Source organism: Pelophylax lessonae (genome assembly GCF_965119305.1).
Source record: "Pelophylax lessonae genome assembly, chromosome: 4".
Taxonomy (NCBI): domain Eukaryota; kingdom Metazoa; phylum Chordata; class Amphibia; order Anura; family Ranidae; genus Pelophylax; species Pelophylax lessonae.
In genome coordinates this window covers 597740142-597812230 of record NC_138771.1, presented here as the reverse complement: position 1 = coordinate 597812230, position 72089 = coordinate 597740142, and the positions used below count along the sequence as shown (strand labels likewise).

The window sequence follows — 72089 nt, the reverse complement described above, 5'->3', positions numbered from 1 at the left end:
CAGGGAGAATATGCAAACTACAGGCAGGTAGTATCTTGGTTGGGATTTGAACCAACAACTCTAGTGCTGCTAAAGGTAAACTCAGAGTCTGACAGTTGCTGCAGCTTGATGGGACTGGCCAGTGCATCCAGCTGTATATACAGTGCCTTGAAAAAGTATTCATACCCCTTGACATCTTTCATATTTTGACATGTTACAACCAAAAATGTAATGTATTTTATTGGAAATTTCTGTGATAGACCAACACAAAGTAGCACATAATTGTGATGTGCAGTGTTAATCTCGTCAATGAAAATGTTTTCGTCACCAATTTCGTCAATGGCATTTTTCAAATGACGAAAACGAAACGCAAAGTATAGCACATTTTCGCCAAATGACGACAACTATGACGAAAATCAAATCCGTTTTCGTTAATGGACGAATACTAAACGAGAATGTGAGGCAGGGACGTTTACCCAACTTCCGGTTTTCACGGAGAGTCGAGACCAGTCACCTCACCAGAGCACTGCAGCACTACAGCCAGAGCCAGGACTCCGGACACCAGACCCGACTCTGTCACATCATCACACGGCAGACGACCACCCAGGCAGTGGCACCCACCACCACATCCAGAGCAGAGCACCCACTGAGTGAGTTACAACAGCCAGGCCAGCCATTACTGCCTCCCCTGAGTCCCCTCATAGCACTGGCATCCGCCATCCAGCACTGTGTGTGCGTGCATAGGCCGCTGAGGCTGGCCAATCAGACCACCCTTAAACCTGAGACCCCCATCCAGCACTCTGAGCAGCACTGTGCTGTGTGCACTGCAGGCAGCAACATTACAGGCCTCCTCTCTGACCTGACCAGTGACCACCGCAGGCATCTGGCACTGTGCAATGCATACAGGCCATCCCTTAGACCACCTGAGACCACCATCCATCCAGCACTGTCCATGTCCAGCAGCTTTACAGGCCTCCTCTGACCACCGCAGGCATCCAGGGCACTGTGCATTACAGGCCATCCCTTAGACCTGAGACCACCATCCAGCACTGTGTGCATTACAGGCCATCCCTTAGACCTGAGACCACCATCCAGCACTGTGCAGCAGCATTACAGGCCTGCTCTGACCTGACCACCATAGGCATCCAGGGCATTACAGGCCATCCCTTAGACCTGAGACCACCATCCAGCACTGTCCATTTTACAGGCCATGCCTTCGACTACCTGAGACTACCATCCAGCACTGTGCATTAGATTACAGGCCATCCCTTAAACCTGAGACCACCATCCAGGCCCTAGCACTGTCCAGCAGCATTACAGGCCTCCTCTGTCTCACCTGAGCACCACAGGCATCCAGGGCATTACAGGCCATCCCTTAGACCTGAGACCACCATTCAGCACTCTGCATTAGATTACAGGCCATCCCTTAGACCTGAGACCACCATCCAGGCTCCAGCACTCTGCATTAGATTACAGGCCATCCCTTAGACCTGAGACCACCATCCAGCACTGTCCAGCAGCATTAGCCCTCCTCTGAGTTTTTGTACCATTCTTTATTCATGGCTGTGTTCTTAGGCAAAATTGTGAGTCAGCAGTGAGCACACTCCCTTGTTGGCTGAGAACTTAGCAACCCCCCCCCCCCCCCCCCCACAGTGGTCTCAGGTCTCATGATGCTTTACTGTTGCAATGAGCATGACACAGGACTGATGATAGTGAGCTGATGCTTATTTTTTCTTCCCTGGAGTCTCTGCAGCTGTTCTTGGATGGTTGAGGCAGGACGTTGTTCTCTCTGAGGATGTTTTTGCACCATTCTTTATTCATGGCTGTGTTCTTCGGCAAAATTGTGAGTGAGCAGTGAGCACACTCCCTTGTTGGCTGAGAACTTAGCAACCCCCCCATCCCCCCACAGTGGTCTCAGGATGCTGTAATGTTGCCATGAGCATGACACAGGACTGATGAAGTGAGCTGATGCTTATTTTTTTCTTCCCTGGAGTGAGTTTCTGGACAAGGTTTTTTTGGGATGCCCCAAACAATCAAAAAGGGGAATGAATTATCAGAGAAAATGACTTTACTCCAGTCCCTTTGACACCAGGTAAAGCTGCTGAAAGGTTTTATTGTGTTCTGTTCAGTTTCTTGACCTGTTAAAGTTCATGTAAATGTGCACTGCATGACTGGCATCATCGACGAGTCGACGAGCCTGCAAAGTTTTTATTTTTTTGTATTTTTATTACATTTTTACATTTTCATGTTACCCCCTTTGGTCAAAAAAGCAATATTCTTGGCAAAACAGTTTTGCCTAAAAAAAGACTTAATGACTAAATCTGTGTAGTGCTGTGCTAGTGCATGCTCAAAGCTTAATACCATAAATAATAACATATTTGATTTTTCACTCCAGCAGTAGTATATAATGAGTTTGGAAATTGTAGAGAAATGCTTAAATAATGCATTACAAATTACAATTGAACTACACCCATTCCATTATAGATGACTAAAATGAGTTTTAGTCAACTAAAATGTAGGACGTTTTAGTCGACTAAAATGTACTGGAGTTTTAGTCGACTAAATACGACAAAAACTAAAACACTTGCAGAAGACTAAAATGAGACTAAAACTAAAATGCCATTTTAGTCCTAAGACTAAGACTAAAACTAAATTGAAATTTGCTGCCAAAATTAACACTGGTGATGTGGAAGGAAAATGATAAAAGTTTTTCAGAATTTTTTACACATAAATATCTGAAAAGTGTGACGTGCATTTGTATTCAGCCCCCTTAAGTCCCGATTCACATTAGTGACAGACATCGCATGTGATTCGAAACGCACTGCTCTGAAAATCACATGCGAGGTCTGTGCTATGCGAATTCAGCCATACAGAGCTCTGAGGAAACTGGCTGGACGCCAGTGAAACGCGTCAGAACCGCGTCATCCGGATTCACCCAATGGGACTTTGATGACCCAAGACAGTGCGCCCCACGGCCGTACCCAGTGTCAAGCCGCCACCCACGTCCGGCGTGACGTCTGGCCGCAAGCTGTAAGCCCGCCTACTCCCAAGCAAGCTCGGATGAGAGGAAGGGGGAACGGCGGGGACGCGTGGCCAGGCTGCACTCATCGGAGGTCTACGGTCACCTACCCGGACCCTTACCAGTTGGCATACATCGCTCTTCATCTTTATAAGGTACTGTGTTCGCTGGACTGAACCACCTTTGCCAGATACCACTTACCCTGTCCTAACAAACGGAGCAACCTAAATCTATTCATCCTTGACTGTCTCTTTCACTCCAGCATTACTGACTTTTCAGGACCGCAGACACAGGGCAATGTCCTGTTCAATTAAACTTCCTGCTCATTGACAAGTTTTGCTTGACCTGTTTGGGCTCCATACCCACCTGGACAGATTCCCTATATGGAGAAAAATGTGATCTAACTGCCGTACTGAGTATCACTCTCACTATTGGGACTGATATTGTGATATATAGTTACATACACACCTTTTTCAGGTTTTTGAGCAAGATTGTCTTGCCTCCCCCCATTCCTACAACTAAATATCATGATACCACCAGTCTGCACTTGTTTACAACCCGGGTTGCTGCAATATCCCATTGTGGTTTGTTTTTATGCATTGTATTTTATCTGTGATATATGTCATGTCTTGAGTTCTCCATGTGTGAACATACCTATTTTTCATTAATAAAGTTCAACCTATTTCACCTACATGTTGGTGCCCTTAGTTGACTTCTTTTAGGAGATCCCCTGTATCTCCAACCATTGTAGTATTCTGTATTCCCATTCAACGGTCATCCAACCGGGTGCTTTTTTCCCGGAGGAATCTACTTTCCTATTATTTTAGGAACCTCCATTTATTGGCTACACCCACAGGAGTCCCACTCATCTTTTGTTTAGAGGATCTATAAACTTAAAGTCTACTCCTCAACACCAACTGTTATAAAGAGATGGGGGTAGATCTGTCTCTTCTCCCATCTACTGGCCACATAAAAAATTAAATGAACAGAAAAAGAGAAAGTATACTAGTAAATACCGTCTTAATGAAGATGTGGGCTATCTGTCTTCCGTAGACATTTAAACTTGGTAGATGTTAATATTACCACATAGAGATAGAACGTTGATTCATATACTGTATAATGGCATTGACCTCATCCTATAGGTATACCTGTTATGAACAATTACATACCTTTTATGATTTACAATAAAGGTTACATTTTAGTTAAGTGGCCTTTTGGTGCGTAGGGATGGGCACCTTTGTCTAGTTCTACTTTATATTTGCCACAGTTAAGTGTTGATCAGCTGTAATTGCAGCAAAAGGTAGTTCTACAAAGTATTGACTTTTCCTTCCACTTCACAATTATGTGCCACTTTGTGTTGGTCTATCACATAAAATCCCAATAAAATGCATTTACGTTTTTGGTTGTAACATGACAAAATGTGGAAAATGTTAAGGGGTATGAATATTTTTTCAAGGCACTGTATGTTTGGGGCAGTAGGGATCAATGTCCAGAATGTAAGTATTCTGCGTTTTGATCATTTGCCCCTTAGGTGCATGATGCCCTAGACAGTAATACTATTAAGTGCACCACTTAGCCCAGTCCAGCAGTTTCCAGTGCTGCTTGGGGGACACACTTTTCATCACACCCAGAAATGTCAAATTGCAGTACTACCCGGGACTCATGGAGACCGCAAAGGGTTTCACTCACCGCTCATCAGAGAGGTTTAGGTGTTCAGCTTTTTGTGTTACAGGGGGCAGCTGGGTTTTTTGCAATTTGAAAGGATCACTAAGCTGCGTTCCCACTTTTCCATGTTCGTTGTTTTGTAGTTTTATGTGTGTTTTCAAAAACAGAACCCAAATTACCAAGCGGCTCCTGCACATGGGCCTGTTCTGTGCCTCGACTCCTAGAACAATCTCAGCCCCTCTGACACACCCAGTTGAATTAAAGTTACTGCAAGCACTTATAAGAAAACGAGTACAGCTACTTTTAACTTGGCTCTGAATTAGCACCAGGAAATAGACACAAAGACTGTTTAGTGGTAAACAAACTCAATGTATTGGTACGGGCTAGAATAAATGGTGGTTTGAGCATGAATAAAACACACAGAAGGTAGAGTCAGACAGTGTAATATCGATGCCAAAGTAACTTAAAGTAGAACTATGGGCAAAACTTTTTTTTTCATTTTGGATAAAGTAAGGGAGGGTTAGAACTTGGGATCGACTGATTATCGGCAATGCCGATATATTGGGGGGCCGATATGCACTTTCCCTGATATATCGGAATCGGCCCCTGAGGTTACCGATATTGCCGATATTTAGGGAAAGTGCCTTACCGGAGTGATGCCTGCAGCTAGAGGCATCACCCGGTACCGGTGTCCATAGCCGACGGTCGGCTGTCATGTAATGACAACTGATGCGGCTGAGAAGCCGCTCGACTGTCATTAAAAGGAGCGGGAGGGGACATCTCCACCCTCCCGCCGCCTTCCGCGTCCCACCGAGAGACCCGGACATCCTACCTGCATGGCCGCCGAAGAGAAGACCCGATCAAAGCTGCATTCGGCTCTGAACGGGTCTCCATGTAAAAAACCCAGAAGTGATGTCATGACATCACTTCCGGGTACTCGGTGGCAAATTCAAAAAAATGCGAGCATTCAAAACAGCCAAACTTGGCGTTTTGAATGATTTTAAGTGCATAGGAGGGGTTTGGGGTCTTTTAGACCCCCAGATCCCTCCACCACAGTACCTTTTAATTAAAAAAAAAATTGTTTTTTAAATGTCCGAAAGTATCAGCCAATATCGGCCGATACCGATATCCGATGACCAAAATATCGGTATTGGTATCGGCGCTAAAAAAACGATATCGGTCGATCACCACTTAGAACCCCTGTCAGATTTCTTTTCTGTGTCCCATTACAGAGATTTCCTTTTACTTCCTTTCCCATAGCCAAACAGGAAGTGAGCAAAAATACCTTCAAATTAAGGGAATTCCTTGGGGACCCCCAGGTCACCAGAACTAGTTTTCCCCAGTGGAAGATTACTTTTCTGGGGACAACCCAAAATTTGGGATATTCTTTTACTTTCAATATTATTGGTAAATAGGACTAATTGAAAGGGTGAATCTCCTTAATGGGGCACAGAATGCAAAAAAAAACTGACAAGAGGTCCAATCCATCTCCACTTTATCCAAAATAAAAAAAAGTTTTGCCTTTAGATATACTTTAAGCCTCATACACACTGGGTTGAAGGAAAAAACCTGACAGCTCAGGTGGGAGCCGCTGTACTAACAGTCCAGTGTTAGTACAGCAATCTCTCCTGCTGAGCTATTGTGTTCTGACAGGGGGATGCCTGCCCCCCGCCAGAACACTTCGGCCAATGGTTGAGGAATCAGGAATTGGTTGACAGACCTTTTTCGGTCATGACCCTCTGACAGAAGCCGGTTGGACTGGCTGCTGTACACACGGGCCATATGTCAAGGCTGATCCCGTGTGTACTAGGCTTTAGAATAGAGTTTTGTTCCACAAGACTAAAATTAACTCATGACTCAGCAAATTAAGCAATAAACAATGCATATAAAGGTTAACTGCACTGTGAATAATAATACTGCATCTGGGTTAGAGTGCATGCTAAGGGAATAGCTAGGGTATGATGCAGCGTCCCCTGAGAGGTACTTCTTAGGCTGCTTTTATACTGCAGCACTTCTAAAATGCACTAAACTCAATGGGAAATGCACCATTGGGAAACGCATTTTTAATGCGTTGGGTTACAGTGCAGATGCATGAATAGCTGGTTGTTAAGGACGCCAACGAGTGGCCTGGCTCCTTAACATTCATTGGTTGTTAAGGAAACCAGTGGGTGGTTGTTAAGGAGCTGGAACCTGCCTGTGTCTTTAACAACCAGTGATAACACCTCTCACCTAGCTCCTCTTGTGCAGGAACGATGCTACCACTGGAGGGGGAGGAGGTGCAGAGACAGAGGCAGGACAGCAGGGAGCATCAGCACCCAGAATCTGAGGTTAGGAAGCAGAGGAAGAACGAACTGACACCTACACAGGATGGGAGACTGAACTCTCGCTCTACTGGTACCCACTGGGGCAGGGAGCTTTTAACTGCTTGGTAAGGACGCGGGCGGGTGCATTTTTGGTGCGTTTCCTATTGAGTTTAATGAAAGGTACATCCTTGGTGCGCTTTTTAAAAGCACAATAAAGATGCAGAATGCAGAATGTTTTAAACCGCAGTGAAAATGCAGCGCAGTGATGTGAGTGTGAAAAGTCTCATAGGATTTAAAGGCAAATAAATTTTATGTGCTTTTGTCCCGCTGGAAAGGTGTGTTCCAGCGTGACAAAAGCGCATCAGTGGGAAAGGGGTCTTACACTAATGCCTCGTACACACGCAACGATTATCGGCCGACCGATCGGCCGTCTTTTGTCCAGTGTTGTTGTGTTGGTTGAAATGTGCTCTAGACTGCACACGAATTTTCTCGGCCAACAAAAATCTACTTCAGAAGTGATGTCATGTGCTGGTTTACTTTCCGTGTGTTTTTTCTTCTCTGAGCATGCCCAGTCTTGCTCATCAGATTTTTGTCTGCCGAAATCTGTACTGACTGACGGAAAATCGGCCGTTGTGGTGACGGCCAACAAAAATTTTATAGCCTGCACACCAGATTTTTTTCGGCCGAAAAGTCAGAGTCGGTTGTCTAAAGCATCATACTAACAAGGCGAAAATTGGCCGATCGGACGTTGGCCGAAAATTCACGGCCAACTATCGACGCGTGTGTATGGGGCATTAGCAACAGAAAAAAAGATATACCTGTGCTCAGATCCCAAAAGCTTGTACCTATATAAAATCCATCAGGTGCTAAAAGGGTGTGACCACATGCTAACACTGGAGATTCTGGATGGACCCTCTGCACACTGCTAACTGCCCTTTCTAGCAAACTTTGCAATAAAAAACAGGGATTTTTAATTCACACATATTGCAATACATGTATAAACTGGCCAAGTGTGTCAAATAATCCCTCTATGGCCAGTCCCTAACCTGCTCTGCAAAATGCAAATGCTACAGTGGACACAATGCCAACATGAGGCAAACAGACACTAATTTGGGGCAAACAACTAGGTTTAAACTAAGAAAGGGGACAAAAGTCTCTGTGTAGCAGCTGTAATAGGCAATATTTAGTCCTTACTCTTCAGCATGCTAACGTTGAGGTCCAATCGTGTGCATGATTGAGGACAGTCAAAAAGGTCTGCAGGCAGTAATAGAGCTAAATAAAATCAGTTCCTAGGGCTCAATTTCTAGTGGCAACAGGTCGTGCTCACAAGGCCCTCTCACCAGACCCAGAGGCAGGAGGCCCTCTGGTTAGATGTCCATTTGCTCTTAGTTGCTTGAGGTGACTCCCGACCTCAGCACAGCATGAACTGTATTCTGGTGATGGCTCAATCTCAGCACAAAGGTCACATTTCTGCATTTAACAAGACAAAAAGATTTCCAAGCTCTCCTTACCGACCAATCTGCGACCAACCGAATTGACCTGTCCAACAGTACGTGTTAAAAACAGGGGTTTAGTTGCACACATTTGCAAATACATGCGTAAGCCACAGAGCCCCATCAAGGCACCCCATTATCTGTGGTCCTAACTCTAAATTCTGTGAGTCTCCAACAATGAAAGCACATGCATTTAATGGACAGGTGTAGGACAGATATACCTGAAGGGAGCCCACCCCTTCTTAAAGGCACAGGGGCACACTGAACACCCATCCTATAGCACAATGGCAGCAAAGATGTCAGTGCGTTGCCTGGTCAATATAATCTATAACAAAAACAACTGGTTACTGTCCTCACCTGTAACTGGTTTCTGCAGCCCACCCCTTTAAGAAGGGGTGGGCTCCCTTCAGGTATATCTGTCCTACACCTGTCCATTAAATGCATGTGCTTCCATTGTTGTAGACTCTCAGAATTTAGAGTTAGGACCACAGATAATGGGGTGCCTTGACGGGGCTCTGTGGCTTACACATGTATTTGCAAATGTGTGCAACTAAACCCCTGTTTTTAACGCGTACTGTTGGACAGGTCAATTCGGTTGGTCGCAGATTGGTCGGTAAGGAGAGCTTGGAAATCTTTTTGTCTTGTTATATGCATTGCCCTTCCAATGCTCCTTGCTGCAGAGACCAGTTGTTTTTGTCACATTTCTGCATTCTCTGGTCCACAGTACAGCAAAAGGCTTTCCATTAGTCTTTTTCTCCATCTTTCCTCTGGGATGATCCCCACAGCACGGTCCTCTTAGTCTCCATTCACACTGGTACGACTTGTCAGGCGACTTGGTCAGCCTGACAAGTCACGCACCGTTGCGTCCCATAGTGTAGTACAGGACCGGTTCTAATAGGAGCGACACAAGTCGCTCCGACTTAGAAAATGGGTCCTGTACTACTTCGGGGCGACCTGGAGTGACTTGCATAGACATTCATTTTATGAAGTCCGTGCAAGTCGCGCCGGAGTCGCGCTGAACGCGACTTCACAGGTCGCCCCCTAAGTCGGAGCGACGTAGTGTGAACCGAGCCTTACTCTCCCTTTTTGTACTGCACTTTCCCTGATCTCTGCTCAGTTTGTCCAGGAAAGTCCTCAGTTCCAGTCCTCTGGTGTGCCCTGGAATCCTGAGAATTGAGGTCCAAGCCCCCATCCATTTGTACTGTGCAGGGCCCCATTAAAAACTACAAATCCCAGATTCTATTGCAGCCACGTATCCCATGTATATTTACATGTTTGTCGTATAATGTGGTAGTTTGGAATTACCTTTTTTTTTGTATTTTTTTTTCTTTTTCTTTTTTTCTTGTTGCTTATTTGTATGCGTTGGCATTTGTTTGCCACTTACTTGTTTTACATTTTATTCAGTCAATAATAAATGTTATATTTTATCTATCTGTGCCAGTAAATTCCATGCTTTCCCAATCCCATTTTCTAATCTATTAGCCACATCCTCATCCATAGAGCCGCCTCCCTGCCACTGATTCTCCAAAACTCCCCATAGACAAGGTTTTAAAAGCATTTAGAGGTCATCAGTTTAGAGTTGTCAGTTATGGCCTTAGGATTATTGCACTTACCCCAACGTTCGCAACGATACCTCATGTGTGGGGCAATTAATGTTTACATAACAATGCTTGGCCTACACTGTTCTTTTTATATGGGGTATGTAAGAAGTTACAGGGCTGCTTTAAATATTTTTTTAATTATTATTTTATTTATTTTATATATAGTTACATAGTTACATAGTAGGTGAGGTTGAATAAAGACAATCGTCCATCCAGTTCAACCTGTGTAGGTGTGTGTGGCCGTAATAATCTCAAATACCCCTTAATGTCCTGATCCTTGAGATGTACATCTAAGAGTCTTTTGAAAGCCACCATTCTTCCCGCAGAAACCACCTCTTGTGGTAGACAATTCCACAATCTTGTAGCCCTAATAGTAAAGAACCCTCCTCGTTGCCTGAGGTTAAAACGCTTCTCCTCTAATCCCATTGTATGTCCTCGAGTCCTCATGCAATTCCTTCGAATGAACAGTTTTTTTTCTAAGCTGAGATCCCCATTAAGATATTTATAAATTGCTATCATGTCCCCCCTCAGACGTCTCTTCTCCAGGGAAAATAAATCGAGCGATTGCAGCCGCTCTTCATAGTTAAGGTCCTCCAACCCCCTAATCAGTTTAGTTGCCCTTCTCTGGACTCTCTCCAGCTCCAACACATCCCTCCTGAGGACTGGCGACCAGAATTGGACAGAATACTCCAGATGCGGTCGGACCATAGTTTTATAAAGTGGAAGGATTATAGTCTTATCTCTGGAATACATCCTTTTCTTTATGCATGCTAATAATCTGCTGGCTTTGGCAGCTGCCGCTTGACATTGCATGCTGTTGCCTAATCTATCATCAACCAAGACTCCCAGATCTTTCTCCATTTTTGATTCCCCCAAGGGTTCCCCTCCTAACGTGTATTGTGTTTTTATGTTTTTCGTCCCCAAGTGCAAAACCTTATACTTCTCCACGTTAAACCTCATTTGCCATGTCGTTGCCCACTCCGTTATTTTGTCCAGGTCATTCTGTAGGATATCTGCTTCATGCTGTGTAGTTATTGCCCTGGCCAATTTTGTGTCATCTGCAAAAACTGATAACGAACTACTGATCCCGTCCTCAATGCTGTTTATGAATAAATTGAACAAGGTTGGTCCCAGGACTGAGCCCTGGGGCACCCCGCTTACTACCTCAGACCAGTCTGAGTATGCGCTGTTTATTACCACCCTTTGGACCTTTGGACACGGCCTTTTAGCCAGTTCCATAACCAAGAGCAAACCCTGCTGTCGATACCTGCAGACCTTATTTTATAAATTAAGCGCTTGTGGGGAACTGTATCAAACGCCTTAGCGAAATCCAAGTACACCACATCCACTGGTCTGCCCCTATCTAGCTCACAGCTCACCTCCTCGTAGAATGCTAAGAGATTGGTTTGACAAGAACGCCCATTTGTAAACCCGTGCTGATTACTGCTGATGATGTTGTTGTCTTTAGCAAACTCTACGATATAGTCCCTTATCATCCCCTCCAAAAGTTTACATATTATTGATGTCAAACTGACAGGCCTATAATTTCCCGGGATATGCCTCTGCCCCTTTTTGAATATCGGAATCACGTTAGCCTTCCTCCAATCCCCTGGTACATCTCCTGTCCTAATACTGTCAGCAAAGATCAGGAACAGTGGTCTAGATATAACCTTACTGAGTTCCTTGAGTACTCTCGGATGTACGCCATCCGGGCCTGGTGATTTGTTTGTGTTAAGTTTATCCAGCCTTTCCCTGATTTCACCCTCTGTTAGCCATAGTGGCAAGTCCTGTGTATTACTACTAACCATACAGTCATGGTCAGTGTACCCCTCTTTTTCCTGTGTAAAGACTGACGAGAAAAAAGCATTCAGCACGGTTGCTTTTTCAGTGTCCTCTGTAACCATCCTCCCATCATTGTTAATTATGTGTGCAATATGCTCTGCCCTAGTTTTTTTGCTGTTGATATATTTAAAGAATTTCTTTGGGTTTTTTTTACTATCCTCCACTATTTGTCTCTCAAAGTTGATTTTAGCCATTTTGATTTCTTGTTTACTTTTCTTATTAGCCTCCTTGTATTGCTCGAAAGCCGATACTGTGCCCTCTGATTTATATTTCTTGAAGGCCAATTTTTTTCCCCTAATAAGTTTTTTAACGCTACGGTTTAGCCAGCCAGGTTTGGCTTTGTCTCTTCTAAATTTATTTCTAAAATAATTATTTTTTAACTTTTTCTTGCTACTTTTTTGCTATCACAAGGAGGCTAACAAGCCCCCTATGTGATAGCGTGGGCAGGTGAAAGGTCCTCTTTATGGAGACTTTGGGGGTTTCTTAGACCCCCAATGTCTCCCCTGCACCCCAATACAATTCAAACACAGAAAGCCCTTTGCTGGCTGTTAAAGCCAGTAGCCAGCTCACAGCTGCAAACTTGATTGGGTTGGTAAAATGTGGCTCCCCCGTGTGTTTTTACCGCCCACCAACTGCTAGGGTAAATGAGACTCACTCAAAAGTTAGAAAATCAAACAAATATCGAACATAATTATACTAGTGTATGACCAGCTTTAGGCTAATGTCAGATGGGCGACTCTACCGCTAACCACAACCAGTGGCAGAGTGTCTTCCACTTACCTCTATCGCTCCCTCACAGTCCCAAATGCTCAGCTATAGAGGGAGCAATTCCATGGACAGCCTCTTAACAATCCTGTTGCTGGCCAAACACAGATACCCTTCATTTGGCTGTTAGGCTGAACCCAACAGGTTCCTTCATCCACACCTCAATCACACAGGGTGCATCAATGCCATGCCATGTTTACCCGCACAGGGATACACAAGTTCTGCATTGCATGTATCCAGACCCGTTGATGCCCAGGCTGCCCTTTCTTTCATTTGGAGGGATATTCCTTTGGATTCGGTGACCTTTGTGATCATAGGTATCTCACAGCCTCAGAGGTTCTTCCTGCATAGCGAATCTGGAGGGCAGTTTGGAAATCAATAGAGGAGGGTTGTTACATTGGTACCAAATTTTTGGCCTTTTCCTCCTTTTCTTTGGAAGGGAAAACTGCTGATATTTTATATTTGTTTTACGGAAAGTGGGGTTGGAGACCCACGAAATGATAATGTTAAGTGATATATCATTCAAACCCCCCCCCCCCCCCCCCAAGATTTTACTTCACAGTATTGAGCTTTGTAAAAACCAGGGAGTCAAGTTACCAGTGGCGGCTGGTGCATGATAATTTGGGGGGGCGCCAAAACCAACACCCCCCTTTGCGCGGGATGGCCGGCCAGCCAGTAGTCAAATCCACCACCCCCCCGGGATGGACGGACGGATAGCTGGCCAGCCAGACTGAAAGCATCCTTACCTCCTCCTTCCCCGAGTGGCTGTGAGTCTCCTCCGGCCGTGTGTCTCCTCCCTCTTTCTGGCCAATGGCCAATAAAATAACTTCTCTTTTCAGCCAATCAGGAAAGGGGACTCATGACCTGCTTCCTGATTGGCTGGGAGGAGAATCAGTGTGATAATAGGGAATGTTCATTCGCTATTGTCATACAACTGGGTGGGCTCAGGGAGCAGTGCTCTGTCCCATGTTTAAGAAAACATGTTTTGGCTACCAGGCCCCTTTTTGTTTTTTGGGACGCAGCCGTTGCTCCCAATTTAACTATGGTGCGGATGCATGGCCCAAATGTGTGCATTGGGGGGCCGTACACCTGCACAGACGTCAAATTAGGAGCAGTGGCTGTGTTCGTGTACATGCTGTGTCCCAATAGACATGAATGGGACTGCCTACACGGGGATGCACAGAGAATCTGTACATTCCAGGGGTAAATGCAGGCCTCACATGGGGTGGGCATTGATATGCCCCATGTGAATGAGGACTAAGTGTGGAAAGACAGCAGAACCCCAATACCCGAACGGTGACTTCAGTCGAAGGTTGTCATAGTGAATTTTGCGCTGAAAATCACATAGTATCCAGTTCAGCTCTTTGGGCATACTATGTACAGTATGTTAAAAGAGTGAACATTTGATCACAAGCTGAATGCTGCAGTAGCCCAGCCGGTCATATGGTGTCCCTCTCCTACCGTGGTTCCCGGGCTGTCCAGTGCTTACCGACGCCCAGCCGGCAGGGGGAGAGTGACTGCAGTGAGACCGAGGCAAATCAATGCCTCGATCTCACATACAAACAATGAAACCGGAAAAGTAATGTCACTTCCAGTTTTTTTATGCACACTTTCCTGGACAGTACAGCCAGGAGACACAACTAACCAAGCCGATCTGTGCTTGGTTAGATGGTGTGAAGGGCAGGGGAGACATTGGCGTCTATTAAACCTCTAATGTTTCCAAAAACACTACTTGTCACCTTACCAATGCTATCACATAGGGGTTTATTAACCCGTCGTGATAGCAATCATGTAAAATTATTTAAAAAAAAAAAAAAGATAATAAAATATATTAAAATCCCCCCAAAAATTGCCGACCCCGCACTCCTGTACAAACACGAACGCAGCTCAGGGTGCGTACCTGTATGTAAACCGCGGTCACACTACACATGTGACATATCGCCGCGAACCTCCGAATGAGAACCATAATTCCAGCACAAAAGCCCCTAGTTAACTCCTAATTGTTGAGCTGTAACGGCTTTTAAAGCATCACCTTTGGTGATTTTTGGGCACCATAGTTTTTAGCGATATCGCGGGCGCACAAAATTTTAAAACATGGAATGTTTTACTCGATATAACTTCATCTTTTATATTTTCAACAAAAATTGGGATTATAAAGCGTGATTTCGCACTAAAATGTATTTAATTATATTTTTTTCTGGAAAATTTGCCTTTAATAAACAGTTGCGCAAATATCACGGGAAACAAAAAAAATCACCTTTTTATTCTACAGGACCTCTGCTTTCAGGAAATATATAATGTTTCTGGGGGTTTGTGTAGTTTTATTGCCATGTATGCGACAAAGAGAAAAAAATGCTCTGGGGCCGAACTGGGTAAATGGACAGCTTTAGCGATTCTACTATCTGCGATTTGTCACTAGCTGCACAATTGCCTGTCTAACATCACCCTTACAGCACAGGACTCACAGATATGATCCCCAACAGCCTGTTTATACAACTGGAAGACCACTGTAAAATTTTCAGCTATTTATTAGAAATGTTGTGAGTAGTGTGAGGTAAATGTAAAAGTGTACGGAGTATAGGAATGTTGGGGTGAGGTAAATGTTGTAACGCCGAGTGCTCCGGGTCCCGGGGCTTCCCCGGAGCACTCGAGGCGTCCCGCGGGCTGCAGTGCTCCGGTCATGGTCCCCGACCGTGAGCGCTGCTCCCCCGCATCCTCTGCTACTCACCCGCCGGGTTCCCTCCGCTCTGTCCCCCGGCGCACGCCGGGTCCCGGCATGTCTTCCTCCCGGCGCGCGCGGCCCCGCTCCCTAGGGCGCGCGCGCGCCACTGCAGTGAAATTTAAAGGGCCAGTGCACCACTAATTGGTGCCTGGTCCAATCAGTCCAAAATGTATAAAAACCCACTTCCCCTTCCTGTCCTTGCCGGATCTTGTTGCCTTTGGTGCCTTGAGAAAGCTTTTGGTGTATTGTTCCCTGCCTGTGTATCTGACCTTCTGCTGTTGCCCCTGACTACGAACCTTGCCGCCTGCCTTGACCTTTTGCTCCGTCTGACCTTGCCTTTGCCTTGTCCTTCTGTACCGCGCCTGAATCAGCTGTCTTTGAGGTTGAGCCGTTACCGGAGGATACGACCTGGTTGCTACCGCCGCAGCAAGTCCATCCCGCCTTGCGGCGGGCTCTGGTGAAAACCGGTAGTAACTTAGAACCGGTCCCCTGGTACGGTCCACGCCAATCCCTCACTGACACAGAGGATCCACCTCCAGTGCCGTCACCTGCCGCCAGTCCGGACCCTGACAGTAGATCCGGCCATGGATCCCGCTGATGTGCCTCTGCCTAGTCTCGCTGACCTCACTACCGTGGTTGCCCAGCAGTCCCAGCAGATTGCCCAACAAGGACAACAACTGGCACAGTTGACCGCCATGCTGCAACAACTTCTTCCCGCACCGCAGCAGCCGCCTGCTTCTGTTTCTGCTTCTGCTTCCGCTCCACCCCCGCAGCCGGTGGCCGCCACCTCCGCTAGAATCCGTTTGTCTCTCCCGGACAAGTTCAAAAGGGATTCTAGGATGTGTCGGGGATTCTTGTCCCAATGTTCCCTGCACCTGGAGATGTTGGCCGACCAGTTTCCTACAGAACGGTCTAAGGTGGCCTTCATGGTCAGTTTACTGTCGGGAAAGGCCTTGGCCTGGGCCACGCCGCTCTGGGATCGCAACGATCCTGCCACTGCCTCCGTCCAGTCTTTCGTCTCTGAAGTCCGCAGTGTCTTCGAGGAACCTGCCCGTGCCTCATCAGCAGAAACGGCCTTGCTAAACCTCGTCCAAGGAGACGCTACTGTAGGCGAATATGCTATACAGTTTTGCACTCTGGCCTCTGAACTAACTTGGAACAACGACGCCCTTTGCGCAACTTTTAAAAAAGGGTTATCCAGCCATATCAAGGATGCTCTGGCCGCACGAGAGATACCTGACTCCATGACGGAACTCATCCAGTTGGCCACTCGCATAGATATGCGCTTCATTGAAAGACACCAGGAACTTCGCCAAGAAAAGAATCTTGTTCGCAACAGGCGTTATCCACGCCTGGCACCTCTCTTCCAGCAACCAATGCAGCCGGTTGCTGCACCTTCCACCGAGGAGGCCATGCAAGTGGATCGGGTTCGCCTGACCCAGCAAGAAAGGTCTCGCCGGAGGAATGAGAACCTATGCTTATACTGTGCGAGTTCCGAACACTTCTTAAAGGACTGTCCAGTTCGTCCTCAGCGTCAGGGAAACGCTCGCACCTAGTGAACGTGGGAGAGGCGTCGCTGGGTGTGAATTCTTCCTCTCCACGCTTGATTGTTCCGGTACGGATTTCTTCTGCTGCTAAAGTCTCCTTCCCGGCAGACGCCTTCTTGGACTCTGGTTCTGCGGGAAACTTCATTAAAGCCTCCTTCATCAACCGCTTTAGCATTCCTCTGATCCGCCTCGTCAAGCCCTTCTTCATTACTACAGTTAACGGAGAAAATCTGAACTGTACCGTGCATTACCGCACAGAACCCGTGCTCATGACCATAGGGGTCCTCCACCAAGAAACCATTGAATTTTTTGTTCTACCGAATTGCACTTCTGACGTCCTTCTTGGCTTGCCCTGGCTCCAGCGCCACTCTCCTACCCTTGACTGGTCCTCTGGGGATATTAAATCATGGGGGTCTACCTGCCACACTCATTGCCTCAAGGCGGTACCTATTAGACAAGTCTCTGTCTCCTCTCCAGTGCTTGGCCTTCCTAAGGTCTATCAGGACTTTACTGACGTCTTTTGCAAGAAACAGGCGGAGGTCTTACCACCACATAGACCCTATGACTGTCCCATTGATTTGCTTCCCGGTACCACTCCACCCCGTGGTAGGATTTACCCCCTCTCCATTCCTGAAACCAAGGCCATGTCGGAGTACGTTCAGGAGAACCTCAAGAAAGGTTTCATCAGGAAGTCTTCTTCTCCTGCCGGAGCAGGATTTTTCTTTGTCGCCAAAAAGGATGGGTCATTACGTCCATGTATTGACTACCGTGGTCTTAACAAGATCACGGTAAAAAATCGCTACCCTTTGCCTCTCATCTCGGAGCTCTTTGACCGTCTGCGCGGAGCTATGGTCTTCACTAAGTTAGACCTCAGGGGCGCTTACAATCTCATCAGAATCCGAGAAGGAGATGAGTGGAAGACCGCTTTTAATACCAGAGATGGCCACTTTGAGTATCTCGTCATGCCTTTCGGCCTGTGCAACGCTCCTGCAGTCTTTCAAGACTTTGTCAACGAGATCTTCCGGGACATGTTGTATACTTGTGTAGTGGTCTATCTTGACGACATTCTAATCTTCTCTCCCAACCTGGAGGAACACCGTCGCCATGTTCGTCAAGTGCTCCAACGCCTTCGTGTCAACCACCTTTATGCCAAAATGGAAAAATGTCTTTTTGAGCGTAGCTGTCTTCCGTTTCTGGGATACCTAGTTTCCGGACAGGGTCTTCAAATGGACCCCGACAAACTCTCTGCAGTCTTGGATTGGCCACGTCCCTCAGGACTTCGCTCCATTCAACGCTTCCTTGGATTCGCCAACTATTACCGCCAGTTTATTCCCCACTTTTCCACTATTGTGGCACCTATTGTGGCATTAACCAAGAAAGAAGTGAATCCGAAATCCTGGCCTCCCCAAGCTGAAGAAGCCTTTACTCGCCTTAAAACCGCCTTCGCCTCCGCTCCAGTCTTAAATAGGCCCGATCCTCTGAAACCATTTTTTCTGGAGGTAGATGCCTCCTCTGTTGGAGCCGGAGCAGTTCTTCTTCAAAGGTCTGCTAAAGGAAAAAACGTCACCTGCGGCTTCTTCTCAAAAACGTTTTCCCCTCCTGAAAAGAACTATGCCATCGGGGACCGTGAATTACTAGCCATTAAGTTGGCACTAGAAGAATGGAGACATCTTCTGGAAGGCTCCCTTCATCCAATCACCATCTTCACTGACCACAAAAATCTCTCATACCTTCAGTCTGCCCAGCGCCTTAATCCGCGCCAGGCCAGGTGGTCATTGTTCTTTGCCCGATTCACGTTCCAAATCCATTTTCGTCCTGCTAATAAAAACATTAGGGCGGATGCCCTATCACGTTCCACCGATGCCTCCGAAGATGAAACCGTTCCTCAACACATCATTCCCCCTGAGTGTCTAATTTCTACTGCCCCTGTTTCACTGGCACCAGTTCCTCCAGGGAAAACATTTGTTCCTCCCCGTCTTCGCCTACGGACTCTCAAATGGGGTCACTCCTCTCACCTGGCGGGCCACGCCGGAATTAAAAAGACGACACTGCTAATTGCCAGACACTATTGGTGGTCTTCCTTTGAAAAAGATGTAACGGAGTTCGTTCGGGCCTGTGCTGTCTGTGCACGTGATAAAACTCCCCGCCAGAAGCCTGCAGGTCTTCTCCTTCCTCTGCCAGTGCCTGAACAGCCTTGGTCCCACATTGCAATGGACTTCATCACAGATCTTCCCTTATCCCATGGTAACACAGTCATATGGGTGGTTGTTGACAGGTTTTCAAAAATGGCACATTTTGTCCCGCTTCCTGGTCTCCCTTCTGCGCCACAACTGGCGAAGCAATTCTTTTTGCACATTTTTCGTCTTCATGGCCTTCCAACACACATCGTCTCCGATAGAGGCGTTCAGTTCATCTCAAAGTTTTGGAGAGCTCTCTGCACCCAATTAGGAATCAAATTGAACTTTTCTTCTGCCTACCACCCTCAGTCCAATGGACAAGTGGAGAGGGTTAACCAGATCCTTGGTGACTATCTGCGACATTTCGTCTCCTCCCGTCAGGATGATTGGGTTGACCTGTTGCCCTGGGCCGAATTTTCCTACAACTTTAGAGACTCTGAGTCATCCACAAAATCTCCGTTTTTTGTGGTGTACGGCCGTCACCCGCTGCCCCCCCTCCCCATTCCCACTTCTTCTGGAGTTCCTGCCGTTGATGACTTGACCTTGGACTTCTCCTCTATATGGAAAGAGACTCAAAAGTCGCTCACCTTGGCTTCTTCTCGCATGAAGAGACATGCAGATAGGAAAAGAAGAACTCCTCCTGTCTTTGCCCCTGGGGACAGAGTGTGGCTCTCTGCCAAATACATCCGGTTTCGGGTCCCCAGCTACAAACTGGGCCCGCGTTATCTCGGGCCTTTTAAAATCAAAAGCCAAATTAATGCTGTCTCTTACAAACTCCATCTTCCTCCCTCTCTCCGTATTCCTAACTCCTTTCATGTATCCCTTCTCAAACCCCTCATTCTTAACCGGTTCTCCCCCAAGGTCACCGTTCCTGCGCCTGTTTCTGGGTCCTCTGATGTCTTCTCAGTGAAAGAGATCCTCGCCTCCAAGGTCGTCAGAGGTAAAAAAATTTTTTTGGTTGACTGGGAGAATTGTGGTCCTGAGGAGAGGTCATGGAAACCCGAGTCCAACATTCTAGACAAGGAGCTCATCCACAAGTACCTGGGCTCCAAGAAGAGGGGGAGACCTAAGGGGGGGGGTACTGTAACGCCGAGTGCTCCGGGTCCCGGGGCTTCCCCGGAGCACTCGAGGCGTCCCGCGGGCTGCAGTGCTCCGGTCATGGTCCCCGACCGTGAGCGCTGCTCCCCCGCATCCTCTGCTACTCACCCGCCGGGTTCCCTCCGCTCTGTCCCCCGGCGCACGCCGGGTCCCGGCATGTCTTCCTCCCGGCGCGCGGCCCCGCTCCCTAGGGCGCGCGCGCGCCACTGCAGTGAAATTTAAAGGGCCAGTGCACCACTAATTGGTGCCTGGTCCAATCAGTCCAAAATGTATAAAAACCCACTTCCCCTTCCTGTCCTTGCCGGATCTTGTTGCCTTTGGTGCCTTGAGAAAGCTTTTGGTGTATTGTTCCCTGCCTGTGTATCTGACCTTCTGCTGTTCTGCTTCTCCCCTGACTACGAACCTTGCCGCCTGCCTTGACCTTTTGCTCCGTCTGACCTTGCCTTTGCCTTGTCCTTCTGTACCGCGCCTGAATCAGCTGTCTTTGAGGTTGAGCCGTTACCGGAGGATACGACCTGGTTGCTACCGCCGCAGCAAGTCCATCCCGCCTTGCGGCGGGCTCTGGTGAAAACCGGTAGTAACTTAGAACCGGTCCCCTGGTACGGTCCACGCCAATCCCTCACTGACACAGAGGATCCACCTCCAGTGCTGTCACCTGCCGCCAGTCCTGACCCTGACAAATGTCTGTGTGTTTTGTTAATAGGAACGTTGGAGTGAGGTAAATAACTGTGTACGGTGTATAGGAACATTTGGGTGAGGTAAATGTCGGTGTGTACAGTATATAGGAACATTGGGGTGAGGTAAATGTTGGTTTGTACGGTGTATAGGTACGTTGGGGTGAGGTAAATGTCTGTGTGTTTGGTGTACAGGAACGTTGGGGTGAGGTAAATGTCTGTGTGTATGGTATAAAGGGATGTTGGGTGAGGTAAATGTCTATATGTGCCGTGTACAGGAACATTGGGGTGAGGAAAATGTCTGTGTGTATGGTGTAAAGGAACGTTGGGTGAGGTAAATGTCGGTGTGTATGGTGTAAGGGAATGTTGGGTGAGGTAAATGTCTGTGTGTACGGTGTATAGGAACAATGGGTGAGGTAAATGTCTGTGTGTACGGTGTACAGGAACATTGGGGGGGAGGTAAATATTGGTGTGTGGTGTACAGGAATGTTAGGTGAGGTAAATGTCTGTGTGTGCCGTGTACAGGAACATTGGGGCGAGGAAAAGAACTGTGTGTATGGTGTATAGGAATGTTGGGGTGAGGTAATTGTTGGGATGTACGGTGTATAAGAACGTTGGGGTGAGGTAAATGTCTGTGTGTACAGTGTATAGGAGCGTTGGGTGAGGTAAATGTCGGTGTGTATGATGTATAGGAACATTGGGGTGAGGTTAATATCTGTGTGTACGGTGTATAGGATCGTTATGTGAGGTAAATGTCGCTGTGTACGGTGTATAGGTACATTGGGTGAGGTAAATGTCAGTGTGTACGGTGTATAGGAAACTTGGGGTGAGGTAAATGTCTGTGTGTATGGTGTATAGGTACATTGGGTGAGGTAAATGTCAGTGTTTTGCGGTGTACAGGAACCCTGGGGTGAGGTGAATGTCGGTGTGTACGGTGTTTAGGAATGTTAGGAGAGGTAAAGGTCGGTGTGTACGGTGTATAGGAATGATGGGGTGAGGTAAATGTCTGGTGTGTACGGTGTATAGGTACGTTGGGTGAGGTAAATGTCAGGGTTTTGCGGTGTACAGGAACCCTGGGGTGAGGTGAATGTCGGTGTGTACGGTGTATAGGAACATTAGGTGAGGTAAAGGTCGGTGTGTATGGTGTATAGAAGCGTTGGGGTGAGGTAAATGTCTGTATTTACGGTGTACCGGAGCGTTGGGTGAGGTAAATGTCTATGTGTACGGTGTATAGAAATGTTGGGTGAAGTAAATGTCGATGTGTAAGGTGTATAGGTACGTTGGGGTGGAGTAAATATCTGTGTGTACGGTGTAGAGGAACGTTGAGTTGAGGGAAATTTTGGTGTGTACGGTGTATTGGGGTGAGGTAAATGTGTGTATACGGTGTATAGGAACCTTGGGGGTGAGGTATACGTCGGTGTGTACCTTGTATGGAAGTGTTGGAGTGAGTGTAAATATCGGTGTGTACGGTGTATAGAAATGTTGGGTAAGGTAAATCTCTGTGTGTACGGTGTACAGTAACGCTGGGGTGAGGTAAATGTCGGTGTGTATGGTGTATAGGAACATTGGCGTGAGGTAAATATCGGTGTGTACGGTGTATAGAAACGTTGGGTGAAGTATATGTCGGTATGTACAGTGTACAGGAACGTTGGGTGAGGTAAATGTCGGTGTGTACGGTGTATAGGAACATTGGGGTGAGGTAAATGTCGGTGTGTGCGGTGTATACAAATGTTGGGTGAGGTAAATGGTGTGTACTGTGTATAGAAACATTGGGTGAGGCATATGTCGGTGTTTACGGTGTACAGGAACGTTAGAGTAAGGTAAATGTTGGTGTGTACAGTGTATAGGAATGTTGGGGTGAGGTAAATGTTGGTGTTCACGGCGTACAGGCAGGTTGGGGTGAGGTAAATGTCGGTGTGTATGGTGTATAGAAACATTGGGTGAGGTATATGTCGGTGTGTACGGTGTACAGGAACGTTGGAGTGAGGTAAATGTTGGTGTGTACGGTGTACAGGAAGGTTGGGGTGAGCTAAATGTTGGTGTGTACAGTGTATAGAAGCGTTGGGTGAGGTATATGTCGGTGTACAGTGTATAGAAGCATTGGGTGAGGTATATGTCGGTGTGTACGGTGTACAGGAATGTTGGGGTGAGGTAAATGTTGGTGTGTAGGGTGTAGAGAAATGTTGGGGTGAGGTAAATGTCGGTATGTACGGTGTAAAGAAACGTTGGGTGAGGAAAATTTCCATGTGTAGGCATACTTGCCAACTGTCCCGTTTTTGCTGGGAAAGTCCCGGAAAATAGGAGCCTGTCCTGGTTAATTTGGATTGTCCCGGCAAGCTCCCGTTAATCGGGCTGCCCGTAAAAAAATGGTTGCAGGCCGACGCCTGCCAGGCTCGGGAAAGCTCATACAAGCTTGGCTGGGCGGGCGCATGCGCAGTTACGCAATGGCGCCGCCATTTTTAAATCAAAGGCACTCGTTCTCAGGAGCGCCTTGCCGGCACCGGCCGCCACAGCAGAGCAGGAGAGTGAAGACACATTCACAGACATGAAGGTAGGTAGGATGAAAGCAACAATCTTATGTGCAAAAATATCTGGTAACATGACATTTGTGCTTATCCTGATCTCCAGAGTGGGTGGAGCTTCAGGGAAGTGGGTGCGGTAAGTAATTGATAGCTGTGCTGCAAAGTGTCCCTGGAAATTGTTTTCAAATGTTTGCAGCTATGTGTTCGGTGTATAGAAACGTTGGAGTGGGGTAAATGTCTGTGTTTACAACAAAATGTGCTCATCAGAGTGCCTCTTAACTTATAAGTGTACCCATCAGAGTGAACATTAACATAAAATAAGGGGCATGCCGATGGGTACATATTATGTTTAGGGGGTAATCTAATAGGGACACCTGATGTAAGGTGGCACTTTGATGGGAAGACCTGATGTAAAGGGGCACTCTGATGACAACACCTAATGTAAGGGGGCACTCTGATGGGGACAAATTATGTAAAGGGGCACACTAATGCGACATACCAGATGTAAGGGGGCCTTCTGATGAAGAAACCTGATGTAAGTGGGCACTTTGACGGGAATGCCTGATGTAAGGGGGCATTCTGAGGACACCTTATATAAGAGGGTAATCTGACGGTGGCAACTGATTCATGGGGGTAGTCTGATGGGGACACCCAATGTAATGAATTACTCTGGTAGGAGAACCTGATGTAAGGTGGAACACGATTGGGGACATTTACAGAGTATTACCAGAGTGTGTGAAGGAAACGGTAAGAAAAAAACGTGACTTGAAGACGCGTACAATCTTTCATTGCACAGACTTGTGATTCGGACCTCGATGAATTTTAACCACTTGCCGACCGCTCACTGAGCTGGTACTGCGGTAAAGTGGTTAGTTATCGTCCTACGTCGCTGGACTCCTCCCCTTGTGGGCGGTGCGCACGCACCGCCGGAGGCTCGCTCCCGCTGTATTCAGTCACAGCGGGAGTCGGGCCAGTGGAGGAGCGGCGGTGATCACTGCCGCTCTTCCCCAATCGTCGGGGAATCGAGTTTGGAGATCCGCCCGCTTGTGTAAACAAAGCGGGCGGATCTCCTAAGTGACAAACAGTGACAGATTGCAGGGTTCAGCATAGCTGAACCTGCGATCTATGGCTGTGTCACACAGTCCCCTCCCCCCACACACGTTAGTCAGCACAAGGCATACATTAACCCCTCCCTCTCTAATAAAATTAACCCCTTCCCTGCCAGTGTCATTTTTACAGTAACAGTGCATATTTATAGCACTGATTACTGTAGTAATGTCACTGGTACCCCCAAAAGTGTCAAAAATGTCAGTTAGGGGTCCGATCGGTCCGCTGCAATGACGCAGTCCCGCAAAATAAAAAAAAATAGAATCGCAGATCGCCGCCATTACTAGATAAAAAAACAATAAAAATGACATAAATTTCCCGTAGTTAGTAGCTGCGATAACTTTTGCGCAAACCAATAAAAATACACTTATTGCGATTTTTTTACCAACAATATGTAGCAGAAAACAAATTGGTAAAATCTTCTGGTCTTATAGCGGTTAAAAATACGGTCATTGAGAATTTTTTTGTCAAAGACATGTAGCTAAATACATTTTGGCCTAAATATATGACAAAAATTGAATATATTGGATATTTTTTAACTGTCAAAGCAGAAAAATATTGTCATTTTTTCAAAATTGTCGCATTTTTTATTAATATCGCAAAAAATAAAAATTGCACAGGTGATCAAATACCACCAAAAGAAAGCTCTGTTTGTGGGAAAAAAAGGACGTACATTTCGTTTGGGTACGGCGTTGCATGACCGCGCAATTGTCAGTCAAAGTCGCACAGTGCCGAATCGCAAAAAGTGGCCTGTACATACAGCAGGAAAATCCTCCAGTGGTAAAGTGGTTAATTCACTACCCCTGGCGTATAGGAAGGTTGGGGCTCGGTATACGGCCATTGAACACACACACAGCTCGGACTAAGGTTACACAGAGGTGAACGGCACCCCGCCACACTCCCGTGAACTCTTCACCTCAGACACTCCAGCACTAACATCAAACCCTCCGCGTTTAAAAACACCACCAGCACCGCCCACATCCCACTCTTTTCCACGATTGGCTCTCGCCAAACCAATAGGCGCAGGGCCTAGCTGCCCATAGCTTTGCCCGTAATACGGGTCGCCTCCTAGCAACGGCGAGCCCCTCTACCTCGGGGCTCACTCATTGGCCATTAACCCATGGGTGGGCGTGTCTAACACAGCGGGGCCTATGGGCGCTCCTCGTAGAACGAGGATACACAGTTGCATTTTTAAAAAAACACACACTCGTACCACGTGGGGGCGTGACGTCAGCGGCTGGCGGAGGAGAGCGCTGTGAGCCCCGGGCTGGTAGTGGTGAGACATCGGCAGACGTTGGACGGAGAGCTCACGGATTGCCAGGAGCTGGTCACCGGGCGGCTGAGGCGGAAAAACAAGGAGGTGAGCGGCGCAGGGGAAGATAGAGCTGACAAGGGACCTGTCACCGGTCACAACAATGGCTGTATGGTGTATACACATAGGAGGGAGGCCGGTATTGCGCAACTGTTGCCCGTAGTAACCAATCAGATGTCTTGTTTTGTTCTGACAGACGCAGCTGTTGCCCGTAGCAACCAACCAGATGTCTTGTTTTGTCCTGACAGACGCAGCTGTTGCCCGTAGCAACCAATCAGATGTCTTGTTTTCTGACAGACGCAGCTGTTGCCCGTAGCAACCAATCAGATGTCTTGTTTTCTGACAGACGCAGCTGTTGCCCGTAGCAACCAATCAGATGTCTTGTTTTCTGACAGACGCAGCTGTTGCCCTTAGCAACCAATCATCGCCCTTGTTTTATCCTCATAGACAGTATCAGGGGAAAGCTGTTTGTTTACTTCTGTCAGCAGCAGCTCCACCTTTCCTAATCTGACCCCACCGACAGCCGTGTATGGGCCACCGTCATACAATACTCTGCATGACAATTATAGGTAGCTAATGAAGCAGCCTAATAGTGGGGGATTAACTGAAAAAAGTTGAAGGCGTATTCCACCCTTTGGCAAAAATGGAATAAATTCACAGAGAAAAAAAATCTGCATTTACGGTTTCTTTTCCATGTAAGCCTGCAGAGCGTCGCAGCCGGCGATCAGCGTGTCAGGGTGCGGTGTACAGGATCCTGCATTGTTTACATCCCAGCCCTGGGTGCGTCCAGAGGTATGGACCTCCCAATATATAGGGATCCTGCCAATGAAGGTCCTCGCTCAGACACTTCCTGTTACAGGATGACAACTGCCTCTTAAATGCTGTCCCAGTGTCCCTTCCAGTGGGGACTGTATGGGTTCATGCGCATTGTATTCTTCAGACGCCTTTTCTCCTTACAGGCGAAAAGCAGCGGAAAGAAATGCAATAAAAGCTGCAATTTTGCATGCACATTAATGCATTTATTTTAGAAATATATATAAATTTGTTTTGGCCATTATAATACTCAAACATGTGAATGCATAAAAACACACCTGTTATTATGCGTGTTTGCACATTTGTTCAGCCCAAACGTTCTTTAGAGTGATAATTTTTTTTCCTGCCTGTAAACGCCTAATGTGTACATGGATGCATCGGACATTTAGAGGCAGAAAAAAAAAAAAGCTTGTGCTTGTAAAACAAAAATGACCTGCAGTGTCCATGAATCCTAATTACATTCAGGTCCCTAAATATTGGGACAGCGACACAATTCTAATATTTTTGGCTCTATACACCACCACAATGGATTTGAAATGAAACAAACAAGATGTGCTTTAACTGCAGACTTTCAGCTTTAATTTGAGGGTATTTACATCCAAATCAGGTGAACGATGTAGGAATTACACCAGTTTGTATATGTGCATCCCACTTTTTTAAGGGACCAAAAGTAATGGGACAGATTAACAATCATAAATCAAACTTTCACTTTTTAATACTTGGTTGCAAATCCTTTGCAGTCAATTACAGCCTGAAGTCTGGAACGCATAGACATCACCAGATGCTGGGTCTCATCCCTGGTGATGCTCTGCCAGGCCTCTACTGCAACTGTCTTCAGTTCCTGCTTGTTCTTGGGGCATTTTCCCTTCAGTTTTGTCTTCACTCTTCAGCAAGTGAAATGCATGCTCAATCGGATTCAGGTCAGGTGATTGACTTGGCCATTGCATAACATTCCACTTCTTTCCCTTAAACTCTTTGGTTGCTTTCGCAGTATGCTTCAATTTTTTTTGTCCATCTGCACTGTGAAGTGCCGTCCAATGAGTTCTGAAGCATTTGGCTGAATATGAGCAGATAATATTGCCCGAAACACTTCAGAATTCATCCAGCTGCTTTTGTCAGCAGTCACATCATCAATAAATACAAGAGAATCAGTTCCATTAGCAGCCATACATTCCCACGCCATGACACTACCACCACCATGCTTCACTGATGAGGTGGTATGCTATGGATCATGAGCAGTTCCTTTCCTTCTCCATACTCTTCTCTTCCCATCACTCTGGTACAAGCTGATCTTGGTCCCATCTGTCCATGGGATGTTGTTCCAGAACTGTGAAGGCTTTTTTAGATGTTGTTTGGCGAACTCTAATCTGTCCTTCCTGTTTTTGAGGCTCACCAATGGTTTACATCTTGTGGTGAACCCTCTGTATTCACTCTAGTGAAGTCTTCTCTTGATTGTTGACTTTGACACACATACACCTACCTCCTGGAGAGTGTTCTTGATCTGGCCAACTGTTTTCTTCACCAGGGAAAGAAGTCTTCGGACATCCACCACAGTTGTTTTCCGTGGTCTTCCGGGTCTTTTGGTGTTGCTGAGCTCACCGGTGCGTTCTTTCTTTTTAAGGATGTTCCAAACAGTTGATTTGGCCACACCTAATGTTTTTGCTATCTCTCTGGTTTGGTTTGTTTTGTTTTTTCAGCCTAATGATGGCTTGCTTCACTGATAGTGACAGTCCCTGTTTGGGTATTCTGACAGCCACCAGTGCCTGTCAGAATGTAATAGGTGGCAAATGGAGATTCCTCTGTCCACGATATTTGGGCTGCATTCGCACCTAAAGCCCCGTACACACACGCAGATCGTCGTCATACAAATGTTCGTCTTTTCTCCCCGGGATGTCGGTGTCTGTTGAAAAGTGCAAAGACAGCACAAGGACAGCACAAGAATTTTGTCCGCAGACTTCACCTGACTGCAGAAGTGATGTCATGTAATGGTTAACTTTCCCTGTGTTTTTTATTTTCTGAGCATGCCCAGTCTTGCAAATCTGCGGTCTGTCGGCTGATTTCTGTACTGACAGGCGAACAATTGTCCGTTCTGGTGTCTGCAGACAAAAATTTTCATGTTTGCAAGAAAGACTTTTGTCCGCGGATTGTACGCAGACAGCTGTCGGAGGCACCATACTAACAGGCGTACAATCGGCAGATCTTTCGTCCGCCGACGTTTGTATGCCGACGATCGGTACGTGTGTACGGGCCTTTAGTGTCTCATGAAGTTGCACTAAAGGTCACAATTTTGTGCATGAAAAATGTGTGTTGCAGTTGCTGTGCCATTCATTGTTAACCTCTCCCTGGTGGCTGTATGCATATATATGCAGCCTGTCGGTGGGTGGGCTTTAATGCAAAGAGGCTGCATATATGTGGCCCCTATGTAAACATCTTTCTGTGCTAAGAGAAGATGCCCCCCCCCCACGCTACCTTCACAGAGACCAGCAGGTACCGGACTCCTGATGCATACTTGCGATCAGGAGCTTTCCAATCATATGAATGCTATGACAGCCTATCACAGTGGTCATGTGATCAGAGTGCCTGCCGCCGCCTCCCGGATCTTTAAGAGATTCTAAATGCTGGGGGCCGGGCATTTCAATCACATTACCGCTGTGATTGGCGGTCACGTGATCGAAAAGCTCCCGGTCACAGGTATGCATCGGGAGCTTTCCGGTACCCGCCAGTCTTTGTTCTGGGAATGAGCAGGGCGTGCGCTGTCAGCACAGAAAGATGTTTATGTAGGGCCAGTGTTAAGAGGTTAACAATGAATGGCTCAGCAACAGCGACATATTTTATAAACATGCGCAAAAATTTGAACTTTAGCGCAATTTCTCGAGACACTTTTTTTTTTTCTCTGAAAAAAGTTTTTATTTTGAATACAGACATAGTTACAGCAGTTCATTGCTAGTAAGCACCCAAAACAAAGATACAACTCCCAATCATGCATTCAAATTCACAATCAAAACATCCAGTCAGTATAACCTATAGATACCTCAAACCTAATGAATCCACCAAAACATACAGATAATCTTAGGCTTCACCTTGAAAAACCCTGTAAGGCCCCTTTCACACTTATGCGACCTAAAAATTGCGTAATTTTGACTGGACTTGAAGCAAATGCCTATGTCTTTGGACCTTAAAACGCATTAAAATTGGCCCAAAGTAGTGCAGGGACTACAAGGACTACTTTGAAGTCATTGAGACTTGAAGTCGTACAGATATGAACGGTACCCATTGGAAATCATGGAGTACGACTTGTCATGCGACTTTGCAGTCTCAAATCGCAGGACAAGTCGCGCAAGTGTGAAAGGGGCCTAAGAGTCGTATCTGAACCAGTTCCAGAGGACTTAGTACAGGGTTGTCCAGCCAAGGAGCCCATAGCTTCTCAAATTTGCTAGGGCAGCCTCTGTGTTGATATATATGGATTTTTGCAGTGATTCACCAAGAGAGCGAATCCATTCCTGCAGGGAAGGGGGAGCTTCAGATTTTTAATGCATCAAGAGCAATTTTCGTGCCACAAACAGGGCCCTGGATGTGGCCTCTCGTGCAAAATATCTGGGTTCTACATCTCCCAAAACATTCAATAGGCATCATTTGTTAGCCTGGAACACTGAATTAAAGCCAACCTCCACCCAAAAGGGGAAGCTCTGCTTGTTCACACCCCCCCCCCCTTCCACTGTCACATTTGTCACTTTTTTTGGGGGGGAGGGGATTGCCTTCTGCAACCTGTGTGTGTCCCAGAAGATAGTGGGACTATTCAGAAAGCGCAGCACGATTCACGCATGCGCAGTAGGAAACCAGCTGTGAGGCTTGAAGGCTTCACTGCCGGTTTCCCTTACTTCCAATGCTGGCGCCTACATCCGAAGCAGATAGACGAATCGGCTTGGGGTGCCAACATCGCAGGATCCCTGGACAGGTAAGTGTCTTTATATTGAAAGTCAGCAGCTACAGTATTTGTAGCTGCTGACTTTTAATCCCCCCCCCTCCCAGATTGAAAATCTGCTTTAACCATGTTAATCATCCCCTTCCAGAGAGTTTTGGACAGCGCCAAAGTAGGTGCATTAGGCCTCCATGATCACGCTGACATTTAGGGCAACAGGGATCTGGCTGAACACCTATTCTATGCAGGCGCAGAGGTGAATATTGAACCCCGAGTAGGATATTTAAATTTGACAGTTTTTGAGACACCTTAAGAGAACAGTTAGTGACTGCCTCAAATGCTTCTTCCCATTGTTTACCTGACATAGAGCCTGTATCATTTTCCCATTGTACCAGAGCTTTCATATGGTATTCAGTCAACAGCATAGAGTAACATTGTGAAATAAACCCCTTGAAAGACTTAGCATTAATGATCAGGGTAAAGAATGGTGTAGGAAACAAATGCCAGTCAGTATCCCCCCAATGCCCTAATAGCATGTCGTAATTGTACATAATAATAATAATACATGTATCACGAGACACTTAAGTGCAAATTTAGCCCAAATGTCGTAGACAGAGGATTCTCCATCTGACATATTATATTCTGGAGGGAAGGGGTTGATGGTACCCCAAAGGAGGCAAACAGACACACGTTTTGTGCACCCAAAAATGTACTCAAACTACTTTGGTGCATTTGTTGTGCATAGGGCAGCCTATTGAAATGAATAGGCTGCCCTATGGATGTAGCAAGAATAATGTGTGCAGAAACGTTTGTTCACGAAACGCTTGGTGTGAATCTAGCCTCAGTGTCGATGGGGTAAACAAGTGATTTCCTGTGAGCGATATTTTGATATCTATGGCCGGCCTAAAGTGACTTTGACACTAAACAATATCCTTATTCTCCTAAAAGTATTCTGTATACATCGGCTACATTGAGCGGTATTAAACCCAAAAATCGGATATATTGCAGCTTGCCAATTATTCAATGTGGTGGCTGCCTTCGTTTTTTTTTTTTTTGGGGCTTTTTTTCCTTCTGGTTTTTCATCTGGTGATCTGGCCAGTAACACACCTCTGGTAGTGCCCCCAGTCTGGATGAAGGAGCACAGGGGGCACCTATGGACAGCAGCATTGTCAGTTTGGGGGGAGGGAGGGAGGGTGTTGGATGTATTAGCAGATTTAGATACACTAACAAATTGAAGCCAAACTCCAGCTCGCACTTTATAATCAGTTATGTCAAACAGTTTTTTTCTTTTGGGATAAAGGTTTTACACAAAAGGCACTTTTCCACTGCAAGTACCAGCTTGGCTCTACTCGGCACTGCTTGGCCCAGCTCGGCTCAGTTTGCTTTTCCACTGCGTGGTACGAGTCGGCACCTTTCAGCACTGTATAGGCTCTACTCGGCTCGGTTTGCTTTTCCACTGCGTGGTACGAGTCGGCACCTTTCAGCACTGTATAGGCTCTACTCGGCTCAGTTTGCTTTTCCACTGTGTGGTACGAGTCGGCACCTTTCAGCACTGTATAGGCTCTACTCGGCTCGGTTTTCTTTTCCACAGTTGTAGTACTTAGTAGTAAGTGGGTGGGATTATAACGATTCTCTGACCAATCAGTGGCTAGTAGTGACAAACAATCAATGCTGCATGCAAAGGATTGTGGGATATGGTATCGGTACGGCCTGCTTGGAACCCCAACCGAGGTGGTACTGTTTAAGCAAGCCGTACCGACGCCGTACCATTTAGTGGAAAAGCGCCGCTGTACCAAACCGTACCAAACCTTTCTAACCCGTACCATGCGGTACCATGCAGTGGAAAAGCGCCAAACCAATCCGTACCATGCAGTGGAAAAGCGCCAAAAAAATAAAAAGCCGATCATTGTAAGGACCCCTGTGATCATGAAATAGCAAGTCTATCTCATTTCTGTAACTGCAAGAGAGGGTGTTCTGTTGAAAAACAACAAACCTACTGGCTGGGTCACTAAATGAAAATAGGAGAAGACTAAAAAAGGAAACCAATGCAGCGACCATATCTAAAAATTGACAAGCTGCAATATAATAAAAGTTTGCTTTTGGGTTTAATACGGCTTTAATGGCTCTGTAATCTATTTTTCATGAAATGGTTACTGTTCAGGGTCCATCGCCACTTGGCAGAATCAGCTGTATGACACCAGTAATCATTTCAGCAGTCTGTAAGGGAGTTATTCTGACCATCACTGTACCAATGTAGAGGGCCATTTCCTCATTGACCCCCCAATGTTCTGGTTTTAGCAGGGGTTCCCCAAGACTTATTTCAAGGGTTCCTCTGATGTAAAAGCTGAGAGAGGCTGCGTTAAGGCCTGGCTTTTGTCGGCTTTAAGTAGGTTTGTATTTCTTTACAAGTTTATAGGAATGCCAAACCCACTAAAAGCAACTCAGAAGGAGGTCACTTGCAAGTCAGATGTACCGGTCGATGGAAAATGAATGCTCTCAGAAGCATCTTAAACTGATGCCATAGACACAAGCTCTTACATCAGCAGGGTCTGATGATGTCACCTTAACTACTTGCCTCCCGCCCACCGTCAAATGACGGCAGAACGGTGCCGCTCCTGTTCTGGGAAATGATGGCAGGAGCGCAGCGTCTGCGCCGTGTTCTTAGGACACGGTGTAACGTTAGAAAACCATACCCTGTGAGAAATCCATACCCACATCACTTCCTGTCAGGAACAGCTGAGCAGCGTAGCAGTGCGCATGCTCACAGCCCCGCATACGTCATTGAACAGCTGAGGAGCTTACTAGTGCGCATGCACGGAGGGTATGGATTTTTCACGGTAGTGTGTGTAATGTTACACCGCATCAGGTGTTGCGGCGTTTACATGAAAGGTTACATTAAAACAGCTGTGCTGCAATATGAGTCATCTCCGCTCCTATCTCTGTCACTTCCCTGATCTCCACTACTAAATGTAAAAGCGGCGGCGGGTGTATGAAATCTAAATGACGGAGATCTCGGCTCCGTGATTTATATTTTCATACACCCGCCGCCGCTTTTGTATTTAGTAGCGGAGATCAGGGAAGTGACAGGGGTAGGAGCGGAGTTGATTCATGTTGCAGCCGAGCTGTTTTAATGTAACCACCGCAACAACTGAGGCGGTGTAACGTTACACACACTGCCATGAAAAATCCATACCCTCCGAGCATTCGCACTAGTAAGCTCCTCAGCTGTTCAATGACGTAGGTGCGATGTAGTTGCACCGGAAGTGACGAGGGTATGGAATTCTTACGGGTATCGTTTTTTCACGGAACACCGGCGCAACCCCGATCTTGGCAAGGAGCAAATGACGGGACTCTTTTCCCATGTGATCAGCTGTGTCCAATCACAGCCGGTCACATGTAAATGAGGAAGTGCTGATTATCGGCGCTTCTCGCCTCACACTGTCAGAGTGCTGATCAGCAGCTTCTCCTCAAAGGGAAGTCCAGGACAGGTAATCAGGGCACTGATCACAGTAAAGTGCAGTAAAAAGCAGTGCCCATCAGTGACCCCAATCAGTGCCCACAGTAACCTTGATCAGTGCCTATTAGTGATGCCAGTCAGTGCTTGCTCATCTGTGCTGCCCATCAGTGCCATCCCTCAGTGTCCATTAGGGCTGCAACTAACGATTAATTTGTCTGTCGACTAATCTAACGATTTTTTAAATTTTTTGTTTCTCTTACGTCCTCCGACAGTCGCCGCCTCTTCATATTCGTCACATATGGGGTATTAGACTTTGCTCCGAAGGAGTAGCTAGGCAACAGAATATGTTAACAATAAAGCTTTTAACATATCCCACCCTCAAGGGGTGGTCCCCTCAGTCAATACCCTCCTACTTCCTGCAACCATATCTCAGTTTTAATGTCTAGCTTGTCAGGAGTGGCTGGCTCTCTCTGTGCTGGGACTTTCTGTCCCAGACTTTCTTCTTTTTAATATTTTGTTTGAGTTTTTCTCTCTACCTTTATTTAGCTGTTATTTTGTCAGCGTTAGTTAGTTCTTCGGATGAAGAGGATCATGCGGACTGGGTCTCGGGCTGATCCCCCTGGTCGCAGGTCGTGGGTCAGTGGCTTCCCAGTCTGCCATCGAGCGTTCAGCCAGGTAACGCTCCTGGCATAGTGAACGACCCATCCCTGTTCGGTGCAGGGATGATTGGTGAGGTGGCTACCTCACTGGACGCTGTGCGGTTTCTTAACCCCCATTTTGTGCGTCTTGAATTGCGACTCTCCCTGCCTCATGTGCAGCGGCTTGTTCGCCTGTGCGGGTCCCCCACGCCATGTGAGGTAAGTGTATTTATGTGGGGACCTGTCTGTCTGGGGGGGTGTCAGTCTGGGACTGTGTAACCTGCCTCTATTCACACTGCTTGTCTCCCTATCTCTCGGCTGCATGCTGTGGGCTGCAAGGGGGGGGGGGGGGGAGCTGTATGACACTGTGTGTGTCAGACTGGTCAGTGTGAGAAGCTGTGGGGCATGTTTTTTTGGCATGTTTGGGCATATACAGCGATCGCTGCGGCGATCTGACATGTATTCTGATATTGGAATGTAATGTGTGTTTTAATGCACTGTGGAGCGGGGGTTTCGGCGCCAAACGACGCCATTTTGCCTACACCCGCTCCGGCCGCATGGTTTACATGCATGGCGGCCATTTTCTTGTAGCCTCCATAGGCTTACATAGAGCGCCCTGGCAGCATCACTTCCTCTTTCCAGGAACACCGATCGAGGCAGCAGCAGCGGCGAGGGTCTCCTCAGGTTTTATCCTTCTGTTCTTGCTATCCATTGCCTGTGTTCAGTTTGCATATTCCCTGTGGGGGTCTCATTGTGCTTGAGTGTGGTGCGGTGGGCTGCGCTTGCCGCGCTTGCTTAAAAGGGGCAGTTAACCCTTGGTTGTCTGGCATTACAGGGGCAATGGATTCTCAGGAGGGCAAATTTCCTACAGTATTGGTGGAAAGCCAGGGGACCGCAGTTTCCCCCCCAGGGGGGGATTTAGCCACTATTGTGGCTGGCCTTGCTGCTCAGGTGCAAATGCTGGTGGCTGCTCAATCTACTAAAAGGCCCAGAGTTGCTCTTTCCTCTGATTCTGAGGGTGAAGGTGATGGGGCTGTTATGGCAGGGGCCTCCTTATCGGGGTCCCGCTCCTCTCTTGATCTAGTGGGGTCTGAGGTGGAGGCTGAAGTTGAGGGGGTTGATAATTCTCCCCCTGGCTCGCCTGAAGAGCTTGCAATCATGGATGAGTTGATTGCTTCCATTAAGCAAACGCTGCGTTTGCAGGACGAAGTGTGTTCCCCCGCTGCCTTGGCGGCTTATGGGACGCAGAGGAAACGCAGGACGCCGCAGGTTTTTCCCTGCAATGATGATTTTCAGCGCGCTGTTAAGGATCAATGGCGCAATCTGCGCAAACCTTTTGCGGTACCAAGTAGATTCAAGCTGCGTTATCCTTTTTCGCCTTCCACTGATGAAAGGTGGTGTGTGCCTCCACCAGTGGATCATGCAATTGCGGTTTTGAACAAAGCCACTGCGATTCCTGCAGAGGATTCCCCTGTTTTCCGTGATGCCACGGATAGGAGACTGGAGTCTCTTGCCCGTCATACTTATTCTGTTACGGGTTCTATGCTTAAGGCTCTGTTTGCTTCTCTCATGGCGGCCCAGGCGATCGCAAGTTGGACGCAGATGCTTAGGCGCGTCCTAGTGGCCGACTCGGCCTCGCCGGCGACCCTGGATATGGTGGATCAAATCCACCAGGGTGTCATGTATCTGTGTGATGCGGACCTGGACCTGATTCCGTTGGCTGCACGTGTGCACAGCGTGGCGGTGTTGTCTCGCCGCCTGGTTTGGTTAAAATGTTGGTCGGTGGACCAATCTTCACGTAAGACCTTAGCCAATCTGCCTTATGATGGGTCTCGCCTTTTTGGGGAGTCCCTGGATGTGTTGATTAAGGGGATCACCGGGGGTAAGAGCACTCTCTTGCCCCATTTCCCCAAGGCTAAGGGGGCTTCTGGGAAGAAGCATGCTAATTTTCGGCCCCCTCAGGGGTCCTTTCGTGCCTTTCGGCCGCACTACAAGGGCAAACCGTTCAAAGGTCAAGGCTCTCAGAAGAAGCCCTGGTCTGGTAAACAGAAGTCCGGCCAATCCGGACCTGCAGCCCATAACAGTTCGGCCTGAAGGGGCGCCCTCACCCAGTTTTGGGGTGGGGGGACGCTTGCTCGGTTTTCTTCAGCCCTGGTTGGCCCGTGTGCGGGACAGATGGGTTCAGGAAATCGTTCGATCTGGTTACAAGATCGAGTTTCTCTCTCGGCCGGAGAGCAGATTTTTTCCCTCAAATCTTCAACTGTCTCCAGAGCGCTTGCGGGACCTGCACCTGGCGGTGCGGGACCTGAGGGCTCAGGGAGTGGTGGTTCCGGTGCCTCATCGGGACAGGTTTCGGGGGTTTTATTCCAATCTGTTCACCGTGCCCAGAAAGGAGGGCAAGGTTCGTCCGATTCTGGACTTGAAGGCTCTGAACCGCTCTGTGCGGGTTCGCAAGTTCCGCATGGAATCCCTGCGGTCGGTGGTGGCTGCCCTGGTTCCGGGGGAATTCATGGCCTCCATCGATTTGAAGGATGCGTACCTTCACATCCCCATATTCGAGGGTCATCAGAGGTACCTTCGATTTGCCATTGCGGAGGATCACTACCAGTTCGTGGCGTTGCCCTTTGGTCTCGCCTCGGCTCCGCGGGTCTTCACCAAGGTGCTTGCACCGGTTCTGGCATTATTGAGGGCCCAGGGCGTTTCTGTCCTGGGGTATCTGGACGACATTCTGGTTCGGTCTGCGACCAGCCAGGGTCTGGAGGAGGACCTGTCTGTCACGATGCAAACTCTGCAGGAGTTTGGTTGGACGATAAATTTTCCAAAGTCGACACTGAGTCCGTTGGTTCGTCTCCCCTATCTGGGAATGATACTGGGCTCGGTGCAGGCGAAGGTCTTCCTGCCGGAAGACAAACTCAGGACTCTCCGGGAGGAAGTCAGGTCCCTCAGGGACGTTCCGAACTCGTCTCTGCGGACGTGTATGAGATGTCTGGGATTGATGGTCTCGGCCTTCGAGGCGATTCCTTTCGCCCAGTTTCACACGCGGGGTCTCCAAGCGGAGATCCTGTCCAGGTGGGACGGGCGACCTCAATCTCTGGATCTTCAAATCTCGTTGAGTCTTCGCACCAGGGAAAACCTTCTGTGGTGGCTCCAGTCCCCGTTGGTGTCCGGGGGCAAGTCGTTTCGTCCGATCTCGTGGACGGTAATCACCACGGATGCCAGCCTGTCGGGCTGGGGTGGAGTTCTGGGCGTTCTGTCCGCTCAGGGGACTTGGTCGGAGGGGGAGTCTTCCCTTCCGATCAACGTTCTGGAATTGCGTGCGATAAGTCTCTGTCTTCATCGCTGGACGGACCGGCTGCAGGGTTGCCCGGTTCGGGTGCAGACGGACAATGCCACGGCGGTGGCCTACATCAACCACCAAGGGGGCACCAGGAGTGCCCGAGCGGCTCGAGAAGTGGCCGACATTCTGTCTTGGGCCGAGACTCATGTCCCGGCGATAACGGCGGTTCACATTCCGGGAGTGGAGAACTGGCAGGCGGACTATCGGAGTCGCCAGACCCTGGATCAGGGGGAATGGTCTCTCCACCCGGCTGTCTTCCAGATGTTGTGCGCGAAGTGGGGTCTTCCAGATGTGGACCTGTTCGCGTCTCGTCTCAACAACAAGGTGAAGAGGTTCGTGGCAAGGACGCGCGACCCTCGGGCAGACGCGTCGGACGCGTTAGTGGCCCCGTGGCATCAGTACAGGCTGATGTACGCGTTTCCACCGATTCAGTTGCTGTCCAGGTTCCTTCGCAGGTTACACTCGGAACGCAACACGGTGATTCTTGTGGCACCGGACTGGCCTCGCCGGTCCTGGTACGCAGACCTCGTGAATCTGGCGGTCGACGCCCCGTGGCGTCTGCCTCTTCGAGACGATCTACTGTCTCAAGGACCGATATACCATCCTGCTTTACAGTCGCTGGCTTTGACGGCCTGGCTGTTGAGACCGAGGTCCTGAAGGAGAGGGGTCTCTCGCCGGAGGTCGTTCATACTTTAATCAACGCGAGGAAGTCTTCCTCGGGGAAGGTTTATTACCGTACTTGGAAGGCCTATTTTGCCTGGTGTGAGTCCAGGGGGTTTTCACCCCGCACGTACTCGGTGTCCCGTGTGCTGTCTTTCCTTCAAACGGGTGTTGATCAGCGTTTGGCGCTGGCTACGATAAAGGGTCAGGTGTCTGCTCTGGCCGTTCTGTTTCAACGTCCCGTGGCTTCCAACCCATTGGTTGGCACCTTTGTTCAGGGTGTGCGGCATCTGGTTCCCCCGAGGCGGGATCCTCTGCCCCCTTGGGACTTGAATCTCGTTCTATCTGTGTTACAACGTGCTCCTTTTGAACAGATCAGGGAGATCTCGTTGTCTATGTTGTCCAAAAAGGTCGCCTTTTTGGTGGCGATCACTTCGGCTCGCAGAGTGTCGGAGCTGGCGGCTTTGTCCTGCAAGTCTCCGTACCTGGTTATTCATTTGGATAAGGTGGTCTTGCGACCTAATCCTTCTTTTCTTCCGAAACGAGTTTCGGAATTCCATCTTAATGAGGATATTGTCTTGCCTTCGTTGTGCACGAAGCCTAAACATCCAAAGGAGGTGAGATTGCACTCTCTGGATGTTGTTCGGGCGATAAGGGTTTACCTTAAATCGACTGAGTCTTTTCGAAAGACGGACTCCTTGTTTGTTCTTCCAGAGGGTCCTCGGAAGGGCATGGCGGCTTCGGCCTCTACCATCGCCAAATGGATCAGGCAGACCATTGAACAGGCCTATGCTTTGCAGGGGAAGGTTCCCCCTGTGCCTGTGAAGGCGCACTCTACTAGATCTCTGAGTACGTCTTGGGCCTGTCGTCATGGGGCTTCTGTAGCCCAGGTGTGTAAGGCGGCGACTTGGTCGACCGTGCACACTTTCACAAAATTCTACAAAGTAGATGTTCAGGCATCGGCGGATGCTTCCTTTGGCCGCAAGGTTCTTAGTGCGGCTGTTCCCTAGGGTCCCTTGTTGGGGACTCCTGGCTGTTGGGATAAGTTTTGTATCCCCTGGTTTTTTGTCTTTTCCTGGGTTGTTGCTCCTGTTGAGCACTTGTTTTTTGCTGTTGCCCAGCTGGTTTCCTTCCTTTGGTAAGGTTCCTTCTTTGATGCGGAGACTGCGTTGCCTTTCGGCGCGGATGCGTTTCCCACCCCTCATGTTTGCACTGCTTTGGGACGTCCCCATATGTGACGAATATGAAGAGGCGGCGACTGTCGGAGGACGTAAGAGAAAACGGAATTTTTGTAAAATCTTACCTGTAAAATTCCTTTCTCTGAGTCCTCCGACAGTCGCCGCCCCCGCCCCTCTTTGGGGTTTGATTGTATACTCTACTGCTATTCCACAAAAACTGAGATATGGTTGCAGGAAGTAGGAGGGTATTGACTGAGGGGACCACCCCTTGAGGGTGGGATATGTTAAAAGCTTTATTGTTAACATATTCTGTTGCCTAGCTACTCCTTCGGAGCAAAGTCTAATACCCCATATGTGACGAATATGAAGAGGCGGCGACTGTCGGAGGACTCAGAGAAAGGAATTTTACAGGTAAGATTTTACAAAAATTCCGTTTTTTTTGCTTAATTTAGTGTTTTTTTGATTAGCTAATTATTCCTGTAATTAATACAGACCCCTCAGTAAGCCCCCCTCCCACTACAGACCCCTCAGTAAGCCCCCCTCCCAGTACAGACCCCCACAGTAAGCCCTCCCACCCAGTACAGACCACTTAGTAAGCCCCCCTCCCAGTACAGACCCCTCAGTAAGCCCTCCCACCTAGTACATACCACTTACCAAGCCCCCCCCCCAGTACAGACCCCTCAGTAAGCCCTCCCACCCAGTACAGACACCCCAGTAAGCCCTCCCACCCAGTACAGACCCCTTAGTAAGCCCCCCCTCCCAGTGCAGACCCCTCAGTAAGCCCTCCCACCTAGTACAGGGCTTACTGAGGGGTCTGCACTGGGAGGGGGGGCTTACTAAGTGGTCTGTACTGGGAGGGGGGGGCTTACTGAGGGGTCTGCACTGGGAGGGGGGCTTACTAAGTGGTCTGTACTGGGTGGGAGGGCTTACTGAGGGGTCTGCACTGGAAGGGGGGCTTACTAAGTGGTCTGTACTGTACAGACCACTTAGTAAGCCCCCCTCCCAGTACACTAGTACAGACCCCTCAGTAAGCCCTCCCACCTAGTACAGACCCCTTAGTAAGCCCCCCTCCCAGTGCAGACCCCTCAGTAAGCCCTCCCACCTAGTACAGACTGTACTAGGTGGGAGGGCTTACTGAGGGGTCTGCACTGGGAGGGGGGCTTACTAAGGGGTCTGTACTGGGTGGGAGGGCTTACTGGGGGGTCTGTACTGGGAGGGGGGCTTACTAAGTGGTCTGTACTGTACAGACCACTTAGTAAGCCCCCCTTCCAGTGCAGACCCATCAGTAAGCCCTCCCTCCTAGTACAGACCATTACAAGCCGGTGTAGCGCCGCAAATGTGACATGTCTAAGTAGCTGGGTGATCGGGGGAGGATGGCGAATGTGTGTTGCGGCAGAAGCTGTGGCAGTACAGGGAGTACAGGGGTGCTGGAGATGGTCAGCACTCACCTCTCGTCTCCGACGGAGCCCGGCGGGGGAATTTCACCCGGCCGGCAATGCTTCAAGCGGCGCGGCGGCCGGCCGGGGGCGTGTGACGTCACGCGTTGACGCATTTTCCGCACGTCGACGATTTTTTTGTAGTCGACGAGTCGTGGCAGCCCTAGTGTCCATTAGTTCCACCTATCAGTGCAGCGTATTAGTGCCACCTCATCAGTGCCCATAAGTGCCGCTTCATCAGCGCACATCAGTGAAGGAGAAAAAAATACTTATTTACAAAATTTACTGACCGAAATGAAGAAAAACTTATTTTTTCTTCAAAATTTTCTGTCTTTTTTTTTTAGTAAAAAAAATTTAAAAAAACAGCGGTGATAAAATATCACCAAAAAGAAAGCTCTATTTGTGCGGAAAAAAATGATAAAAAGTTTTTCATTTGGGTACAGTGTTGCATGACCGCACAATTGTCATTCAAACTGTGACAGTGCTGAAAGCTGAAAATTGGCCTGGGCAGGAAGGGCGTGAAAGTGCCCGGTATTGAAGTGGTTAAAGAAAGCTGCCTGTAGAAATGCTGTGCATCCATTACTGGAGTGCAGGTAGACATGAAGAGGCTGCAAAGCACTTTAAGAGGGATAAGGAGCACTGATATGCAGAAAACCATTAAATAGAATTGAAAAAAAAAACATGTATTCAGGAAAAATTACAGAATTGGGTTGATTTTTTAACCCCCCCCAAAAAAAGGGGCACATGTATAAACCATCATAAAAACAAGACACTTTTTATTGTAGTACTAAGAAGTTATCAACCACTGGTGTCTTGTCTTGTATGTATTATGGTTGTGTTGTCAGCTGAAGAAAAAGGGAAACGCTGGCCGTTAAGGTTTGATGGGATGAATCATTGGGTTGGGTCATCCGTTAATCCTATTGTACGGGAGGAAGTGGTGGGAGGTGTGGTCCTTCAATTGACGTAGTCACATCCTTGGTGACCCAGCACAAAAGGTTGGTTAGTTATAGGGTTATTTTTGTATAACTTGTCTGAGAACAGGCTATGTAATGTGTGTTTACATGTCGTCATGTGTCAATTGGAAATCCTCGTGACAGAGTCACTACTCAGGTGAGCAATTGGTAGACGGGGAGCACAGCACTGTCATTCTATTACAGGAAATCTCTAAATAACGTCTGGCAGGGCAGGATCAGCAGGTATTATTTTTTTATTTTAACCACTTGCCGGCCGCCAGCATTACATATACTGCAACAAGTCGGCTCTGAACTGCTAGTGTGGCAACCAATCAGCGGGTCCAGTGGCCACGATTGCCGCCGGGGCACCAGCAGTCGCTCCCTGTGGAGACAGAACGGTGCGGTAAACACGGCGGACCGCTGTTCTGTCGGTTGCGAACACAGGGATCCTGTGCTCCTCTTATTTAGGAACACAGGTCTCTGTATTCATGCAGCAAGCCCATCCTCCACACAGTTAGAAAGCACCCCCTAGGGACATATTTAACCCTTTGATCGCCCCTGGTGTTAACCTCTTTCCTGCCAGTGTCATTAGTATAGTAACAGTGCATATTTTTAGCACTGATTACTGTAGTAATGCCACTGGTCCCCCCCCTAAAGTGTCAAAAATGTCAGTTAGGTGTTCAATCTATCTGCCGCAATGTCGCAGTCCAGCTAAAAATCGCTGATCGCCGCCATTAATAGTAAAAAAAAAAAAAAGAAGAAATGACAAATCTTTTCCCTAGTTTGTAGATGTGATAACTTTTGCACAAACCAATCAATATACGTTTATTAGGATTTTTTTTAGCAAAAAAATGTAGCAGAATACAAATTGGCCTAAAATGATGAAAAAAAATTCGATTTTTAAATTCTTTTTTTTTTTATGGGAATATAGCAGAAAGTAAAAAAAAAAAAAAAAATATATATATATATATATATATATATATATTTTTTTTTTTTTTTTTTCAGAATTGTCGCTCTTTTTTTCTTTATAGAGCAAAAAATAAAAATCGCAGAGGTGATCAAATACCACCAAAAGAAAGCTCTATTTGTGGGGGAAAAAAAAGACATCAATTTTATTTGGGTACAGCATCGCACGACTGCTCAATTGTCAGTTAAAGTAACGCAGTGCTGAATTGCAAAAAATGGCCTGGTCATTAGGAGGGAAAACCTTCTGGTCCAGAAGTGGTTAATAAAACCCGCGGCTTTAGAATATTGAAAATGACTTGCGTTTGCTCATCAAGGCTTATATGAGGTTTTTTAGATATTAGGTTTACGTATAATTTAAGAATTTAAGTAGTTTTAAAGAATATGTAAACCCAACATTTCACAAAAAAGGTGTTTGTGTGTTTTTTTTTTTTTTTTTTTAATAACTGTATAAAAATGTTTTGCCTTTAATATCTATTTTAAACTGAATGGGTTGTTTTACCAAAGATTACCAAAATTATTTTAGTTCTGGACAAGGAAGTACATTACATATGACACACATTTTAACGATTTTAATGCAAGTACATATTTTTTTGACTCCTTCAAAAAATGTTTTTTGATTGACTACGTTAGGTATAACTAAACGCATCCTTTCATTTTTTTTTTTTTTTTTTTAGTTTTGGATAGAGTGGAAAGGGATTAGAACAATTTAGGGGTTGAGGGTTTACAATCCCTGTACGGTAGAACTAAAGCATTTTTATTTTCATTATGGATGAAGTAAGGTAAGGTTAAAACTCCTACTAAGGTTTTTTGTTTGCCATTTATGACCCATTGGGGAGATTCCCTTCACCTCCTGTGTCTTAGCCACAACAGGAAGTGAGGGAAATCCCTGGTAGTCCCCAGAACTAGTGTCCCCATTGTTTTTCCTCCATTTCAGTTCTGATGACCATTCTAAATTTTGGATTATTCTTTCACTTTCTGTGATAAGTCATCGGGACAAATAGAGAGGCTAAATCTCCCAAATGGGGGATGCAGACAGCAATAAATTGTTCTAATCCCTTTCCACTCTATCCAAAACTAAAAAAAAAAAAAAATGAAAGGATGCCTTTAGTTATACCTAACGTAGTCAATCAAAAAACATTTTTTAAGGAGTCAAAAAAATATGTACTTGCATTAAGATCGTTAAAATGTGTGTCATATGTAATGTACTTCCTTGTCCAGAACTAAAATAATTTTGGTAATCTTTGGTTTTATTTGATCACATTCCTTCCCTGTGTTTCTGTACAATAGACATTAACCCTTTGGTTCTTGCAGTGTCAGTAGCTGAGTACATACTTGTACACGGATATATATTGGTTTATGGTGTTTTGTTTTTCTTACATTCATTAAAGTGTATTTAAAAAAAAAAAATGCATGTAGCCGTGGTGGCCATTTTGCGTTAGTCCGGCATTGAGTTGAATGGCGCCCATTACTGTGGAGCCTTCTGGGCATCCATTTTAGCTGTGGGAGCACCTCTTTATCCCCTGGTGCTGACTTCTGGGCCTCTTTCCTTCCGCGACGCCGCACATGGACTGCTTTGATCCTGCTGCTACTGGTGACTGCCTGGTGGGTTGGTGAGTCTGGTGGGGTTCTTTCCCTCTCTGCTGCAGGATCAGGGGGTGCTCTGTGGTTGGCGACTCGGTGGTGTTACCAGCGCACTGGGGGTGTCCCTTAGCAGTGTTTTTTGCACTTTTGTGGGGTACCCTTATTCCTCATGGAGTCCTTGGAGCCTTCGGGTCCCAACCATCCATTGACTCACTGACGGCGGTCCTGGAGTCATTTGTGTTCCGGGTGGAGGTAGCTTTTGGGCGGCAGGGTAGTAAAAAAACATCCCCCGCCTTCCCTTGCTTTATCTGTCTCCTCAGATTCTGAATCTGATCTGGCTGCCATGGACAGGGCCCATCCTGAGGGGTCTCCAGTCTCGCGCCCGGAGTTTTCAGATGGTGAGGATGATTCCTCCACTCCTGTAGCCGTGCACGAAAAGGCGCTGGTGGACGCACTTATTGTGTCTGTGTGTGAGACTTTAAAAATGGAGGACGCAGCTGTGGCGGAGGCACCGGTACCTTTGGCACTCACAACCTGTCTAGAGCGGCGAAGGTGTTTCCGTTTCCTTCCTATTTTGACTGATTTGTCGCAAAAGAGTGGGAACATCCAAATCGTCCCTTTGTGGCCCCTAAGGGATTCGCAATGAGGTATCCATTTAAAGAGTCCCTCCTTAAGAAGTGGACTGTTCCACCAGTGGTGGATCCCCCTGGTTTCCCGGCTGAATAAGGCAACCATGATTCCGGTAGAAGAATTGCCAGCTTTTAAGGATCTGGCTGATAGAAATGCAGAGGTTGTGTCCCGTAGCATGTTAACTGTGGTCGGCTCGGCACACAGACCTGTCTTCACCATTGCCCTGGTGTCACAAACTCTGACCAAGTGGGTTAAGCTTTTACGTCGTGACCTGGAGGGTGAGCAGCTCCCCCCCCCCCCACCTTTGCGGAGCTAGCGGACCAGTTGTTCCAGAGGCTGCAGTTTATCTGTGATGCCTCTTTGGATGCAGGTCCCCTGATTTCTAGACTGTCTGTTTCGGCAGTGGTCCTTCTGTTGGTCTGCGGACCAGACCTCTAAAAAAGCCTTAACTGATCTTCCTTTTCAAGGAGATCGCCTGTTTGGGGCTACCCTGAATGACCTCATTGAAAGTCTGAGAGGGGAAGAGCACCTTTCTTCCGCAGGCTAGTAAGGGTAAGGAACCTCGTCGCAGATGTGGCCCGTCCTCAGCTCATAGGAAGTTTTTTCATCCCTCAGGGTGGGCTGACAACGGTTCAAAGCCTTTCAAGATCTCTTCCGGAGGATTGAAGCAAACTTGGTCTGGCAAGTCCAGAGCGGGGTTCTCCAGACCCGCAGACAAAGCTCCTTCTGCAGGAAGGTGCGCCCTCACCTGTGCCTGGAGTGGGGGGATGCCTTAGCTGGTTTCCAGACCCGTGGACCTCCTTAGTGCAAGACAAGAGGGTCCACAAAGTGATATGGTCCGGCTACAAGATAGTTTCGTTCTTACCCTCCGGGGTTCATTCCTCCCAATGTGCGTCTGTCCCTGGACTAATTGCAAGCCCTTTTCGGAGTGGTGCAAGACCTGTTACTTCAAGGGGTAATTGTTCCGGTTCCATCTCCAGGATGTTTTCAGGAGTTTTATTCAAATCTGTTCACGGTCCCGAAGAAAGAATGCAAAGTACGTCCAATTCTGGATCTCAAGGCCCTGAACTGCTTTGTGTGGGTACAGAAGTTCGAAATGAAGTCTGTTCACACGGTGGTGGCATCCTTGCATCAGGGGCATTTCCTTATCTCTATCGACATGAAGGACGTCTACTTACACATTTCAATATGTGTGTCTGATGATGCTCCTCTCCCATGGCAAAGCGGAGGAAGCGTTGGTGACAGTTTGTGGCGTTACCCTATGGTCTCATCTCTGCTCCTCGGGTCTTCACAAAGGTGTTTGCTCCGATGCTGACGTTGTTACGTCAGCGAGGAATCGCAGTCGCCTTCAGGGGTGTCTGGTGTAAATCTAATCGGACAATGCTACGGCCATGGCTTATGTCAATCACCAGGGTTGAACAAGAAGTGTATTGGCAGCTCTTGGGGTAGCCAGGGTAGCTGTCATTCTTCGGTGGGCAGAACATTTTGTTCCGCCCCTTTTCACCGTACACATTCTAGGGGTGGAAAATTGGCAGGTGGATTCTCAGTCAGCAGGAAGGCGAGTGGTCCTTTCATCTGGAGGTGTTTCATAAGCTGTGTCTCCGGTGGGGCACCCCCGAGGTGGATCTTTTGGCGTCTCGGCACAACAGGAAGGTGCACAGGTGTGTGGCACGGTCACGGGATCCGCTAGCAGATGCCACAAACGCACCGCTGACCTCCTGGGGCCAGTATCGTTTGATTTACCTTTTCCCTCCTCTCAAGCGTCTGTCGAGACTCGTGTGCAGGATCGAGGCAGAAGGAATTCCGGTCATTCTAGTGGCCCCGGATTGGCTTTGCCGGACTTGGTACTCCAACCTGGTGCGGCTGGTCGCCGACTCCCCTTGGAGACTACCTCTCAGGGAGGATCTGCTGTTCCAAGGGCCAATTTGACTGCCTGGCTGTTGAAAGTCAGGTGCTGAAGGATAGAGATTTGTCAGGGTCGGTGATTCCCACGTTACTGAAGGCTAGGAAATCTACTTCTAGGAAGATCTACCATCTTACGTGGAAAACGTACATTACGTGGTGTGAGTCGCTTGGTGTTCACACTCGCTCTTTTTCGGTGTCTCGGGTCTTGACCTTCCTTCAACAGGGGGTTGAGCAGAATTTGGTCTTGAGTACCAATAAGGGTCAGGTGTCGGCCTTGGCAGTCTTCTTTCAACGACTCCCTGGTGTGTACTTTTATTCAGGGGGTTCGACATTTGACTCCACCGGTGCAGTCCCCACTACCGCCTTGGGAACTCAACTTGGAGCTTTCAGCTCTACTGAAGCCTCCCTTTGAAAATATTCATGAGATTCCCCTGCATATGCTATCCCAGAAGGTGCCCTTTGTGGTTGCCTTTACCTCTGCGCGCAGGGTGTTGGAATTGGCGGTGTTGTCACGTCGTTCCCCTTATTGATTACTGGCCGGGACCTGCTGTGATTGGCTTTGTCGAATTGCAGCCCAGAGCTCTGTGTTGACAACCAACACAGAGCTCTGTACAGGGGGAACAATCTCCCTGTTTATCTCTGCAAAGCATTGATAAGAAACAAGATATCTGTAATCAACAGCAGAACACTTTACACACATTACATATAGTTAGGCACACATTTAGGCTAAGTTCACATGTAGGCGTTTTTGGGGAGTTTTTCTGCTCTAGGATCAGCTCAAAAAACACCCAACAAGACAAATCCTATTCATTTCAATGGCCCCTGTTCACATCTGAGCGTTTTAACGTTTTAAGCAAAACGCCCAACGCTCAAAAAAGTACATGAGCTTCTTTTTGGGCAGATTACAGGCGTTTTTATTTTTTTCCATTAGTCACTAGTCAACCTAAAAATGCCTGTAAAACGCCTGAAAAAACGCCTGGAAATAGCAACGCCAAGATGTAAACGTAGCCTTACAATTGCTGCTTAGAAGTACCCTGTGAAATCAACACTTTGTCCTGAATTCCTCCTAAAAAAAATATCAGTGCACTTTCTAATATGTGCGTGCAGAACAAGGCATTGTAGCCAAACATGGGGAAAGATCAGCTGCAGTGAGGCCACAAGCAACACTGGTGACTAGTCCTTTGCCTTCAGCACAGTATCCAAGGTTCCTCTAATGACATGTTTCTTTAATAAAGTAATATGTCGGATCATTTGTATATCATATTGTGTGTTTTTTTTTTTATTTTTTTTTTTTTTCCGTTTCTTTAAGAGAAGTGTGGGATTTAGAAAAAAACAAAAACATTTATACTCACCTAGGTAAATGCAGCATTAATCTGATGATGCATCTGCCCCCCACCTGCTCTGCACTGAGGATTGAGTGATCAAACACAGCTGATTGCTCAATTCCCAGCAATTCTGTGAGCAGAGAGCCAGGGACTGTCAGTCTCTGGTTCCTGCCCTGCCCCTCCAACATTCGATTGAGTGCTGGGCTGTGGAGGGGGCAAGAGGGGCTGGCTCAGCCTCTCAGCAGAAGGCAGCAGTCCATCCCAGGATACAGAAATTAGCCATCTCCCCATCCGACCGCACTCCACTTCAATACCTTTTCCATGACACCCGTTCCTCTGTGAAGAGATACAAACGCAGTGTTATCCCGTTTTTACTGAATGCAGCCAAATGCCTGATTCTCAGGCACTGGAAGCAATCTACGATTCCGACCTTAGCGGAATGGAAACGGGAGGTTAACTGGGTCATGGAGGCGGAAAGGAGGATGCTATACCTTAGAGGGCAACAGTCTCGATTGATGGACACCTGGAAGGGGTGGATCTTTTACTCAGAAGAGATCCCTGATGTTTAGCTTAGTCGGGATGGGCTAAGGTATTGGAGGTGTTGCTCTTTCTGTCCCCATATATCGCCTTCGGGGCGTGTGCTCCATGAGGTCAGTGACCCCCCACCGTCCTGGTTATTATTTTAGTGTATAAGTTGGGTGGCAATTATGCTTGTGGATTTCGATGGCTGAAGGTCATGTACTCTACGGGTCGCGCGTTGGGATCCTCCCTAGCGATAAGATGCGGGCATGGGGACAGGAGTTGTATGAGGGTTACCTCTGTTTGGCCGATAGGCACACTCTTCATGTTGCTAAGGCTGTCCAATATGAACATGACCTATGACTTTGTGTACATTGCCACTAATGGTTTGGATTTATTCTATGTTGAAATACGTAAATAAAGATTATTTAAAAAAAAAAATACTTTGTGGAAATGAATATAGGATTTAAAATTTTTTCCATGGATACATCTTAACCACTTGCTGAGCAGCCGCCGTACTTAAACTGCAGCAGGTCGGCTCTGTCCCGCGAAACAACGTACCTGTACCTCGCTCCGTGAGACAGCTAGGGGGGGCGCACGCGCGCCGCCGATTGGCCACAGGGAAAGCAAATCAGTGGGTCTGGCAGCCGTGATGTACACCGGGCACCCACTATCACTCCCCGTGGAGACACAACAGACTGCTGTTCTGTCAGTAATGAATGCAGGGATCCTGTGTTCCTCCGATTTAGGAACACAGGTCTCTGTGTTCATCCAGCAAGCCCATCCACCACACAGTTAGAAAGCACCCCCTAGGGACACATTTAACCCTTTGATCGCCCCTGGTGTTAACCCCTTCCCTGCCATTGTCATTAGTACAGTAACAGTGCATATATTTAGCACTGATTACTGTAGTAATGTCACTGGTCCCCCAAAAAGTGTCAAAAATGTCAGGTGTCCGAGCTGGCCACCTCAATGTCGCAGTCCCAGTCCCACTAAAAAGATCACCACAATTACTAGTAAAAAAAATAAATAAAAATGACACAAACCTTTCCCCTAGTTTGTAGACGCAATAACTTTTTCGCAAACCAATTAATGTACACTTATTGGAATTTTTTTTTTTTTTTTTTACCGAAAATATGTAGCAGAATACAAATTGGCCTGCAATGATGAAAAAAAATTAATTATAATATTTTTTTATTGGGAATGTTTCATAGCAGAAATTTAAAAAAAAAAATATATATATAAAATAATTATTTTTTTTTTTTTCAGAATTGTCGCTCTTTTTTTTTTTTTTTTTTGTTTTATAGCGCAAAAAATAAAACTCCGAGGTGATCAAATGCCACCAAAAGAAAGCTCTATTTGTGGGGGGAAAAAAGAATATTCCATTATAAAATCAATTTTATTTGGGTACAGCGACGCACCACCGCGCAATTGTCAGTTAAAGTAACGCAGTGCCGTATCGCAAAAAATGGCCTGGTCATTAAGGAGGTAAAACCTTCCTGTCCAGAAGTGGTTAACCATCCTTGTCACCTTTTCTGGGTAAATCATAAGGTGACATGAGGAAACAACAGGGTATTCCCCTCTCCGCACTCTGGTCACAAAACCACAACGTCGGCTTACATGTCTCAGCAGATTTACTTGAAACAAAGCCTCTTTGCCTCTGGATTTCCGTAACTGTTGCATTTGCGGACTTCTCCTGGAACTTGTGCTCTGTAACTGAAAATCTTACCTCAATAGATGTATACCTCCTCCTCGGAGAAAAGTCTTGCCATCACTTCGGGTTTTAAAGAAGCACTTTACTGAGTTAAGCATTGCAGGCTGCCTTTGCTGTTCTTTTTTCTATTCTAGTTCTATCTGAATGAAACATTCTGCATATGCTGCTTGCCTGGCTTTGAGTCACTAACCCAGAGCAAGCATGCAGACAGGGACCTCTGACATTCTCTGACTTTCCTTATAGGCATGTTTCTATCACGAAAGGTTTTTAAAAATTCCACAGTGTAACACTTCCATTTACTATCATAGAGCCAGAAATCTTCTGTTTCTTTGCCATGTACCGTATATAATTGACGTTGGAAAACAATAGGACTGTCAGTTTTTATTGGCCAGTTTTTGCACATACCAAATTATGTGTACACATATTAAAGGTGCTATTGACAAGAGATTTTTACCACATGTCGGTAACAACCCATACATACAAGAAAACCAAAACAAATGAGTTAATAAATTATGTTGTGTGATAAAATAGTATTGAACACATGAGGAAAAGCAGGTGCAAAAAGGCATTGAAAGCCAAGACACCAGCTTAAATCTATCAGTAATTAGAAAGCAATCCTGCCCCTGGTCAGTGCAAATTAATATCAGCTGGTTGAGTCTCAACTAATGGCCTACGGTATAAAAAGGTGTCTCATTACCAACGTGTCACACAAGAAACCTCTCATGAAGGGTAAAAGCAAGGAGCTCTTTTAAGACCTTCGGAACCTTATTTTTGCAAAAGATACTGGTGGCATTGTTTACAGAAGGATTTCTAAACTTATGAATGTTCCAGTGAGCACTGTTGTGGCCATAACCTGGAAGTGAAAAGAACATCATTTCACCATAAACTGGCCATGACCAGGTGCTCCTTGCAAGATTTTTTGACAGAGGAGTGAAAATAATTATAAGAAGAGTTGTCCAAGAGCCAAGGACTACTTGTGGAGAGATTCAGAAAGACCTGGAATTAGCAGGTACAATTGTTTCAAATAAAACAATAAGTAATGCACTCATCTGCCATTGCTGAGGAAAAATCATGTTGAAGCTTGTTTAAAGTTTGCTGCACAACATTTATACAAGCCTGTGAAATACTGGGAGAATATAGTCTGGTCAGATGAGACCAAAATGTAACTCTTTGGATGCCATAATAAACACCATGTTTGGACGTCAAATGGAACTGCACATCGCCCCAAAAACACCATACCAACAGTAAAGTTGGGAGGTGGAAACATCATGGTGTGGTGCTGTTTTATTGAAGGAAGGATGAATGGAAAAATGTACCAAGACATTCTTGATAAAACAGTCTGCTGCCCTCTACTAGGAGTCTAGGATGATGAAGATGAAACGAGGGTGGACATTTCAGCCAATGTCAATGCCAAGTCAATGATCCCAAAGCCAAGGAAACTCTCAATTGGTTTCAAAGAAAGAGAAAATAAAGCTGCTAGAATGGCCCAGCCAATTACCTGACTTGATCTAATAGAAAGTCTATGGAAAGAACTAAAGATCAGAGTTTATAGAAGAGGTCCACTGAACCTTCAAGATTTGAAGACTGTGTGGAAGAATGGGCCAAAATCACACCTGAGCAATGCATGCAACTAGTTTCTCAAAGCTGTCATTACCAACAAAGGCTTTCGTACAAAGTACTAAATAGATTTCAGTTAGGGCGTTCAATACTTTTCCCTGTGTCATTCCATTTCATTACACATAACTTAATTTCTGAACCTATTTCTTTTGGTTTCTTTGTATGTATGGATTGCATGGGTTGTTACCAACATGTGGTGAACATTTTCATGTCAATAGCACCTTCAGAAATATATTTACCTAGAAAAATGTTGATGTGTTCAATACTTATTTTACCCGCTGTATATAGCGCCATCAATTTACGCAGTGCTTTGCACAATTTATTCCAGGTACTTGTATAGCGCCATATATTAGTTTTCTCTTTCGTCATTGACGGACATAGCTCCTGATTCTTCTTAACCACTGGGTTATACTGCCCCCTACAGGAGTAGGACACTAGGCATGAAAAAGCTTGACTACACCCATAGGCAATCCCAGGGGATATACACTCACTCTCAGCTATAGGCACACTTTTTCTGCCTAGTCCAGGAGTAAGGACCTAGTTCCTTGCTGGGATCTCTGGTCCTGGCGATTTTTTTTTTTTTTCAAATTGAATTTTTTCCTATCTTTGTTATTTTGTTCCTATAAGAATCTACAATCAAGTGATGGACTGAATAATTTAGATCCAGAGTGTCCCACCCCCCCCAGTCTGGCCAGCGATCACGTGCAGACCGCAGCTCCGAGCTAGGTCGGCCATGACCTAGCCCTACTGGATGGGGGCTGGCCTGCGAGTTAAACTTCTCGTGGGGACGCATATGAACTTGCTTCAGCCTGAGTTGCGTTTCCTCCTGGCTGACAGCACCCACATTACAATGGAGCAGTGTCCTGTCTGGAGCGGTGCCCACCCTGTTCCTGGTGTGGTAAGTAGTTGTCCCCCCACTACCCCTGGAGGGTTTTGGGGTGGACCCCTCACTGGGATGGTCTGACCCCCGGGTTCCCCTCCCTTTCCCCCCAGCCCCTCTAAAGTTACGGTCGCTGTGGGTCCTTCGGCCCCACAGCCTCCGGTGAGGTGATGAGCTGCCTTTGCCACATGCTCTTAAGGGGAGTTGGTTGTATTTGCTGCTGACCGTTTTTTCACAGGTGCACAACGGGGGGGGGGGGGGTTGAGCAGGGTTGCCTCACACCTGGGGGTTGGTGACCAGGGCAGGGGTGTCCTCTGGGCTCCCTGGTGGGTGCCTTCCCTATCAGCGCATGCTCCCACTAGCTGTTCGGCGAAGCGACATACTGTGCGTGTACGGTACATCATTTCACGGGACAGAGCCGCAGTAAGACTATAGCGGCTGGTCGGCAAGTGGTTAAGCATGCACTAAGGGCTCTTTCACACCGTCCGCCTCCGTAGGTGGATCCGTGCTGCTCAGCGGGGATCGATCCCCGCTGAGCCGGCGGATGACAGCTCCGTCTCCGCTTGCAGTGCGGAGAGGGAGGTGTCACAGCCCCCGCTGCTCTCTATGGGGGATCGGATGAGAGCGGAACGCCTGTCCGCTCTCATCCGATCCGATCCCCAGGATTGATGGAAAATAGGGTTTCCATCCGTCCGGATTTCACGGACAGGATCGGAATGCGGATGGCAGCGGCTGTGAGCGGAGGTGTCTCCGCTGACATCCGCTGCTCCATAGGGCTGAATGGGCATCCGATCAGATCCGCCTAAAAAACTGACAGGCGGATCTGATCGGACTGCCCGTGTGAAAGAGCCCTAAGAGAGTTTACCATGGGATCACTGCCAGAAATAGAGCTTTGCAGTCATTTATAAATGAAACATTTTTAGGCAGTAATAGCAATTGGCTTCGTTTTAAATGTAATATTAAAGGTCCAAATTTCTTATTATTTTTTTTTTTTAAATAACAATCATGTCAGACTTACCTGGTCAATGTAATTGTTTTACACAGAGCAGCTCTGATCCTCCTCTTCTTGGGTCCCCTGCCGGCACTAATGGCTCCTCTCCTCTGCTGAGTGCCCTTTAGAGCAAGAAAAAAGAAAGGCCTATGTGCTGCTAATCAGGTATAAGATGTGAGAGCAGTCTATAATAAATTGCAGATCCAAATCCCAGGTAAAGAAATCCCAAAAGGAAACAAGCAGCCAATTCTGTATTCTCACAAATACTGGCAATGATCAAGATAAAAAAGATGAATCGGCGCTAATTTCTTCAAAATGACACTATGACTGGGCTACGTGTAAATATCAATAAACTAGGTGAGTGTAAGAATATATAAATAAAATATAAATCAGCTTCTATCAAACGCAGTGAGTATTTTGAAAAAAATGAATAGAAGTGGGGGAAATGGCATATGGTGGTGAGTGGTAACACACAATGGACAGAAATGAATAAATGTGAAAAATACAGTGCTAAGACAAACTGTTGACTACAAATGCACAGATATTCAGTGGACCTTGGACACAAAATCCATAACATAAATAAATAACTAAATATATAAATAAATGCAGGTAAAAATATTATATAAAATATATAGATAAGTGCAATCTTGTGCAATAGGTGCTTCTTCCTCGTAATTAAAGTCCAAGTGTAGCAAAAAGTGTATATGTATGCATGTGTGTGTGTATATATATATATATATATATATATATATATATATATATATATATATATATAGTGACTGAAGGTGATTCCTCAAAAATAAGTGACTGTTCTGTGAGTTCCAAATGGTGTCATGCAGGGTGAGCAAGATATCCAAACAATAGGTGCAATGGCCGCTCACCTCACATCACACCAATAAAGGTGTTCTTTTAAAATGGTAGCCACTCAAGGATGGGGATGGCAGATTCCTCCTTTTTTCCTTATCAGGTAGGATTTTCAATTGGGGGCTCCCTCGATATCCACTCCTTGGGTGGGTACTCGATATTTGTACAGATCACCGTTCTTACTGCCAATTACTCACAGAACAAGCTGCTTGCTTCTGGGGGGGCACTCATGCGTGTTTGCTCCGGAGCTGCCACTGTGTGTCTATGAGAGGCAGAGCATGGCTCGCTCGGCCCTGGCCTTGCTCCTTCTTCACTGGCTGTTGGAGACCTGGAAGAGCCGCTGCTCTTGTGCACATCGCTGGATCTGGCTCAGGTAAAGTGGTTCTAAAGGCAGATGTGCAGCAGCCCCCCCCCATACTTACTTGAGCACCCCTTGATCCAGCGATGTTGCACAAGAAATTTGCCAGTCTGGGACTCTGCCTTCTGATTGGCTGAGATACAGCAGCGTGTGCCATTGGCTCCCGCTGCCGTCAATCAGTCAGTGAGCCAATGAGGAGAGAGAGGGGGCGGGCTGAGCCGCAGCTCCATGTCTGAATGGACACACAGAGCAAGCGGCTTTTCTTGGGTGTCCCCATAGCAAGCTGCTTGCTCTGGGGGCAGGTGGGAGAGGCCAGGAGAGCTGGCGTGGCACCCGAAAAGAGGAGGATCTGGGCTGCTCTGTGCAAAACCACTCCACAGACTGAGGGCTCTTTCACACGGGCGATCAGATCCACCTGTCAGTTTTTTAGGCGGATCTGATCGGATCCTCCATGCAGCTCTATGGGGCAGCGGGTGTCAGCGGAGAAACCTCCGCTGACACCCGCTGCCATCCGCATCCGATCCTGTGCTTGAAATCTGGAAGGATGGAAACCCTATTTTTCCATCCGTTCAGTAATCCGATCGGATCTGATGAGAGCGGACAAGCGGTCCGCTCTCATCCGATCCCCCATAGAGGGCAGCGGGTGCTGTGACACCTCCCTCTCCGCTCTGCAAGCGGAGACGGAGCTTTCATCCGCTCGGCTCAGCGGGGATCGCGGATCGATCCCCGCTGAGCAACACGGATCCGCCTACGGAGGCGGACCGTGTGAAAGAGCCCTTAGTAAGTATTACATGTTTGTTAAGTTTAAATAAAAAACAAAAACAAGACTTTAATATCATTTAAGTATTATGTTTGACTGGTGGGGGAGTTGCACACTAGAAAGCATAAAGGTAAAAAACCTTCAGCCTTTAGAACCACTTTATCCGTTTAAGGGTACCCTAATAGACCGCATCAATTATTTGAAATTACCTAGAATTTTTTTTATATTTGGAGCGCTAGCGGGCGGAGTAACTGTGTGTGTGTGTGTGTGTGTCAGCAGTTGGAAACAGTCTAGTTTTGAACATTCCGCCATTTATTCTTATGGGGCAACTTACCAAAGTTGGAGGTGGCCATCTTCATATGGCTCTAGTGTAAAAGCTCTAAATCTCACAGCTTAGAGACTTATACCGTAGGAATCACACAAGACCCCGGTGGACATTTTGTTGTTTAGTATGTCTATGAAACATTAAAACTGAAGGCGCAGTCACAGGTTAGAATACGGCCTTGAAATTTGAGATGGTTTGAGTGCAGTTTCAATGAATGTCAATGGTCGGCATGAGTTGGAAACAAACGGTAATAGTGTAAGAACTATTAGGGCTATGGCTTAGATATGGACATGTTAAGTGGCAGCAGGGATAGGCAAACGTTTTGATGTAACATTTGTGTAGGTGGCCTTAAAAATGAGGGAGTGGCAGCAGTTTAGAAATTGTGGCAAGATTTCTTCGCTCACCCTCTATTTTCAGGCCCCATTCTAGGTTTTGAACATTCCGCCATTCATTCCTATGGGGCCAATTTTGCCACAAAAATGACGATATTTTGCAAACCACTTTGCGAAACCTTCTAAAAAGTAATCTCAATACATCCGGGAACGATCCGCTCGTTTTGGTATATTACTTGTCTATGTAGTGTAAAAACTGTGGGAGGAGTTAGGGTGCCAAATTTTCCCATAGGCTTTCACTATAATAAGAATAATATATATGTGAAATAATAGTAAGTGTACTTGCCATAGGCAAGGACACCTAATTACATAATTGATGAAATGAAAATTGCCTGGAATTACTTTCACTACAAATAATTTTTTGATACGTTGCAAACTTTAAGGCTCGGTTCACACTTCTGTGATGCGGGAACGCTGCGAATATGCAGCGTGATCCCGCATCGCATCCGCACATCTAACAGTTCACACTGCCATATGCTATATGCAGGGGGTGTCAATTAAATGTTGACACCCCCAGTTTGAGCGCATATCGCAGTGCAATCTGACAGTTCCCACAGAATCGGATCGCACAAGTGTGAACCACTGTGCGATCCAATTCTGAGGCGGTTAAAAAAAGCCTCATGTGCGTGTTTGCTGCGGATGCGCTGCGAATTCAGCCATACAAAGTGTATGGCTGAATTTGCATCCGCACAGGAGGTTGCATGTAATGAAGGAGCAGTGCGCTCCGAATTGCATGCGATCAGCGCATCCGCAGAAGTGTGAACCGGCACTAAAATGTTCAATTTATATGGTCTGAATGATGCATTCTTCTGGTATGTGTCTGTATGTCTCTCTCTCTCTCTCTCTCTCTCTCTCTCTCTCCATACAAACAGCATAGATTTACTGTGTACAGTGTTTCTTTCCTCTAAAGGCGTTCATCTCTAAACCCCCAATGTTGCTTCAAGAGACAAGTGCTGGAGACCTCCTGACAAAGGCGGCAGCTCAGGGGGACACTGAGGAGGTGAAGAGACTGCTGCACCAGGAGAGGATCCATCCCGATTGCCTCAACCACTTTGGGAGGACTGCATTGCAGGTGTGCAGGAGATTATTATTTTTTTTTTATTTTTACCCACGCAGAAATTGTGTCAAGATTTAGGGCCAGTTCACACTGGTGCGATGAAAGACATCATATGTGATTTGCACCGCATTGCTGTGCAGATCACATGCAAAGTATTGCGTTCAGATTTTGCATCGCATTCGGTCCAAAGTCGTGCAGGACCCTTTTTTGGTCTGCACCAGAATTGGATTGCATGGGTGTTCACACTGCATTGCAATATGCAAACTAATCTAAGGGTGTCATTAACTTTGTATTGACACTCCCAGCAGTTCGCATATGGCAGTGTGAGCTGCCTGCGAGTCGGGGGAGATGCGGGGTGATCCGCAGTGGATTCACAGGGTTCCCGCATCGCACCAGTGTAAACGGCCCTTAAAGGAAAAAAAAGATTGGCAAATTTTCATTTAAATTAAAGGAAAGCTATAATTATTTGTGCCAAATGTATTTTGTTTATTTAGGTATACACATTATCTTCTTTTTTTTTTAACTATATATATATATATATATATATATATATATATATATATATATATACACACACACCACAGCCCAAAAGTTTGGACACACCCTGAAATGGTCTTCCAACAGTCTTGAAGGAGTTCCCAGAGATGCTTAGCATTTGTTGGCCCTTTTGCCTACACTCTGCGGTCCGGCTCACCCCAAACCATCTCGATTGGGTTCAGGTCCGGTGACTGTGGAGGCCAGGTCTGCCATCACTCTCCTTCTTGGTCAAATAGCCCTTACACAGCCTGGAGGTGTTTTTGGGGTCATTGTCCTGTTGAAAAATAAATGATGGTCCAACTAAACGCAAACCGGATGGAATAGCATGCCACTGCAAGATGCTGTGGTACCCATGCTGGTTCAGTATGCTTCAATTTTGAATAAATCCCCAACAGTGTCACCAGCAAAGCACCCCCACACCATCACACCTCCTCCTCCATGCTTCACGGTGGGAACCAGGCATATAGAGTCCATCCGTTCACCTTTTCTGCGTCACACAAAGACACGGTGGTTGGAACCAAAGATCTCAAATTTGGACTCATCAGACCAAAGCACAAATTTCCACTGGTCTAATGTCCATTCCTTGTGTTCTTTAGCCCAAACAAGTCTCTTCTGCTTGTTGCCTTTCTTTAGCAGTGGTTTCCTATCAGATATTCTACCATGAAGGCCAGATTCACACAGTCTCCTTTTAACAGTTGTTCTAGAGATGTGTCTGCTGCTAGAACTCCGCGTGCCATTGACCTGGTCTCTAATCTGAGCTGCTGTTAACCTGCGATTTCTGAGGCTGGTGACTCGGATGAACTTATCCTCCGCAGCAGAGGTGACTCTTGGTCTTCCTTTCCCGGGGCGTTCCGCATGTGAGCCAGTTTCTTTGTAGCGCTTGATGGTTTTTGTGACTGCACTTGGGGACACTTCCAAAGTTTTCGGACTGACTGACCTTCATTTCTTAAAGTAATGATGGCCACTCGTTTTCCTGTACTTAGCTGCTTTTTTCTTGCCATAATACAAATTCTAACAGTCTATTCAGTAGGACTATCAGCTGTGTATCCACCTGACTTCTGCACAACACAACTGATGGTCCCAACCCCATTTATAAGGCAAGAAATCACACTTATTAAACCTGCAGTTCATCAACTGAGATAAAAAAAAGGGTAGTTTTAAAAACAGTTTGAATGTTTGTAATGTATATATTCAATGAAACTTCTGGTGCAATTTAGTTTTCTGAAATTCACCTCTAAGTCAGAGCTATATAAACTCTCTTCTTTTATTTTATTTTTTAACGTAGTGGCCAGCTTACAATTTTAAGGGGCCCAGTTCAATCCCTAAAAATGCATTTTCAAAATAGCAGCCAAACACCCCCAAAATTTTTTTGTAACCCACGTTGGGCATATAGGTTTTAAACGACACTTGTCTCTTCTCTAATGGTCTGGGTCCCAAGCCAGCATCTTCTCTCTGAGTGCTGGTCTTCAGGCATCCCCATTGGTTGACGCAGATGATGCACGCACAGAAGTCAGTCATCCCGGAACACGAGCACCCATGGCAACGATATAAGCTGGACAGGGCATGGACAGCAGTCCACATGCCCCTGAAGACTGCCGGCAGGCAGGTTTATTTTATTATTGCATGTCTCTTCTGCAATAATACCCTGCCTTGCTCACAGTCGTCTTCTAAATAAGCAATAATTTCCATTTTAATGCATGAGCAAAATGTACGTTATCTTTCTTATGACTACAATTAGACTTGAGGGGATGGGGGGCAGTAAAAGTGTGTGGTTGTCATGTACCTCAAATCACTGTCAACATACAGAAAATAGTATAGAGCGTCACTGTTCACGCGCGGGTGTTGTCATCAGATAAAAGTGCTCTTGTGCATAAACTATTAGTCCAAATTAAAAACCTGCATTGTGCCCAATCAAGGTGCGTTCTTCCCTCTGTGCCTATGAGACAAAAAACACACACACCACTCACCTGATGTTGTTGACTTCTAAAGTAAAAAGTCCAATAATGCCTTTCCATTGGTGTGTCATGCGTGTAGATCTGGTGCAATTGTATGTAAGACTGGGAGGGGCGGGAGCACTACAATATATGGTACAGTTGTGATACTGTGGTCGGTTGGTTCTTCCTTCATGTCTGGAATACATTTCTTTATATTCATCTTTCTACAGGTAATGATGTTTGGTAGTACGTCCGTAGCATCAGAACTGCTGAAACAAGGAGCTACAGTAAACATTCAGGATTCGCATGGAATAACGCCGGCACACGATGCAGCCCGCACAGGCTTCCTAGACACATTGCAGATCCTGGTACAGTACGGTGCAGATCTTAATGTGCCTGATGTCTCGGGGTCTCTGCCTATCCACCTGGCTCTTCGTGAAGGTCACCTTCCTGTCGTTGTCTACCTCGCCTCGCGATCCAACCTGCAGCATCGTGACCGAGAGGGGCGAACGCCCTTACAGCTAGCCTCAACGCTAGATCCCAGCCTTGCAGCTGTTTTGGAGCAGTATACATAGAGAAAACCCATTTGAGGGCATCGAAGAGGCCACATGAACAACAGATGGGATCCATATTATTATTGTTGCTGTGTGTTTTGGTATTGTGCATGGGCTCTGCCGTATTATTTAGCACAGCTTAAATTCTACAAATGAATCCATTGGACAGGTTTAAAGTGCATCCATCTCCATGCAATGTGAAGACAGCCATTGTGTGTCCTAACATCCACAGTAGTCTCCATTTTGTTTTAGTGGAAACGACACCCCACATAAGTCAGCCAAATCATGGATTCCTTGAGACTGGCTGAACCAATGTTGAATTTCGGCTTCTTTCACAAAATAGCCACCTCTGTTGAGCAACTCATGCACTTTATCTTTCTGATCTTTTCATGTTGAAGTTTATCAATGCACAGAAATATTCAGTAGGATGGTGGAAGGAATGCAGACTGTTTATGGGTTTCAGCAGATATCATTATTGCTCTTTGCACCATCTTATTGGATAAGCTTGTTAACGTCTGTTGTCCAATTTGGACGTGCAACAGAGGCTTTCTAGAGACTTCTTGGGTGTATATATTAATATATATGTATGTATGTATATAATTTAAGTGTGTACTTATGGCCGGTTACGTGCAGTTTTTTAATTTTTTTTATTGTTTTTTTTTTAATACTCAGGTTGTGTTTTTCATTTTGTTGCATCATAATATTTTTTTTATGTTTATTTAACTATTAAGTCTTGCTCTATGCAAAAGAATTAAAAGTAAGATGTCATGTGACCTGAAAGTACTATGACACACACAGTAGCCCGACATTACAAGAATTAACACCTAACTTTTCGGGGGGGGGCGGGGGGAGCTAAAATTCTAAGACGGGGCAGCAAAAGATTACAATCTATAAATTGTATTTATCTGACTTTTTGGTTGTTGGTTTTTGCAGGCTCTTGAAAGCTTGATTCGGGTTAAAAAAAAAAAAAAAACCCCTTGCAGTGACAACGTCCACCCCCCCCCCCCCCCCCCCACACACACACTTTAAGTATTAAATGCTTGTTAACTCTAGGGGGTAAAGGAAGGGATTGTAGGCAAGCCATAGACTATACAGTTTTCCACCTGTGGTGGAAGGAAAGAAAATTGCTTGAATTCCCCCATATAAACACATTCAGTGTTGATGGGGAATCTCTCCTGCAGAGCTATTGTGTTCTGCCCATCAGCAGAACACAATGATCACTTTTAGTGGCTATAGCGGCCAACAGTGACTACATGCAAAAAAACAACAGGCTGGTCGTACTTAAGTCGATCGATGGATCCAATTCAGTTCAACCAGCCTGCCCATAGATGGATGTAATCTTGGCCAGTCCCTGCTGAACCAGTTAAGATTCATTCCATCTATGGCCAGCTTTAGTGTGTTCCTCACTACAACAGGCTTCAGTGTTTTCTTCTCTTCCCCCTGATGCTAGAGGCTGTCCTATAGCACCTTTATATTCAATGCAGGGCTGTACACGCACCGATTGTCGGCCGACCGTTCGGCCGTCTTTTGTCCGGTGCTGTCGTGTAGGTTGAAAAGTGCTAAAGACTGCACACGAATTTTGTCGGCCAACAACAACCGACTGCAGAAGTGATGTCATGTGATGGTTAACTTTCCGTGTGTTTTTTCTTCTCTGAGCATGCCCAGTCTTGCAAATCTGCTTTTTGTTGGCCTAAATCTGTACTGACTGACGAACAATCGGCCGTTCTTTGTTGGCCTACAAAAATTTTATAGCCTGCACACCAGATTTTGTTCGGCCCGAAAAGTCGCAGTCGGTTGTCGGAAGCATCATACTAACAAGCCAACAATCGGCCGATCAGACGTTGGCCGAATATTTACGGCCGACAATCGATACGTGTGTACGGGCCTTTAGTCTTGCATTGTATGTGAGGAGGTAAGCAGGCGACCACAGGCCAATGTGCCTTAGAGAAGACCAGTTGCATGGCTAGAGGAAACCTACCAGAGGAAGGAATAAGGCAAGTTTGACACCCTATTCCTCTAACCATAGACTTGACAAGCATTTAACCTCGGCAGTGTCCCTGAAGTTGGGCTTGAAGTATCTTGAATACTGTGTCCACAGTTTGCACAGGTCTTGATCAAACTTTGATCACTTTTTTGCTTGACCGAATGGATACATCAGTTATCCAAATTTTAGCTAAGAAAGAGTTATATTACTTTTATTTAAGTATTTGCAGCTTTTTTTTCAATCTGAAATCACCTTTGCAAAGATGGACTCGTGAGAGATGTCCTATAAATTTTACCTGTTCATAAGTATGGATGGTGTCATCTCTGTAACCAATTTTAACCGGTCCATTTCAGCATGGTTGTTTTCAGATGAAATTTTCACGTTGCTTATTCAGGGCAAAGTTGCAGCATCTTTATAAAGGGCCTTTGGGACTTGCATTGCTAGCATTCAGGTTCAGGGCTGTGCATGTGTTTAAACAGGCAGCATATGTATGGCTCCATTCACACTTGTGCAACTTTGGACATCAAGTCACAGCACATTGTTTTCAATGGCGCCTGTTCAGATTGGTGCAACTTAAAGTTGCAGCGACTTTGAAAAGGTGCCTGCACTACTTTGATGCAACTTAGTGTCAGTGTAAAGTCTCTTTCCAAAGGCATATTGGAAATCATGCGACTTTGGAGTCGCCCAAGTGTGAATGGAGCCCAAGTAGCCAGGAGTGTGCAGGTAAGAGTGGCTCTTAGAGACTCTGCTAGGAAATGGAGCCAACCTAAAACAGGAAAATGGGGGTGGCGTTAGGAAATAGAATACAAGACCACTTACAAGCTTGCCAAGTTTAGGGCACGCATTTAACATGGTCAGCAGAACTATATGGTTTGTTACTTATGCGGGTTTATTAACACTTTTAACATGATTCTTAAGGGAACAAAACAGGTATTATATTCTGCTTTTGGACTTTGAGCTTTTTCATTGTCTTGCAGTATCATTTTTGACTGTAGGCTGTTAGTTTTTTTACATTTTTTTAAGTTTTCAATTTATACATGCAAACAAATGTATATAAAGAAGCGAAAAGCATAATGCAGCACAGACTAATAAAGTCCTGTCCCCCTCTTTAGAAAAATTAAACCTAAATAACTGAATCCCAAAGTAGTTTTAAAAAAAATTCCCTAGATCACTCATGGGATTAAAATTTGGAGGTAGGCGGATTTACAGATGAGGAATTTTTCTCCTTATAATACTCCCACCAGCTTGCATTGTAAGCTTTGCTTATTCAGATAGCTTTCATAGATCCTGGTTTCCCAAACAGTAGCGTGGGAGGGCGGCTGTATTGCATGACTGCTAGCGCAGTGTTTAGAGGACAATTGCCTGTTGGGGAGTGATATTACAAAAGTTCATAGTCCTAACCATGGATGTGCCAGAGAACGTTGCAGTGCCTTTAAATTATATAGGTCCCGAGTAACAATTATACAACGCTAAAGATACAGTTATAGCAAATTGTCTTAGAAAAATAACATTTAAATAAGTTGTCCCTTTTTTATACCTGAAGAAAAAAGGTAGCTTTAAAGAGGAGCTCCACCTTAGGATAAAAATGTATTTTGTAACATCGGATCTATTGTCTGCCTCTTTAATTGCATGTCTTCCATTGGGCTTTACAGAACGACCTTCCGTGCAGATACAGTGTGAGGGCAAAATATAGCTAAAAACAACTTTTTATTAAAAGTTGATGATTGGCTTGTAAAAGTCCACAGATTACCAGTAGGTGACCATCTAAAGTGAAATCAATTTAGCAAAACAAAGCAAGATCCCCACCTTGACATACATTATGGGGGATATTTACTAGAACTGGAGGGTGCAAAATCTGGTGCAGCTCTGCATAGAAACCAATCCGCTTCCAGGTTTTATTGTCCAGGCTTAGTTGAACAAGCTGAAGTTTGAAGCTGATTGGTTCTTAGTAGTAAAACAAATCTCCTGTGCTCAAGTAGAATCTGACGGAGTAGAGAGAGGTGCACTTCAGACTCAGGTGGAAAAAAGCCAATGGTCTTGCTGCCCCATCAGGATCAAGGGTATCCAGAACCAACTGGGAGAAAAGACAAAAAAAAAAAAAAAGAGGGCGCACCGACCTAGTGCATCACCACTAAAACCATTTATTAAAATGTTAAAAAGTATACAGAATACTCACAAAGCAGGTGTGATAATACACACATCAACATTGCATATACAATCTCCAAGGTCCCATATGTAGCAAATAGGCATACAGATTGTCGTATGGGGCTGCTGTGGCTGGGCTGACGCGTTTCAAGGGCGAACCCCCTTCCTCAGAGACAGAAAAATTGCTTCTGGCTCTGAGGAAGGGGGTTCGCCCCTGAAACGCATCAGCCCAGCCACAGCAGCCCCATACGACAATCTGTATGCCTGTTTGCTACATATGGGACCTTGGCTACCTTGGAGATTGTATATGCAATGTTGATGTGTGTATTATCACACCTGCTTTCTCCTAGGTAGTTTTGCAAAAAGAAAACAAGTTGGCTGCATACATTCTGTAATGTGTCTTAGGCCTCATTCACACAGGTGTTGGAAATAGGCAGTTGGGTCACCTTTCTAACTATACCTACCAAAGCCATTCACAATTGTTAAAACATGGAGCAGATGGAGGTATACATTAGCTTTGCCTAGGGCTCAGTTGTAAACATTCCTATGGCGTATATAGCGCAGTTGCAAAATCACCATTTCCCGTTTTAAAGAGCATCAGTTGATGTGACTCAAGCATCTATGCAGCTCATCCCAAACATGCATGAACACTGTAGGTGCACGTTAAAGGCTGCTTCAAAATTTAACACCTGTGTGAATTTTGCCTTTGTTTTAATATGGCAGGTTCATTTTGAAAATTTTAAAATGTTGCAGATGCTGAGCAGAATATTTTTGTGTTTACATGTTAAATGTTACTTTTATTTCAGTTTTACATATATAGTTCTAGTTTTTTGCGCACTTTCCAAGAATGCATTTTCCTGAAGTGATCCGGAGTCACACAAAAGACCATCCCTGTCGAAGAAGCATTCTAATTACTTTTAATGTTTGTTTCTGAAATGCTGCTTCTTCACTGCTTTCTACCTGTTAGATAGATGGAATACCTGTTCTCCCATCGTGCGTATTGGCTCTTTCTGCCAGCTTGCATGTCCTTTAGAGCCATCAGGAGAATCCACTGCCTCTGCGATGGCGTTTTAAGATACAGGCCACTGGAAAGCTAAGTAACATGGTTTTGTTTCTGTAACCCTGTGGTGACCGGGTCACTTTAAGAAATTACTTCAGCGATTTCAGCAGGCTAATCACAGTTCTGGGCATTTTTCAGAACCTTCTTTAAAAACCCCAAACATCTGAATGCTGTCATATTTGAATGAATAGCAGCAGTCAAGTGGAGGTGGCAAGTACTTTTTTTAAATACTGTGCTTGGAAAGTGCACAGGACCTTCCAACAGATCTGAAATGTTAGTTTTATTTTTTGTTTTAGAGTGATGAGAGATTAGAACCCCTGTCAATTGTCCATCAAGTGTCTAAGACCCCTTTCATACAGGCGATCCGATCTGATCTGCCTGTCAGTTTTTCAGGCGGACTGGATGGGATGCTCCATGCATCCCTATGGAGCGGCGGATGTCAGTGGAGACAACTCCGCTGACACCTGCTGCTATCCGATCCGATCCTGTCTGTGAAATCTGGACAGATGGAAACCCTATTTTTTATCCGTCTGGCGGATCGGACAGGATGAGAACGGATAGGCGGTCTGTTCTCATCCGATTCCCCCATAGAGGACAGCGGGGATCTGACAGCTCCGTCTCTGCACACAGAGCGGAGATGGAGCTGTTATCCGCCTGCTCAGTGGGGATCGGTGGATTGATTCCCCCCCCCCCCCCTGAGCAGAACGGACTCCGTCGACGGAACGGACCCGTGTGAAAGGGGCCTAATGCCTCGTACACACGCAACGATTATCGGCCGACTTTTGTCCAGTGTTGTGTTGGTTGAAATGTGCTCTAGACTTGCACTGGACTTTTGTTGGCCGACAAAAATCTACTTCAGAAGTGATGTCATCTGCTGGTTTACTTTCCGTGTGTTTTTTCTTCTCTGAGCATGCCCAGTCTTGCTCATCAGATTTTTGTCTGCCGAAATCTGTACTGACTGACGAAAAATCGGCCGTTGTGGTGACGGCCAACAAAAATTTTAAAGCCTGCACACCAGATTTTTTTCGGCCGAAAAGTCGGAGTCAGGTGTCGGCAGCATCATACTAACAAGCCGAAAAACGGCCGGTTGGACATTGGCCGAAAATTCACGGCCGATAATCGTTGCGTGTGTACGAGGCATAAGTCTGGCTGTTTGAAAGGCAGCTTCAGCTTTCCAACTGGTTGATTTTCTCCTTGGCAAAGTCCATATGACCAAATACTTTTACCCAGAGCAGCATTCTCTCCAAAATAAGTATTTCAGTGATTATTTTAGTATTCATCCTAGCGCAGAAAATTAACGTTAAAAAGAAGCAGATTTTTAGGAACTGACAAATGTTCCCCAACCAATGATTTTGGGCTGCTCTAAGCCATTTATTTTTATTGGTTTCCCCAACAGCTCCACCACCACCGATGAGCTGGCTGGATGGAAGGGTAAAACAACATGAACGGCAGATGCTTTCCTGCGTCCACTATCCCTGTAAATTTAGCTTAAATTACCATTTCAATATAGATCCACTTTTAGTTTTGTATTTTGCCACAAGACAGAATTATTCTTACAATATTGATTTAGTTCTTTACTTAAAATCATTCATATCGCTTTGCAAACGGGGCTATTGGAAAAGCCTGTGTAAGAAATAAATAAAAATCCAGGCACTACAAAGTTACCCTAGTCCCGTGATGGCTAACCTTGGCACCCCAGATGTTTTGGAACTACATTTCTCATGATGCTTATGCACTCTACAGTGTAGTTGAGCATCATGGGAAATGTAGTTCCAAAACATCTGGGGTGCCAAGGTTCGCCATCACTACCCTAGTCATTTCTTGCATATTCTGAATTCTCTGGCCCAAAGGCAGTAACAGAGGAGACTGTTGCTTCATGAACCCCACACTACAGGAACTTTTTCAAACTATTTTTAACCAGCTTGAACTATAATCAAAGGCATTTATTTCATTTTGGATAAGGCCAGTTCACATTTTAAGCGTGTTGCGCTTTATGCGTGCTATCATTAAACTCTATGAAATATAAGTTTTGATGAAAGCGCATCAGCATGCAGGACTTTTTTTTTTTTTTTTTTTTTTTAGTGCACTGCACCAAAAACACACGGGTATGAATGAAATTATAGAGTAAAGAAGGGTTAATAACCCATGTCAATTCTTTTGCCATGTGCTGTCTACTTGAGAGGTTTTCCTTCCTGTCCCATATCTTAAACAGGAAGTGAGAAGAAATCCCTCCAAAGTAAAGGAATCCTGATAACAACCCAACATTTGAGATTTACTTTCGCTCACAGTGATAACAGTAAACAGGACAAATAGAGAGGGTCAATCTCGCTAAGGGAGAGACAGAAAGCATTATAAAACTGACAGATGTTCTAATCCCTCTCCACTCTATACAAAATAAAAAAAATAAAAAAGGTTTTGCCTTTTATTTTATACAGTACAGTAGTGTTTATTGGACGTTGCTTTTTATTTAGGCATTTTTTTTTTTTCTTTTAAAAAAATATTTTTAAACCATTGACTGTTAACAAACCAATAATCATTCTATGCAATCATCTTATTTTTTTTTTTTTTTTTTTCTTGCATAAGGCGAACAAGCACCCTAAGAACACACTGAGGGCTTAAGCAACCTTTATCCGTTAGACAGTTTTGTAAATGACATGCTTATATAATTGAAAGGCTCTGTAACCCTTTAAAACAAGCTGATTTGAGTAAAGCAGCTTTTAATACCATCCAATAAATGAGCTTACCTAAACTGAAATATTGGGTATAAGGGTGGCATTGTGATGGAAGAATTCTTTTCTTTTTTTTTTGTTTTCTACATTCCTGATCAGTAACCTACAAGAACATTGCTAAATGCTGATCCAAGCCACCTTTTGCCTAATATGGTAGTTTAAAGAACAATTGACATTCCAGCAAACCCATCTGAAACCTTTTTTTTGGTACAGGTGTGAGTAGTTGACTTTTCGAAAGCTAGTTCCTGGTTGCTATATATATATATATATATATATATATATATTCAGGAATTCTAACCTATTTAAATGGTGATGTAAAATCACCCACAGCTGCAATAACTGAGATATTTGTGTAGTGCACAAACTGTACTTATGTAGTCACATTTTAAAATTCTCTTGTTCAGCCCCCCATGGGGAGGAAATTAGGAGCTTCAGTTTTGCTTTCCAGGTCATGGACTCTTTAGGTGGTAAAAAAAGAGAAGGATGACAACCCTGGAGCAATGCCCCTTCGAAACGGTGTGGCCAGGAAAGCAAGGTTGGAATTTTTGAAGTTAAAATATGCTAAAGGAAATCTTAAAACACTTACCTGTCCTGAAGATTTTGGTGCTTCAGGCCTTACAGCAGCCAGCCATGAGGAAAGGCACTTGGTCATGTGGTTTCCATTGAAGGTGAGGATCTGCCAGTGTGTAATCCGGTTCTCCCCATCTGCAGAGACCATGTGATTGGCTGTTGTGGGATCCCAAAGTAACAGTTTCTCCAAGATATGTGTTTTTATTGGCTTTTTTTTTTTTTTTTTTTTTAATGGAGGTTTTTTTTTAACAAAAGCAAGGTGTGAATAAAATAATTTTTTTTTTATTGTTTCCCTGTAGATCTGGAGTGGGTCTCTACTTTTTAACATATTTGGGACTGGTAATCTGAAACTGTTACATATTCATCAGGAGGGCTTTTAAAACTATGTAAATAGTTTATTAATGAAACCACGTGTGTTTAGTGGCATTATAAGGTACTTTCCCAATCCTGGTGTCATAAGCTGTATTTATATGAACATTTGTTCAAATTGCAGAATATACACATGTTCTGCTAATGAAATGTGCATGCTTTTTAATTTATTTTATTTTGAATTACTTTTTATATTCTTTCCAGCCACCACTATAGGTGTACAGCTGATCTTTTAAAGCTTATGCTTGTTTCATGAGTGTGCCTATGGCAAACTGTATTTATTGTCTTTTTATATACATATTGTTTAACCTTTTAAAAAAAATGAATTAATGTGATCTTTCTGTAGAGCCATTTTAAATTAAAAAAAAATGAATTATATTTATTAAACTTGAAGGAATTGTTAATGTGATTTGCTGTTTTTTAACTATTTAATATTTTGTGGATTTAATTGTTTCCTTGAGCTGTTTTTGTGTTTTAACCTAAAAAGTGGTGAATTTAATTTGTGTTTTTATTGTAAATGTTAATATTGCTAGCTCTTAAAATAAATTAAATTAAAAGAAAAGCCTGAGTCATTAGAGATGTATTTTGTGAAATGTGGGGTGAGTGTCAATGGCGAAGTAGACTATTGATTGTTTTGCTATGGTGTGGGAAGCTCTTTCAGCCAGTCATTTGCTGTTGATTATAATGCATTTCTGGGAGTATACAATGCAGCCATACATCACAAGAAATGTTTGTACAGCACTTCAACACAGCTGTGACTATTCAGACTGCACAGCTGCGAAAACTCTGTACACTACATGTCACTTAAATAGAGATGCGTCGGGAGAAGTTGTGGTAGTTTTTACATGCCCTGATATACATCAGATTCCCCCAAAGATGTGCATGATCTTTTTGTCGTACATGTACAGCATACCTTTTTGTACATCTAACAGTTTTATTACATGAGCAATTTTAGTTAAATGCTATGATCTAGAAATTTTCCTAGCAATAAAGGGCACGTATTGCACATTGACTGTATTAAAATCCAGCCTACTTCAATAGGATACCTAGTCTATGATAGGATAGACTGAATCTCACAATATGTAGTACATCAAAGTAGCAGATCAAAAGCAATAATTCTATAATAAAATATATTTAAAAACAACCCATTCAGTTTAATATAGAAACATATTAAAAAAAAAAAACAAAAAGGGAAAGGACTGTGGTATGTGTGCTATGTATAGGGGGAAGTCGACTTTTTTTAACCATGCCCATTTAAAGTCCTTCCAACCATTAAGCGCAGTTTGGCCTTACCCACAATTTGACACAAATGCCGCTTTATTGCTTCAGAACATTTTTGTAATGGCCCTGGGGGCCAGATATTCTAGGTATGCCAGTGGCTGGCCATCACGCTGAGATGGCACATCATCCTTTGTTTAAAAACTAAAGTCTATTACAGGTCACTTGCATATAAATGTACATTTCTCTTTCGCTCATTGACAGACCTAGCTCCTTATCATCTTGACTGTTGGGTTATGCTGCCCCCTACAGGAGTAAGGACACTAGGCAGGAAAAAACTTCTACGCCTATGGGGCAGTCCCAGGGGGTATACTCCCACTCTCAGCTATAGGCATTCCGTTTTGTTACAAGCAGTGTCAGAAGAAAGCCAACTCCACAGAGGGGCGGGTTCTGTGTCCGTCAATGAGCATCAGAGAAATGGATTTTATGGCAATTCAAAAATCCCAATTCTCTTTTATTCATTGATGGACACTGCTCATGATTCTTCTTAACCATTTGGTTATACTGCCCCTACTGGAGTAGGACACTAGGCAGGAAAAAGCTTGACTATGCCCACGGGCAGTCCTGGGGGGTATACACCCACTCTTAGCTATGGGCACTTGCTGGGATCTCTGGTCCTGGCAATTTTTTTTTTTTCTTTTTAAATGGAATTTTTTCCTATCTTTGTTATTTTGTTCCTGTGAGAATCTACAATCAAACGACGAACTGGATAATCTAGATCCAGAGGGTCCCCCCAGTCTGGCCAGCGAGCGCTTGCAGACCGCAGATCCGCGCTAGGTTGGCCGCGACATAGCCCCACTGGACGGAGGCTGGCCTAGGAGTTAACCG

At 45.8% G+C, this 72089-nt stretch overlaps 1 protein-coding gene across 1 annotated transcript; it reads left to right on the top strand.

Moving 5' to 3' along the window:
- Positions 1–25722: 25722 nt before the first annotated feature.
- Positions 25723–61744, top strand: CDKN2D (cyclin dependent kinase inhibitor 2D). The gene is made up of 3 exons (XM_082253405.1): positions 25723–25874; positions 57955–58116; positions 60803–61744. Exons 2-3 carry the CDS (start codon positions 57976–57978, stop codon positions 61145–61147), a joined length of 486 nt encoding a protein of 161 aa, XP_082109531.1. The 5' UTR covers positions 25723–25874; positions 57955–57975; the 3' UTR covers positions 61148–61744.
- Positions 61745–72089: the final 10345 nt, after the last annotated feature.

Excerpts from the sequence above, each read along its gene's own strand:
- CDKN2D (XM_082253405.1), top strand. The coding sequence starts at position 57,976 with ATGTTGCTTCAAGAGACAAGTGCTGGAGACCTCCTGACAAAGGCGGCA. Across the intron at positions 58,117-60,802 it reads TTGGGAGGACTGCATTGCAG|GTAATGATGTTTGGTAGTAC; the intron begins GTGTGCAGGAGA and ends ATCTTTCTACAG.